The following is a 60,948-nucleotide window of genomic DNA, read 5'->3' on the forward strand; positions in this document are numbered from 1 at the left end:
TTGACTGGTACACCTTTCCCCACTGCTACTGAACTCTGTAATTCCTTTAAAGTGTTTGTGAGCCTCTGTAGAGCTTCTCTCACTGCTTTCCTCATTTGTACACTGAAATTTGAATGATGGCACTTTTTCTAGGCAGTGTCTACGTGGTGTGATGGAGCTTCCACGTCCTCATAATTCAACCAGCAGTGCTCACTGGGATACCCTGACACCAGGTTATCACCTTCTACCATTTTCCTAATTTAAGCATTTGTAGTACTTATTTCCAACTTCTGCAGAATGCTCTTTAGTCTTAATTTTCACACCTTTTCTTCAGACTCGCAGCCTGGTTAACGAAACTTTAACAGTGATATTTTTGATCCAAAAAGTTAGTAGTTCACACAGAGAGGCTAATTGTAAGGCAACTGTGTCATCATTATGGAAATTGTTTTTCATCTGCGTAAACTCAGAGTTTCCATGGCACAGGGACTGAATACATATGCAGACAACATATTTCCATTTCAAGTGGGGTGCAGTGGTACAGCGGGTTTGGCCTGTGCCTGCTCCCTGGTGGGTCTGGGGTTTGAGTCGTGTTTGGGGTGCCTTGCAATGGACTAGCGCCCTGTCCTGGGTGTGTCCCCTCCCCCTCCAGCCTTGCGCCCTGTGTTGCCCGGTTCACTGCAGCCCCACTCAGGACAAGCGGTTTCAGTCAATGTGTGTGTGTATATTTCAGTTTTTTTTTATTTTTCTTGAACATTTTTCAAGATAAAAATGTTTACCTTAAAATACCTTTATACCTATTGTGCTTCAGTTTAGTGAAATAGAATATCACATAGGAAATTTCAGTGTATATGTGCCAGTGCATGCAGCAACTGTCCCTGTCGAGAGACAGTCTGCTGCACCACTCTTTTTTCCTTCAAAAAGCCCCATAGTTTCAATCCCCCTGCAGAGCTGTCTGGGTTACTGACATTTACATGTACATTTATTCAATTAAGAGACACTTTTCTCCAAAGCAATGTAAAACACTGTAAACAAAAGTGCATTTCACAAGCTGAGGAAAAGTTATCGCAGACACAAAATTCTTAGTCAAATTGTGCGAAATCAGAGTTTTTCCCATGCACATAACACAAGTAACTGCATGCAGAATTGATGACGAGTGCCTTACCCCCTCCAAGTTACATTTGAATTGGGGTAAATGGAATTGCCATTTCTTAGAATTACCAAGAAATCCTTTACAATACTGGAATGCACAGTATTGTAACTAGAAGCTGTATCTATCTTCTCAGATCTGACTGAAAAATGTCCTCTGGTTCAGTCACGTGATTTTTTTTTTTTTTTTTTTTTTAAACAACAAAACACAAAGAAAAAAACAGCTGACAATGTATTTCTTCAGCAACGTGTCATTATTGAATTTCTGGAAAAGGATATTCAGTGTACATACGAAGATGTCTGAATATTATGCATTGAAAAATTACCTTTTTCACACAACATTCAGCTAAACCCAAAATAGGCTATTTGCAGTGTTTTCTGAAATAAAATGTGGAAAACAGCTTCATTAAAAAAAAAAAAAGGATATGGTCAAAACAACCTGTTCTGTTCACCATCTACCAGACTGGAAGACTACTCATCAAACTCTCTTATGAAATAGTGTGCTCCACAGGAAAGAAAAAAAACCTTAAATGTCAGCAGATATTTTAGCTATTTTAGTTTCATCAGCTAAAACCATTTTGCAGCCCAGAAAATAGCCTGCAACACTGAAAACTTGAAGTTTTTATGCTGGATCACATTACTGGAAAACCATGCCACTGAAAAAGGACTATTCATGTGTTGTACATATTAACTGAACTCTAATTCAAAGGTTAACTGAAACAAGACTCTGGGTGATGCAGTGAGTAGCACTGCTGCCTCATAACATCTGGGTGGTGCAAGAGAACGTGGGATCGATCCCTGCTCAGTCTGTGTGGAGCTTACATGTTTTTCCTCTGTCGCTGTGTGCTTCCTCTGTGTACAAGGCCAGATCAATGACTACACTCCTCTGTCCACTTGGTGATCCCATACATGAAAGGTTCAAAAGCATGAAGGTTTGGGGTTCTGGTTCCCATGTGGTGGAATGACATCACACAGAAACACTCAGAACTGCTGAATCTCTTTCTACATTTAAGAAGTATCTCAAAACTCGCCTCTTTCGGGCTCACTTCTCCACTGATCTCTTAAGAGCACGATAAACCAATAAATGCTTGTGTTTAAAAATTGTAGAATAATGGATAAACCTTTATGAACATACTATTGTGACATGTACTGGTTCATATCATGAAATAATTTAACATACTTCAGAATCACATGTCTACACCTAAGTCTGTCTTCCTGTTGATGAACTCATTGTATTTTGAGATGTACACCACTTTGGAGAAAAGTGTGTAGATGAATAAATGCATATGTATTCTAGTTTCCTCCCACAGTCCCAAGACATGCAATTCAGGTGGACTGGTGACACTAAATTGCCTCCAGTTGGTTGCTAACCTGCGATGGATTGGCAGCAGGTCCAGGGTAAATGCCCTCAGCCTTGCATCCAATGCTCCGAGAGAGACTTTAGCTCAGGGTGACCCTGCTCACTACAAGTAGATATTGAAATTGGATGGATGAAACTATGCTAAACAACAACCACATACTTCTCACAAACAAGTAGCAACAAAATGTAATGCAATGCAATTTTTCCACTTAAGCTTTATTCTTAAAATTACATAAAATCTTTGAGAAACAGAAGATGAACCATTGTTTCACATCATTTAAAGTTTTTAGAACATCAATAAATACATTTTTGTATAGGTTTCAACAAAGTTTTTTCAGCTTAGACACAAACATAGGTCCCCAGGTCCTTCCATAATCTGGGACAACCAGAAGGCCAAAGGGTGTGTTGGGGTCAAAGGTAAAGTGGTGAGCAAAGGAGAGTGCCAGCTCATTCAGTTCCTGCAGCTCTATGTTGGGACAGCTGGACAAGATGTCCTGTACCACTTCGCTGTTCTCTGCACGAGACAAGGTGCAGGTCGAGTATACAACCAGGCCGCCGGGAACCACTGCCTCCAGAGCTGAGCTGCGAAACAGGAAACAGCATGAGAAGGGCAGAAAACTAGAGCTATGCAAGTCTATTTGTTGACATGTATATAAAGCTACAGGCCAATTAACTTCAAACTCGATAGGCTAGTCATAGTCCCACTCATTATGGGGGACTTGCGTGTCATCACGAAAAAGTGTACGCAAACTCATATTTCAGGTCAGTATTTACCCATGAAAGAGCTGCAATTTCAGTCTGACAAATGTATTGGAAACCCATGTTACCCACCCAGGACAAGACAACACACCATCTGGGTCTTTTGCTCACATTCCTCCAGAGCACCAATGCTGCAGAGAGCCACGCATAAAGATCATTAATAACTTTAATGTCTTGTCTCAAGAGGTGTGCCTATGTGGAGACAGGTCTGTCATTGGTACATTACATCCATTAAAGAATGACGACAATCTGTTCTAATGACCTGCAAAAGATTAAGTTTAAACATTTACCATTTAATATTATCACCAACTATTAAAAGTGTTCAATTGAAATCAATGTGGGAAGAACCAAATTACCTGTGTGGAACTAATTAACTCAAGACCAGGGCTCACCTTTGCTTAGTGCCCTACAGGATGATGGTTGCGTTTCTAATCCTTGAGACCACAGTGTATAACCTGCTAATGTGCAGTTACCCAACGCTAATCAGAATCATGGACTCAACTGTAAGAGGACTAGCCAAAAGGAGAATTGTACAAGGCAGCTGGTGACTATGAGGTTAAGGACTGATTTAACAATAAGGCTGTCAATCTGTGCCTCGGGAAAGGTTCCTGTTGATGTACCTTTGAGAAAACTTGATAACGTTCAGCAGTGGAAAAAAAAACTGGAACTGTTTTGTGAAAAAGGGTTAGACTGAACATACAACAGTAATGGAGTATTTTAGCAACGTGCCGGAGTGTTACGAAAACAGCTGAATCAAGGGTCTTGTTCCAAGATGGTTAAACTTCAGCTAAATGTTCACTCCCCCTCCACCATTTACTTATATCAATAACTGCTTTGAGCTCCATTCCAACAACAAGGACTTCCATTTGCACACATTAATTTCAACAAAACTGTCTCATGACTGAGAAAGCAGCCAGTCATCTCTATAACAGTTTCATAGCATGATCCTAGTACAGGTCAGCTTACAAATATGGCTCCTTCCTTGAATTTCAGCAAATTTACCCTGCAGATAAGGAGAAACAGCATAAGGGCGCACCGTTAAACCACTACAGAGCATGTGACAGCTGTAATACAGGACAAGCTTATCAGCACCGACGTGGAGAAGCCATGAAGAATGCCTTCGTTTGTAACAGTGTGCAACTGTGTTGGTATGGCCACTGTGCAGAGCAAGTTCCAGACAACTGTCTGGGTTCAACCAGCAGAGTGCCTCCGGTGCTCAGATCTCAGCAGTCGCATGGAGACTCGGCATGCAGGGATATGCCAAATTTTCAGAAACACAGAAAACAAACTGCTTTATTTTAAGGATTTAACTTCAACCACCTGCTGGCGTAGTGACCTCGTGGGGACTGACTCCATTCGCCATTGATGCCTGCACAGACATCCTCCTTGCTGAGACACCACATCCAGAAAGATCTCCGACTGCAGCGCTGCAGGAAAGTCAGTCAACGTCGGCTTGGAAATAAACTGAATGTGGCTAAAGTGCTAAAGTTAGCAAGATGCTTGTTAGACTGTCACTGTGTGAAAACTTTGATATCAATATAACAACCGAGGGGCACCATTTAAATGCAGGTCAGTGAAGGTGAGCTAAAAATATCTGCAGTGTCCTACAACAATGGCACATGGATGTGAATGACTGGTAAAGCAACACACCTGGGATGCAAGATGAAATCCAGAGCCTGTCAGAGGAGACTATTCTTGCTCCTCCTCCGGCAAGGTCACGTTGGCATCAAGACCAGGGCGAGGGCAGCGAGTCTACGACACTGAGCTCTAGTGTGTGATCATAGGCCTCTTCAGCATGACTCAGACCTCAACAGAAAAGGCATCCAACACTGACTTTAAGAAGTATTTAATTTTTCATGAAAAGAGCTACCATAGCAATTCAAAATATCCACAAAAGCTTCACCTGCTGCACTGACAGATAGCAATCACAAAGAGAAAGCACTCCCTTAAGTTCTTCAAAGGAGTGGAGACAGCATGCACGTGCACTGTCATTTCATAGATTTAAGCATTCAAATAAATCCCAAAGACTATTCCAGCACAGCACTACTGCTCATCTCCCTGGAGGAAGACTGCCTGTAAAGATGTTCGTTGCTTCTCTAGGGTTGGCGTATGGCAGCTGACCAAGCTCCTCTCTCCCAGAAGGTCCCTGTGATGGCTCAGCCCTGAGAGAGCCACGCGTGACATATATTTCAAACCTCGCAGGTGCTGAAAAAAAGGCCCTTTTTACACTTAAGTGCCTTTTCGGTGCAAAACAAATATGAAAGACTCTGCAAAGCTGCTCGTACTAAATAGACTGGATCCCAGCCTTTGGACTTGGCCGTTTATGGACAACATGAAAGAAGGCACCTCTGGAGTGGAAAACCAAGGGCATCATCTAAAGGAAATGTTCAAAAAGACACTAAAATGCTCTCCAAATGCGGAAAACCAGAACGCTCAACTTTCAAGGAAGCGACTACACTAGTAGTAATTTTCAGTTTCTTTCATTTTTTTATGCCAACTTTAAATGCTTTATTGTACTTTTTCCCCTTCAACTTCACACAACAAAACAAGCGTTTTTTTTTTTTTTTTTCTTGATTCTGAAAAGCTACTGGATATTGCCATACATTGAAAGACAGTAACTTTAAACAATTTACTGCAGTCTTACAGACTGCAAGTAGACATGACAACACTAATGAAATGCGGGGAGGGAAGAAAAAAAAAAAAAAAGTGTGTGATGGATTGGCTTATTCTGCACAAACACCAAGAAAAGAAAGAAATGTAACGAGGATTGCTGCACTACCACAATTACACTAATCTTGTAAGGAAATGGAGCAGGGAAAACTAACAAGACTTATAGGAAAAGGAGTCTTTCATACTGCTACTGGTTGTTGCCTATTGGCCCCTCATTTTACGAACACAACTGGGACTGGAAGTTTGTTCATAAATCCAAAGTCACATTTACCACCAAGCCATAAATAAAAAGTTAATACACAGTAAGACTCATCTATATTGTCTTTGAAGAGCATCAAATATTAAGCTAACAAATAGCAACAAATAAAAACTTTGTCATTTCCACAACCTCCTAATGAATCCCGATGGTTGACCGATTAATCCCAACAGAATGTGCAACATTTGTCAGCCTCTGGTCACTTTCAGTTTTATTTGCTTTAGTTAATATAGTCCAACTCATTTTCACAGTGCTTACAGCTTATTGTATTGAGGTTGTCCCACTCTCCTGTTCTGTCTAAATGCATTTTACTGCTAACTAACAACTAGGTCCCAAAACACAGGTAACGGTCATTCCGCAGAAGACAAATTTTAGAAAACAGGTAAATGAATAGAACAAAATAATATGGAAATGCTTAATTTTTAAAAATCTGTATTTTGAACGTTTGTAACAAAGGACCCTGTGTAGTGAACTTTAGAGAGGGGGGTAAAATAAGCCTCCTGCTAAATAAATGCACAGTTTTGTTTTAATGTAAATGTGTATTATAGATGTTAAAAGTGCACTAAGGAACTGTTGGCTGGGCCCTCGCAACTGTAGCACAAATTCAAGTGCTTCCTCCCTGCTTTTCATAGGTTTGTGCAATTAGCCCGATTTATTTAACCCTTTCTAAATCTGAGTCACAATGCAGATTTAATAAGGCCACAGTATTGTGTTTTTTTTTTTTTTTTTTTCCCCCTCCCCAAAAATCATCATATTAAGTGGCATACCGAAGCAGGTCCTTCTGCAGTTCAGGGAGCTTGGCTCTCTCCCTCAGCCACAGGGCTCCATGCTGCGGACGGCCTGAGAAAAGCCAGCTGCGGTCATTGGAGCACGGGGCATCCAGCAACACCTGAAAGGATCAGACAAAGACATGTGCACCAAGTCTCCATTCCAGCACTGCTATATTTTAAGTTTCAGTGACAATGATACGCTCACCACCTTATTTAAAACTAAAAGAGAACTATTTTTAATACATCACACAGCTAATGTAATTATCCAAACATACTTAAGACTGACATAACTGTGAATAGCCCCAAAATCCTGTATAGATGCAATATTTAGGTACAAAGTCAAAAGACCTAAGCACATTCAGACACAGAAGCACTCTTTTCCATTAGCTTCACTTGGAAAATAAATTAGTAGTCTTCACATAAATATGATTCATGCGATATAAAATTGTGACAAGAAAAACCTAAATGGTAAAAATGCTGACACTCAAGTACCTACACAATGCTGTAGGAATACCAAGGCTGCCTGCATGCACAATATGTTTCAATGTATAGGTCTTTCATCTGCTAGCACACATACAGAATTTACATAGTTAAGGTCAAAATTTTTTGCAACCAAAGCAATTTTACAAGGGTTTTAAAAAAACGTTCCAACTTATTACTTTCACTGACAACTTAAAACTAAAGAACGTGTGGGGGGGGGAAAAAAAAAAAAAAAAAAAAAAAAGAATAATTGTAAAGCTTAGCATTTTTGTGTTGAAGGAAAAAAAAAAAAAAAAATCTTGTAACTTGGGACAAAATTGACAACCAAGAATTTTTACTTACAGAGCCTTTAGGGATTATAACTGCCTCGACATGCTTCCAGTAAGTATCAGCTATTTTGCCACATCTTCCCACTGAAATTTTGCCCCACTGCCCCAGCTGAATTTTTTTTCCAGTTTCTTCAGTGCTGCTGTAGAAGGATAGCAGTTTGCTCTTCTTCTTTGAAGGCCTCATTTTGTCATCTGTAAACAGAGCTCATCTGCATTTCCAAACAATTCTAATTTTGTTTCGTCTGTCCACAGAACACTTTCCCAGAAAAACTGAGGCTTGTTCAAGTAAGATTTTGCAAAGTTCACTCTGACTCTCGTGTGCCTTTCTTCCAGAAAATGAGCCCTGTATTTACAGATGACAAGAACAACATCCCTAGCCTAACATAACGGAGGTTCCATAATGCTGTGGGGTTGCTTTGCTGCCTCTGCAACTGGAGGCCTCGAACATGCACATGGCATGAGGGAATGTGAAGATAACCAAGGAATTTTGAAGCGCAACACCCAACTTGGAGTTTTGAAGCTGAGATCATTCCAAGGCGCTAAGTCCTCCAGCAGGACAGTGACCCAAATCACAAATCCAAAAGCACCCAGGAATGATGCCGTAAACTAAGTGACACAAGAAGAATTCAGACGTGGATATATTCTCTAAAGGCTGTGCAACTATATATTGACTCTTGAATATCAACTTTATCCAAGTCTTTTTTTAATAAACACAAAAAAGCTAAGATTTGAAATTTTTTTTTTTTTTTTAATGGTTATCGTTTTTAGTTTTGAGTTGTCTGGGAAAGTACTGCAATGAGTGCATTCCTTTTTTCAGTTTAAATGATATGGCTAAAATTGCCCGAGTGTCAAATCTGATCACAAATGTACGCTGCATTAAAAGGGACCGTCTCCTTGTCCTAAAAGTAGAAAAATTCATTCTTGCAACGCCTGACCCGTACTAAACCCTGATGTTCACACACTACCCCTTGCTCTCTGTAGCGCTGAGCTCTCCATCCAGGGAATGGGCCGCAGTCCCCAAGCTTCCTTCACAGAAAGCAGCCTCTGCACCCCCTGCAGCCCAGTTCATCCACACAGCTTGTTTGAACAGGCTACTAAGCGCTAATTTGGCTGTGATAATTGTGTTTGTTCCATAGCTGCAGACAGATTGGCTTGGTTGCAGGACAGAGATGACAGAAGTCAGAAATCATGTGCTGCTTAGGAAGTAATGGAACAGAAAAATTCAAATGGCAAATGTACGTTGACTAAAGAGCGTGACACGCAAGGGCAAATGGAACAGCAATCATGACAGCAGATGACTAATATGGAAAACTGAGAACTAAACATTCTGGAGAAAGGATCTGAAAAAGTGCACTTGCACAAGATGCACACACTTTCACCACTGCATACACATTGACAGAATGAATTACTGGAGAACTTGTACTATTATTAATCTTAGATGATATGCCCAAGAGCGCCACCTGGTGGTCAAGGAAGGATACACACCTGGGACAATGAAGGCCCTATAATAAAATCCATGCTGCTGAGTTTAACTGCTTTCCTTATGAACACAGGACAAACAGTTTATATATACACACATTTACAAAGACACACACACACACACACACACACACACACACATATAGTATATATGAATATACTGATAATATTTAAATATACTGATTGACTAAAACATTTGATTCCTGTCACAGACACAGAAAACAGAACCGAGTTCTGTTAAATCCTTTCTCTACGCTCTTTATTCTTGCCAAAGTGTAAAAGTTCCCATGTTACAAGTCACAGCCACTGTGCAAGTGGCAGAATGTAATTAGCCCTCACCTTATCATATGCTCCTGCTTCTATCTTGCCAAAGAGTCGTCCATCCAAGTTTGATACCTTGAGGACGTCACTCAGGGTTTGTGGAACAAACGACTCCAGAGTCTTCACGAGCCACTCATGTCTGTGAGCATCCAGTTCATTGCAATGAAGAACACCTGGAAGAAACAGGTGATTTCGCACCTCACTACGAGTTATTTTCTGTAAATACGTATGCACGCATACGCACAATATATAAATATATACATACACGCTCGTATACGAGAGGATGGAAGCTCCATAGTCGAGTCTGACTTGTAGCGACTGCATGAATGGTTTCCAAGGCAAAGGAGATCCTGGCAAACCACCTGTGTGCCTTCATCTGTGCATGTCTCAGAATTTATACAAGAGCTCACAGGCTACAGATCTGCCTGCTTCAGTTTCCTGTGTTTGCTTTCAGCTCAGTGAAGAAGCCCAGCTTTACAAAAGCAAGCGTTTGAACAAGCTTTACAAGCTTAAACTTGCTTTACATCTCAATAATATCGCCATAAAAATTAACAATGAAATGAGGACCAATCTACTTTATTATCGTTATTAAATATTCATTTAGCTGATGCCTGCTTCCAAAGCACATAGTATTTTGACCAATTTATACAGCTGGGAGCAATTCAGGATTCAAGTACCTTGCTCTAGGGCACTACAGCAATTGCAGCAGTGGGATTTTGTCCAACAACCTTCAGACTGATAATCAATGTTTCTAACCACCGTAGAACCCGCTATTCCCACGTTAGCTAGTTGGAACAGCGATATTACCGAGCGAACTCAGTTTTCCGCCAAGATGCCCCTACCTGGGGTTGCGCTCTGAAGGATGGCCAGGGCTTTACCCCCGGGAGCCGAACAGAGGTCCAGCACCCTGTCGCCCTCCCTCACATCCAGGGCCAGCACTGGGAGCAGAGAGGCAGCATTCAGCAGGTAGTACTGCTTCAGCTGTCCAGCCTGATGCCTTTGAGAGGGAACGTGCACGGGCGACCGGTGGACGAAGCACTGCAAGGAGGAGCCGCTGCTGCGGGGCAGGAGGTTCGAGAATCCCTGTAACAGAAGCTGCTCTCGGACATCTTGCGGGGCAGCGAAGCGGTTCAACATGACCCCATGCTGCCAGGAGCGTGGGTGCAGGAGGACTTCCCTGAAAGAGATCAGTACAGAGAGCCTGGGTGTGTATAAGTAACAGAACAGAGAGATCAGACTCCCTGTACCCGAACAGGCTGCGTTTCCACTTACAGTCGGCAGAGGGCGTCTGAGAGCGCGGCGCCCTAATCGCCGGTGTGTCAACTTTACGCCCGCGACTCCCAGGAAAAAAGGCAGAACGAGGAAAAATCTGATTTTCGCACAAGGAGCGCACCACGCACCAACTGAGTTAATGTTCCTAAAATAAGCCTCCCTGGGAAAACTCGAGACACTGGATCTCAGCACAACCCTGTTGCAGTGATCTATCAGATTGTTCACTGCCGTTTTTTTGTTTATTTCTTATGAAAACTCGCACCGCGCATATTCCATAAACGTGCTGATTAAACATGAAGGTGCCACTCCAGTTGGCGCTGGTGGTGCCCCACACGTGTGGGATCTGACTTGGGTTCAAGTCAGAGTCAGTCGCCACGCCACCACCGTAGATTTTTTTACTGCACGAACTCGCCTTGGTTAAAGAGAACGGAGAAAGGGGTCACGTGACGGGGAGACGCCGAAGCGCACCTGGCTGCGGTCCAGCGCTGCCCGAGCTGCTCGCCGTAGTGTGTGTCGAAGTGCTCCAGGACCGGGACACACACCTGCTTCCGAGCCCCCGGCGCCCGCACCTGTCAAACGATAAACTCGGAACTAAGTGGAAAAGACGGGATTTCACCTCCTGGTCGGCATCCGGGGGCACACAAAACAATCAATGACGCGCGGAATCGTGTAGTTTATCGCTGGCTTTCCTCACCTTCCGGTCGGGACTGCTGCTTTCTGGAGCCTCAGCTTCGCGAAGCGCGTCACACTCACAGCACGAGCGGCCTCGGGCACCTTGCTCGCGGTAAACGTTCAACGTGTTCAACTTCACATTGCGCGTGGCTCTCCAGCAGAGCGCCCTCAGCATTTTACGGATAATGTGAGTCCGCTTCCAAAGTTCATCTTTCAAACGTGCACGACATGGCAATACAAAAAAGACACTTCCTGTTCCGCCTAATATTGTTGCCCTACCCCCCAAAACGCCAGCGAATTTATGTTCCGCTATGCACGGCCAAGGGTCCCCCCCCCCCCCCACTGTAATATTTTCTCGGTTACGGTTCAAGTTGTTTTTATTGTCATTCCTCTGTATAGCTTTTATACAGTGGAACGAAATGTCGTTTCTCCGGAGACCATGGTGCAACACATAGTACTAGACAGTAAATAAATGCACCAGGACAGGACATGGACTCGGACATGGGCTGTGTGAACTGTAGTGTAGGCAGTTCGTGTATGGAGTCATATGTTGGCACATATGTTGGGCATAGGCTGACACATATTCGGAAGTTATTACCATCCATTGACTCTATTGATCTTCCTCAGTGATGGTTCCGTATACCTTGACCCGCACATTCAGCTGCGCTCGGGGATTGAATGGACTGAAGAAGGATGCACAGACAGCATTCATTATTAACATTGAGCATCACCGGTACATAGCGCAAGGTATCGGTACAAATATAAGGAAATAATTATCTTGGGCCACTGATCACTTTTTCTGAAGTACTTTCAAGCCCATCTTCTTGGTACCCCTCAGGTCTTCCTTTCCCCCTTCATTAGCCAACACACTCACCCCCTTATATTCCCCATGAGTCCCCACCACGGTTGAGCACAATTCCATTTTACCCACAATTCTCAACTATCCATTGTCGACAACCACTTGTCCCGAGTGGGGTCACAGGAAGCCAGAGCCTTACCTGGCAACACAGGGCGCAAGGCCGTAGAGGGAGGGGACACACCCAGGACAGGACGCCGGTCCGTCACACAGCACTCCAGCAGGGCTCAAATCCCAGACCCACCACACAGCGGGCACTGGCCAAACCTGCTGCACTACCGTGCCCCCAATTCTCAGCTATTTACAACAAACCCATTTTCCCACTCAAACATAACACTCCCCAGTAACACAGGTCGTTGTAATATATATATACCGCTATATCGTGTATTTTTTTAGTGTTAACAGTGCCATTTGAGGATGCTATTGGGGAGGCATATGAGCAGAAAATATTAGAAGTATGCAGACTTGGTGGAAGAGGCAAGAGACCATGGGTGACAGGCTCAAATGAGACCGGTAAAGGTAGGTGTTAGAGGGTTTGTGGCTAAACCAGTTAAGTCGTTGTTGGGGGGAATTTGATGTCAGAGGCCACTTGTGACAGGTGGCAGTGAAGCATCTGTCTGTGGTTCCTGAGACCCTGAGCAGGGTAGTTGGCATTACAGGCTGGGGGAAGGTGTGTGGTGGTTGTTAAGAGTAAAATTTATGGCAGGTGGTATGTAAGGAGGCATGACCTTGATAATTGGTATGTATGAAGGTGTGGTATTGTTTAACTGGGGTAGCTGAGTTGGTGGATTTGCTGCATTTGTTGATGGTGAAGGGCATCTAATGTGTGTAGAGGGTTGTGGGTCTGGGATGCCAGACTGCACTGTTGAGCCTTCCTGAAGTGTCGTGGGCATAATTCAACAAAACACCGATGAAGGGAGGCGCCCGCTTGACAACCTCAATGAAATAGCCATGTTGGCACCCTGTGGTTGATGTGGTGGTTGGGGGAGGAAATTAACCCACTTAGTCTTGAGCCATGGAGATTTATGATGGCAATGCCCAATGTTTTTTTTTTTTTTTTTCTCTGTGGCTTCACAGCGAAGTTGGTTGGACTGGGTCCTTATGTACAGCCATTGTAATATGCGCATGGGGTGTAACGTTGTATGTATATGTGTATATTATAATTTAATTCCAGCTGGTCAGTAAAGAAGAGGAAATAATTTGCCACCCGAAAAAATTTTACCAAATAAAAGGAGCCAGAACATTTTCTTTACTGTTTATTGTAATCTAAATACTTTTTACTTCTGCTGAAATCTTTGCTGTATAAAATTTTTCTGCACTGAGCCATGAAATTAAACTACATATCAAATCTTAATGTTAAAATCACATAAGAGTACATTAATGTTTCCAAAATGAGCTGTATATGAAAATCTTTATGCAGCAGACCATAATATGTTGCTGGTAACCGAAAGAAATAACTCAATTATTTTGTTGAAATCTTATACAAGTTTCACATATGTATTTGTCTATCTATGCAGAATGTGTCAGAGGCAGTTAATTAAAATAGGTGATTGTCCATGAAGAACAACAGTGATCACAAACTTTAACTCTTACAAATGGTGTATAAATAATGACATCAGCAGTAAAAAATAACAAGTAGTTAAAACTGTGCTGTCCATTTTGAACAGAGAAGTCCATTAAGAATCAGCTGCAGATTTTCTTTTTTTTTTTTGATGCTCAGTTTGTCTGTCTCTAAGAGCTGTGGCGCCACCGGACACCACATCCGCTATCTCCACCCAGCAGCAGGTTCATCCAGCTCCATCCACAAACTTGTTCTCCATTAGAAACTGGCTGTGGTGGTAATGGGTCCACATCAGCATAACCTTGCTCAGGTAGCAGATTGTTGATCCCAGGAATATACTCATATACATCTCTTTACCTTGTGCAGAAGACAAATTACAAAACCTTGCGGCGCTTATCGAATGGCATTCTCAGAGCCACTGTTGGGTCTTTGCCTGTCTGCAACAATAGGAGGGAGGGGTTTGCCAAAGAAATCTGCAAAGCAAGAAGGAAGACACATGATAATAAGAACTGTTTTACACACTTTCTTGTGAACCCTGAACAAAGTACACTCTGCTAATCCGAAACACAAGATTATTCTGTTGTAAACAATCCCTGCTACTGAAAAAGAAAGCTTAACTTAAATGAAAGCAGGTATTATTATAGTTTCCCTGACTTAAGCATAAACCATCACAAAAATATGGTTCTGAAAAGAATGTGAATCCTATTATTAAAATCACAGATGACAAAACACTGCTCAAGATACCTACAATTTTACACAACGGATACATAATTTAAATCCTTTTATCATATCATTTCAGACACAGCTCAAATACATCTGCAAGCCGACAGGCAGGTTTATGTATTCACAGATAACAACACGGGGAACAAGTACTATAAAGCCTGCATGTTAGAGATACAATCCAATCATCGGTTTATGCTTTCATTCTAAAGGGGAAGTGACCCTTTTCCACATATGAGATCTTCACAACACACCTGGGAGTTTCAATAGCTCATATTATGTGATCAGCTTTTTTTCTTTTTTGTATTCTTTATTTAAAAAGTCCATTGCTGAAATGACCTAAAAAATGCACTACATCCGTTGTAGGTTTATTGGACTTACTTCTTGCTGAATTTTTAACAATTTTTCTATAAAAGGAGGTAGGACAAAGTAGCATCATCTGCAATTGGTCTTTAACATATATGATGTTTTCCAAGCAATGTTGGCCACATAGTATCTCCAGAATGTTCTGTCCACCACTTGTGTTCATTTTGGCTTGAAAGCGACGCCTCCGTTATTGTTTTGACTCCATCCCTCTGGTTTCTGGGTGTTCTTCTTTTTTCTCCAGCTTTCCCTAGCATTATTGTGGGACAATCTCAACCAGTCTTATCATTCATGCTTCCATTGAGAGGTCTAATTTAATCCAATATCCATCTGTTTTCCTGGCTGTCTATGATAGTGTTCTTAAGTCTTCTCAGTACCATAGTTCTAAGAAGTCTATATTTGCTATCCTGCTTTTTACATGTCCAGCTGCAACATCTGTGTAGTTACTTGAAAATATTGACGTGGGAACTCTTTTAACCGCTTTTTCTTGCGGATACATCAGAAAATTTGAGGATTTCTTTGTCCAGATCTTTGCAGCTAGCCCAAGAAAGAGCCTTCAGTGCATCTCTTGACTGCTAGATCCCTTGCTCTTCATTGTTGATCAGAAGGGGCAAAGGTAGTCAACTACTTTTAAGTTTTTCTTATTAAAAATAAAGTTCACTGCTGTGCTTATTGTAATAATTTTAATCTCCTAAAGGCATAGTTGTAGTCTCATTCTTTTCAGTTTCCACTCTTATCTGTATTCACTTTTTAAAAAAAATTTTTTCATCTTTTGTTGTTAGTGTGACACTTTGCGGCAAAGTGATGTACAACTCACAATATACAAAATTTCATTTCACAGTGAGTCAGGTTCTGGGGTATCAAGAAGTAGATTTGTTGATGGTCTTGTACATTGAACCAGAGTTCTGAATTTAATACATGCATCTGTTGGATGGATGGATGTGCAGGCGGCAGACAAGCTTCTTTCCTCTAGGATAGCTGTGAGTCAGTTCAGACATGGGTTTGGTACTCTCTGAGTACATTCTACATTTCCACATGGTTGATGAGAGCAAAGGCTTCACTGTAGTCTGTAATGCAACACTTGCACTCCTGGTGTTCTGCAATTTTTTTCAATCTGTTGCACAATAGCAATGTCTCTTCTTCCCAGTATTTTTCTGTATGACACTCTTCTGCTGATGCTTGAGGACAAACCCTGTCAGACTGGAATGACAACTTCATATCTGATTGTGAACATCTGCCTACTCTGAGATGACTTCTCTCAAAAGCACATGGGCTTTTAGGCAGTTACATTACACTGTCAGTGTGGAAACATCTTGATTTCTGCACAAAAAGGCAACATTGGCATGCATTAGGAATGGTAAACATAAACATTAATGGCCATCAAAGAAAAACAAAAAAGACCACAGATTGTAGGAGCACAGCTTCAAGAGACAGTTTTCAGTCCACATTCAGGCAATTAAGAGTGTTAGTGGGTAACAAGAGGGTTGATGGATTTCTGAACATTACATAGATATCACCAAAAGATCTGTATTCCTCTCCAGGTTAAGCTTTGGATTTTTAGCGGCTTTGGGTGTAGCCTATCCAATTGAATAAAACACACACACACACACACACACACACACACACACACACTTTGAAATATCAGAAATCAATTATTTCCTGCCAGCCTTGAACATTTCAATTTAAAACGCTCTTTACCGTTTTCAATATTTAACAAACAAACAAACAAACAAATATTTTCAGAACTGCTTGTCCCATACGGGGTCACGGGGAACCGGAGCCTACCCGATAACACAGGGCGAAGGCCAGAGGGGGAGGGGACACACCCAGGACAGGACGCCAGTCCGTCACACAGCACCCCAAGCAGGATTCGAACCCCAGACCCACCGGAAAGCAGGACCCGGTCCAACCCACTGCGCCACCGCGCCCCCGCGCCCCCACGCCCCCTTTCAATATTTAACATTTAGCTCAATTTCCCAGAAATTATGAGGGTTTTCTAAAACACAAATTTTTGTCAGCAATTGTTTTCCCCCCTTTGGCCTAATGATGGCTGTGGTGCACAGATTTTATCAGCAACAAATTCTATTAATTTTATTAATGACCAGAAGGTAATATTTAAAGTGCACTGTCTTATTTTTTTCCTATATGTCACATGGCCATTACCTTTATTGTTCACTGTATGTGTCTATTTTCATGAGTTGTATTAGGACTAAGGTTTGAATGACTTTCTAGGGTGTGAAGTGTATTTGTGTGTGTGTGTGTGTGTGTGTGTGTGTGTGTGTGTGTGTAGATGTGTGAGAGCCTGACCTGAGTCATTGCTCTCGGGGGTCAGTCTCTCGCTCTCCTCCCCCTCATCCTCCTCTGCATCATCCTGCTCCTGAGGCTGTGGACTGGGGGCAGTGCTGGCACTGTGCGGGGCACCACTGGGGCTCCCATTCCCTCTAGGCATGCTCTCTGAAGGCTGCCTCTTCTTCTCTCTCCCCATCTTCTGCTTATCTTCATTCTGTACCCCACACCCATACACAGCCTCAGATCAGATACCACACATACTGACTTCTCTGAGACATCTGAAAGTCTTAAATTGACGGAAAAATCTTATTTAATTGGCCCAAATCTGGGAAGAGAATACCTTAAACCCTCTATGAATCTCTGAACAAGACAATGGAAGCTGCTTGCCATCTTACACTACACACTTTACTCCGAATGGGTGTTTCAAACTCTGGATCACTATAGTTATTGTTGCTTCAGCTGATGGTTAAAAACAATTGTTGCCCATTAAATTTAGATGTGGGTGTTAATCTGAGTGTCAGACACTGCTCCACCAGAGGAAAAACTGATCATCAGCTTCAATTGACTGTTTTCCTCATAGGAATTTCAACATACATTCTTACCTCTGTGATGACTCTTCCAATCGACTGGAATGGGTTAGCCATGATTTCATCATCTTCCTCAGCATCCTGCTCTGCTTGTATGGTCCTCCCCTCTCTTTCTGCCTCCTCTCTCTCCTGCTTATCCCTGTGGAGAAGAATATGGGATAAGATTCAAGATTCCCAAACATTTCAACACAGACCAATACAGTGATCTCAGGGGTGTTTGATAGCGTACAGTTTCATGTGCCTGTTTTTATCTGTATGGAGCTTCTCAAGAAAAGTCTGAAAAACCAGAAATTTCAGCTCAGCTAAGAATTCAGTTCAGATATAATGAGCAGAAACAAAAAGTTTTGTTCAGATCCTTCAAAACCACACGGTATTGTTTCCGCAGTTAATGCCTGGTAAAAAGTGAAAATATAAGAGATGACCCAAGATTTTTATTTGTAAGATGCTGCTATCATCACTCAACACCATCAAGAGGATTTACACACAGAGCACAGAGGCTAGAATGAGTCATTGTAAATTAGATGTTTGTTGGAAATTTAGACTTAAACTGCTGTTCTGCACACGCTTCATGGGAAGCTATGAATATCCAGCCCAGAACACCACCTACCTGTCCTTGCGGACCTGTCTCATGCGCTCTGCCCGCTCCTTCTTCTCCTGCTCCTCCACGGCCCTCTGCTCAGCCGTGTCCCTCTGCACGCGCTCACTGATGGCCTCGTAGTCCTTTGCGATGTTGTTCAGAAGCCAGTTCAGTCCATTCTTGATGGACTTGTCCAGCTTCTTGCCATAGCCAATAACAGCTGAGCATGGCTCCTGTGTGCAAAATCCAGTCCATTCCATTGACCAAGCTTCACATGCTTGACTGCCCAAGTAATGCAAACACAGATCCTCAGTGCAGCCTTGTTTCGCTATAACAGTTGCAAACCGTACGATACTCACAATTTGACAGAGACACTTGTTCTCGCTGACAAGCTTCTCCAGGGAGAGGTGCTCTATGATGTCAGCCTCAGCCAAGGCACCTTCACTGTCTTGTTTGTTGGCCAACCTAGAAGGCAGAAATAAAAAATAGACATTAAAGGATTGTGAAAAGGGGTAAGGACACCTACTGCCATAACATACCATTCACTGTGTTTGTATGTATGACAGAAATGCCTATTGCACTTTCTTTTTACCCATTTTTTTTACCATTAGCCATTATTACCATAATCGTTTTATCATTTTAACTATGAAATTTCTGAAAAAAACTTTCTTGACATCAGAGTGCTTTGACTTGTGACCTTTGGAGAATATATACACACACACAGCCTGAAACCACTTCTCCCAAGTGGGGGTTGTGGTGAACTGGAGTCTAACCCAGCAACACAGGGCGCAAGGCTGGAGGGGAAGGGGACACACCCAGGACAGCACACCAGTCCATTGCAAGGCACCCCAAGCAGGACTCGAACCCCAGACCCACCACATGGCATGCCCCAGCCAAACCTGCTAGGCCACCGCACCCCCTCCCTTTGAAGGATATGTATTATTAAATCTGATTTTACATAAAAACAGAGAACCAGATTTTTTTAAATTGTATTCAACAAAATGAAAAAGAATAAGCATATAGCATTTAGACAAAAGTAAGGTTTCTGAGCTGTTTTCCATGGTAGTGTACTCTTACAGCTTAACATGGGAGGTATTTTGTACCCGGTCTGCAAGTTTTTTTTCACTATAATTTTTCAAAACTGTGTAACTTATCCGTCTCTATTTTTTTTAAATGTATTTGTTTTATTGCCATAGGGGGCGTGGTGGCGCAGTGGGTTGGACCACAGTCCTGCTCTCCGGTGGCTCTGGGGTTCGAGTCCCGCTTGGGGTGCCTTGCGGCAGACTGGCATCCCGTCCTGGGTGTGTCCCCTCCCCCTCTGGCCTTACGCCCTGTGTTACTGGGTAGGCTCCGGTTCCCCGCGACCCTGTATGGGACGAGCGGTTCTGAAAATGTGTGTGTGTGTGTTTTATTGCCTTTTTGATATATGGTGAGGCGACTAATATAATTACGTCCTGTTGGCCATATTTGTATTGCTACTGTCTGTAAGATGACAAAAAGTTCTCCGCTGCAGAAGCTGCAAAACTCATTGCAGACGGAATCAAAAATGATGACAGTGATGTTTCAGATGTTGCATTTTATGGTATTACCCATGTAACTTACATGTGGAGCTGCAAAACTTTGTGGGGTGAAAAATTCACTCCATTTTAACTCATACACCATTCTTGGAATAAACAAGGACATCCAGGGTTCAGAAGAAGCAACTTTGCCACCCTGTGTTTCATATGGGAAGAACATGGAGAACAACACTACAGTATTCATTGCTGTTGAAATGTACATATGTTTACACAGTGTTTTTGAAGCTCCTTCCCAAAAAAAGAGAGGATGAATGCGCTGCTCACACAAGGACGGGCTTCCCGGCAATGCGAGGGTGTCCCAGGACCTCGGCCATGGTGTCCTTGATCTCCTGGATGCGTTGCACGTCACTGGAGTCCACCACGAAAACCACTCCGTATGACTCCGAGTAGTAGTTCTTCCAGATGCCGCGGATAGTCTTGCACCCACCCAGGTCAAAGATGGTCACTTCGAACTTGCCCTGCTTGAGATCTACCTTGGAGAATCCCACGGTGGGAGCCACATCCTCAGGGTTTTCTGAAAGCAGGAAAATATCTCCTGTTACTTAGTTTCACCTCATAACCCCCCAGTGTATTATGTTTCCCTGTGATACCTTTCCCACTTCTTCTTTGGCAGTTTAGAGTAAGACCCTTACTGAAAGATACAGCTGCAGAGCACATCCTGACACCTGAACAGCCAGTCTTCATGTTAAACATTTATGGCCCCAAAGTATTCGGTGTAAAAAGAACATTTTACTATAAGCAGAGACAGAGGAACATTCTGGCAAAACGATGTAAAGTAATGTAATACAAGCAGCGGCCACAAATGCGAACACTAGAAGGTTATCTCCTTGTGTTAGATAGTTGTTACAATTTCTGAACATATGAATGTTTATCTCATTTTTGAATTTGTTTTCTATATTCAAACATTTCAATTTGTAGCAGAGAAAATGTGTTAATTTAATAAGCGGTAGTTGCTAAAGAGCACTTAAATAGAATAATTCAGTTTAATTCAATTCACTTCCACATTGTTTGCAGCTCACATCTGGTGTTTGAGTGCGGATGACTTAAATATCACCAGTATGAAGAAGCATACTATTACCATGGAGATAGGGGGTAAAGAAAGTGCAAAGTGGTGAAAACTAGGTGAACATTACACATGTTTATGTGATGAATCAGTCAAAAATCGGTACTAAAAAGAGTTTGTGCCGATGGGATTTTGTCAGGAATTTTAATTTTCATTTTGACATACAACAATAAATAATGAAAAGGATTTACATTAAATTTTTTTTTTGTTATCATAGCTATATCCAGATTTTTTTTTGTTAGTTGATTGTGAATTTGAGGTAAAAGTGACTTTGAAGTTACAAACAAAATGAGTTATGAACAGCCTTCTGCTTCCAGTTCCATTTGTAAGTTGAGAGCCATTGTACAGGTGGTCCTCGATTTATGACGGGGTTCTGTTCCGACGAACTCATGGTAAGTTGAATTCGCTGTAAGTCACTAATTCGCTTATATTGTATTATATAAGATATAAGTATAAAAACAATGAACATGCACGATTGCTATTATACATTGTACAATAGAGCTTTGTTTGACTTGTCACTAATTTCATACGTCAAAATACTAATATAAAATAATATTGACACAGTACAATATTATAATTGCTATATTATCATACTGCACTATTATTCTCACTTTCAGTTCTAAATCTGTTCTCTTTTCTTTTTTTGTTTCTGCACCACCAGAATAATCATGTTTTTACTTGCTAACCATTGTAAAAAATAACTTGAATGGAATCAGAAAGGAAACACTGTGAATATAAAATAAAGTCTACAAAAAAATGTGGTGCCTTGCAGCAGCACAGCCAGCCGATGTTATCGTACAGTAGATTGAGTGGTAGTTGTGACATCTTACAACCAAACACTGGGACTCAAAAATAATACGATCAAGCTGATGGGGCAGATGTCGTAAATTTGGGTCATCGCAAGTCGCAAATGTCATAAGTCGAGGACTACCTGTATATACAATGGGGAGTCTCCCAAGGGGTGCTGCTGGACAACTGTGTACATGGCACACAAGAGGGGAAAATCTTACTCCCTTGTACTGCTCTGACAGTTGTAGTTTTCCCTGCATTGTCTAGTCCCACCATCACCAAAGTCACTTTTCTGAAAAATAAAGAATAATAAAGTAATTACTCAAATGTGAAAATATTCTTTAGAAGAAATGGAGTCATTAAGGTTTCTGGATACAAGTACAGAACACACACACACAGTCTGAACCGCTTGTCCCAGTCCGGGTCACGGGGATCCGGAGCCTAACCCAGCAACACGGGGCGTAAGGCTGGAGGGGGAGGGGACACACCCAGGACGGGAAACCAGTTTGTCGCAAGGCACCCCAAGCGGGACTCGAATCCCAGACCCACCGGAGAGCAGGACCCGGTCCAACCCACGGCACCACCGCACAAACAGAAACAATCCATAATAATTTGGTTTATAACTGGTTTTGTCACATATCACTTGCATATTACTGTGCTGTACATGTAACCAGAGATAGATAGAACAGGTATAGACCACTATGTGTTCATAAGGCTTAGTCACAGCTCACAACATTCTGGGACATAAATACATTTAAGCAGCAATGACTATTCAATAATCACACAGAGCTAAATCTGTCATAAATACTGCATAACACAGATCCCCATCTGATCTAAGGAGCTATGGGTCCCTGTTATTGATGTGCGTATCCACAAGGTATACAAGTTCTTCTCATTCCACATTTGGTAGCAATGGCACGCTCCTCGAGATATGGCCTCAGACATGTTGGGAACACTGCAGACACAAAGGACAGCCAAACAACACACAAGGACAGCTGCATGGTACCAACAATTACATGTAAAAAGACATGACCGTGTGTAACATGATCAAACTCTTAACAATTAAAATGAAGAAACTTCAGCTTCAGTTGGAGACAATCTTCCAAAGGCAGTGACCTCTAGATAATTCAATATTGCAATAAACTAAACCATTCATATTGAGGATGCATTTCATAATGAGTACACGTCACCCAGGACCTTGAGGAAGGGGATCCCGGAGGAGGGTAAGTGTGAAAAACAACCAAAGCACTAACCTGGCAGGTTCTTGCCAGTGTTTCAACCTTCTGAAGAAGTTCGACATTGCTGCTATCTTTGGCACCCATGTACTAATTTCTGTCTAAAAGCAAAAAAAGAACAAAAAAAAAAAAAAAAAAAAAACAAAGAAATACACTTGTTGGTTAATCTATTCAGGTCGACGTAAAAGTCCTAAGCAATGCCTCTTGGTCTTCGGTTTGTTTAGACAACAGCTGTTGGTTGCTATGGCAATACTGATGACGACACTCTGAAATGCACACAACTGTCACTAGTTCTCACTAGTCCACCGGATGCTTTTGTCCCCTCAACTTCAGCCTGCACCCCTTAAGGAAACTATTTGTTACAATTGTTATTATTATTAGCAATACTGTATATATGTACATAAAATATATCTAAAATAAAAATATGAAATAGATTATGCCCTGTTTTATTTAAACAAGTCTTTACTGGTAATAGACTGCAATAATGAGCAGACAAACAAGAAGACAAGTGTTGATCTCATTCATAACCTTGATGACCAAAGTGTCCAGCAAATGCTGGTGAATTTAAGTTCTGTCATGCACTGATAAAACATTTTATGGAATATACAGGTTTTGATGCATGTATGTAACTTCCTATCATTCAGCATTGACTTCACTAACTATGAAAATAAACATGTACGCAACAGGTCAGATTCTGTTAAAACCTCGGACAAAATTATCTACAAATAAAAATTTTTATCCTTGTGCTTGTGGTGGTCTACATGCACATTGTCTGTATAGTAGTCAGCGCTTGCTACTGTCTGGTGGCTTAAATTAACTGTTCCCCAGCTATACAACCATAAAATTGAGTAAAGCAAGTTAGAAGAATGTGACTGACCAGTGTTTTTTGCTAGCGCTTTAGTGGCCTTGTTTTATTTATGTCTTTGATTAGTACTGACTTTTTTTTTTTTATTTTATAGGTACAGAAAATTTATTTGAAATTAATATATGTTGAACTTAGCATTTCTGGTTTTTCCACAATATTAAAAGGCATAATGTGATCAAAGCGATGTGATACTTGTGCAGATTTTGACACAAAGATTATTTTTATTGATTTTGCTTTATTTTTGATGACTCACTTCTGATTTTTATACAGTGTATTTGCTTAACGGGGAAAGTGCTGAAAATGCTTTTTTTTACATATCATACTGTACAGAGCTGCTTTTTTCTGTGTATAGTGATAAAGCCCCAGACATGCAGGATTGCAAAGAATTTAATTGAAGCAACAGGCCATACAATTAAGTCAGTGACTGCTTAGAACAATTTCTGACAATGAAGACCCTAACAAAAAACTGAAAAAGCAAAAGCAAGAGAATGTATGCCGTGTACAGATTGAGCCCAAAAACACATAAAATAAACTTAGTTTTATGAATAGCAGTAAATATATGCAGTATATGTTTCTTGTAACATTTTCACATACATAATTGGAACATTTTGAAGAAAATATATTTGCTTCAAAATTAAGACATCTGGTTAACAAAAAACAAATTTTATCAGTTTTACAGGACAGAACCTGCAACCTAATGTTTATAAATATGAGTGAAAACAATTTAACTAGTGTTTGTCTATGCTACACAATTTATGCTTAACCTGCAGGCCTTTGATCTGCAAGTCAAAAATTACACTACACTGATTGAACTGAGTTGACAGATCAAACCTAAAGGTTAACTCACAACTGTATGTTACTGATTTTCCAAAACAAACCATAAATCGTGGTGCAGAACGAAATAAAATGTTGCGTGTAACAAGGAAGTTATCAAAAGTTACATTGGTCACATTCTGAAATGATGTCCTGTATCACCTGCAAAGAGTACTAGAAATGTGTTTTGTTCTGGTTGGAACTTATCATCGGCACGTACTTTGCGTGCCTTGACCGAGAATTAAACCCATGATGCCGGTACACACAATTAGAGGGTTACCTACTGTGCCCAGAACCAGCAATCTCACACGTGGTAGATTCGGTAGATGAACATTACGATGCTCACGATCCTTATTTTGAGTAGCTGATGCCTATCAAGACTTGTGATTCTTCAGCAGTCTAGTTGGCAATGACCACATCTCAGATTCCAAATAGGAAATTATCACTCTGAAGTAGTGAACACTTTAGATAAATCACTGAAAACAGGTTCATGAAAGTGTATAAACATACTATAAGCCCCCCATCCCATGTTCCCTTTTCATTTTATCAGCATTTTATCTTTTATGTGAAGTTTTCATTTACTTTAGTACCTCTACATGAAAATTTCTGATAAAAAGTGCATGTATGTATGCATGGAAAACGAGCCAAGGCATTATTAATCAAAACAAGTAGTTTGTTCATGAAGAACAAAAGTTAAGCGTTAAAAATGGTGTATAAATACTGACATTAACAGTAAAAAAATAACAAAATAAAACTATAGTTCAAACTGGTCTGTCCAGCTTGAACAGAGAAGTCCATTAAGAATGAGCTGCAGAATGTTTTTTCTTTTTGATGCTCAGTTTGTCTGTCTCTAAGAGCTGTGGCGCCACCGGACACCACATCCGCTATCCCCACCCAGCAGCAGGTTCATCCAGCTCCATCCACAAACTTGTTCTCCATTAGAAACTGGCTGTGGTGGTAATGGGTCCATGTCAGCATAGCCTTGCTCATGTAGCGGTTTCCTGATCCCAGGAATGTGCCTGTGCACCTCCTACTTTATATGCCACGCAGTCTTGTGCAGAAGACAAATTACAAAACCTTGCGGCGATTATCGAATGGCATTCTCAGAGCCACTGTTGGGTCTTTGCCTGTCTGCAACAACAGGAGGGAGGGGTTTGCCAAAGAAATCTGCAAAGCAAGAAGGAAGAAGACACATGATAATAAGAACTGTTTTACACACTTTCTAGTGAACCTTAAAGTATACTCTACTAATCAGAGAGACAAGATTATACTGTAAGCGATTCCTGTTACTGGAATTGAAATACTTCATATTAGTTAATGTTGAAAGTGTACTGCTGTCCCTCTGACGTAAAGCACACGCATGAGTATTGCTCTGAAGAACACATTTTAAATCCTTTAATCATTTCATTGCAGACCCTGTTTAAAAAAACCTCAGCAAGTTCACATTCAGCCATAAATACAGATGACAACATGGGGGGGGGGGGGGGGGAACACTGAAGCCCATAAAACATGCAAGTAGTACGTAGTAGTATGCAGTCACTTGTTTGCATTAGTTTTTGCAAAAGCTTACCCTTTTCACATCTGGGATCTTTGTACCTATGTACCTTTGTACCTGTACATACCTTAGTGTCAGTACCTCAGACTGTGTTGATTCTTGCATTTTAATTTTGTATTTGTCATCAAAAATGCCAATTTCTGAACGATCCACTGGCAAGGCCCATTTCTTACCAGCTTACAGTCTTCCTAATATTCTTGGTTGTTCTTGTTTCGTATTCGAGAGAGCAGACAAGCAGTATCACTGATATTTACAGGAAGCACCTTACGGTTAAGTTATTGCTAAAACGCAACCCTAACATATTCAACTGTTAAATGACAGAAAAACTCTGAAAACTTTTGCTAAATTTCATCAGTAGAACTACTCAGCTAAGGGAAGTAACGAGGATCAGTGCAGGAGGTACATGAGACGGATTTTATATTGAATGTATTTCTATGGAGAGCAACTGCTAGTGGTATTACAGATATGAAAAGGGTGAACGTTCCCTTTAGTGAGGTATAATATCAGTGTCAGTGAAATTTTATACTCAAAATGGAACGCCTCCAAGACTGATTATCAAACTATTTCAGTGTACTCTGAAAGCTGACACTCTTTGTTTCAGATACATCTGCCAACATTTTGAAATGTACGTTACAAATACTAAGATATAATACTGGCCATGGCAGTGGGGGGAAGAAAAAAACACCTTGATGTGCCAAAGGTTGGTGCTCCCTGTATAATGATGAGCACTTGACATAAACACACACACTTTGAAGTACCTAAACAGTCAAAGTCTGGACCTATCTGATGGCCTTTGACTGATGACTGAGGACAAAACCTGTCAGACTGGGATGAAGACTTCACACTTAATCGTGAACAGCTGCCTATTCTGAGATGACTTCTCTGAAAAGCACATGGCATTCTGACGGTTACATTACACTGTCAGTGAGGAAACATCTTGACTTCTGCACAAAAAAGAAACATTGGCATGCATTAGGGATGGAAATCATAAACATTAATGACCATTAAAGACAAAGACCACAGATTGTACGAGACAGTTACAATCTGCAACAGATTCGAAAGACTTTTCTTTCCACATTCAGCCAGTTAGAAGGTTAGTGGGTAACATGCAGAGGGTTGATGGATTTCTGAAGATTACACAAAAATTACCAGAGCGTCGTGTATCTCCAAGTGGCTCAAGTTTTGGAAGTCTAGTAACTTTGGGAGTAGCCCATCCAACTAAAAGAAAGGACAATATCTTTCATATTAATGCTTCTATAAAGTATAAAAGATCACATTTTTTGACATCCTTGAATATACTGGCTCCTCATACTATGAGCATTCAAGTTACAAATTTTAAAAGGTCAATTTTTCAAATAATTCATTTAAAATTTTATTTAATTCAATGTGTTTTCTGAAATCTGTCCGTTTTGAAGCAAAAGCAGCCAGTGTTTTTGCATCCAGCCATTAGTTAGCAATAAAACACAGTCTTAATTTTAATTTGCTCAGTTAAAAACGTAAAAATTAAAAGTTCAACAAAACATTTTTAAAATTATAGCTATATCAAAACTTTTTAGAACCTAGCAATGTATGCCTGCATTATTAAACTTTGACTGTGTAGGTAATAAGGATGCTGAAACTGGCCAGAAGCTGATAAAGACTGGACAAACGTATGAGATGAATTGTTAGCAACCACAATTAAATGGAGGTGATAGACATTACCTTTTAACTTAAAAAAATTCTAAATGACTTTAAATTTGTGTTGTTTTAATTTAAAAAAAATGCATGCTATGCGGGGGGTGCGGTGGCGCAGTGGGTTGGACTGCAGTCCTACTCTCCGGTGGGTCTGGGGTTCGAGTCCCGCTTGGGGTGCCTTGTGACGGACTGGCGTCCCGTCCTGGGTGTGTCCCCTTACGCCCTGTGTTGCCGGGTAGGCTCCGGTTCCCCGTGACCCCGTAAGGGACAAGCGGTTCTGAAAATGTGTGTGTGTGTGTGTGTGTGTGTGTGCATGCTATGCAGTACTATTATGGCTTTGTCTGAATTTTTTACAGATTCTAACTGTCAATTAACTGGGACATCTATACTACATAGCCTTTATTGATAGTGACTTAGACAATCAAAGGTTACTGTGGATTTACAAACAAATGGACATTAGTTGAGGAGCCAGTGTATCTGAATTGTAATACCCTCCTTAACATTGTCATTCATAATCAGTTACCACTTGTCAAATGGTCCTATCCCAGAAACACAGGGTGTGATGAACTGTACACCCAGTCCATCACAGGTAATCACACCCATCCACCCACCCTCACACAATATATGGGTAACTTACATTTAATGAACGACCTAAAACACAGGTCTTTTGGACTGTGGGAGGAAAGCGGAACATCTGGAGAAAGCTGACAAGAACACACGGAGGACATGCAAACTTTGCACCAATGGAGTTGTGTGCAAACTCCACAGTCCAGAAGCTGTGAGACACCAGTGCTACCCACTGCTCCACCATGCCACTCCCTGCTTAACATTTTCATGCTCAAGTTCATGTAAAAAAATAATACTTTTGTATGAGCTTGTTTTTTTTTTTTTTTTAAAAAAAAGGTATTCTGTTAATGTTACTAAAGACTATTACAGTACTTTCAAAAACCACAACCAAACACAGACTTTCTCAAGCCTATTCAGTTATCACATTACCAGAGAAATATCTAGCAGAACTAGGGACAAGGCCCTCGCTCTCACCTGGAGCTGGGGGTACAGTGGATTTCTCAGGGGCTTCTTCATCTGTTTTCAGAGGGTCCACTCTGTTTTTCCGCAGCCGCAGCTTCTTGGGCTTCTTTTTGGTTTGATGGTCTACTGGTCCCGCAGAGAAAAAAAAGAAAGAAAGAAAAAAAAAAGACAGAACAGTAGGCTCCGTGAGATTTGCGCCATGTTTCTATTCTCTGTTACAAATTCTGTGTTCCTTTCTCATACGTTCCATGGTCATTGCCATCACCCATTGTTCACTGTCTGCACTGCTTTTTGGAATTGTCATACTCTGCAGGTTGAGGATTTTCAGTGAGGCGTTCCTTCTTCTTTACACATCCTCCTCACCTTTCTAGAACAGCTAACAGCAAAGGATTATCACTGAAATGGCTGTATTCTAATCACTCAGGTACACCTTACCAGGTGGTTTCGCATGGTTCCTTCTGTGGCCCTGTTTCTTACAACAGCTGTTCCACTGGAATTGGTACTCATGGTACTTTTACTCATGTTTCACTCTATCTGTACCACTATCCTTGGTTCAGTCACCACCTTTCACAGCTTCTAACATGGCTAGGCAGATAACATACAGCTCCTTCTCTTTGCCCCCGAATGACAGATATATCCTCACCTCGTGCAGCATGTCTCTGAAATCTTCACTGGGACAACAGATGATCTATAACTTGGCCTCTGCAACGCTTAAATCCTGCATGTCCGAACTCTTGGTCCACTATAGTGGTATCTTACCTAGAGTGTGTGTACTCAAATGCCCTCTTCCCTGGTCTTGTAACCTTCATCATCAAGCATCTCCAACTGTCATAGAATGCTGTAGCACAAGTTATGTCTGATCTGCAAAAAAGCGTTCCCATGCCTCGTTTCCCTTGGCTTCCTGCAGCTGCTTGCATAAATACAACACTCTTGTTATGGGCTACAAGACAGTCAGCAGATTATCATGCCATACCTACAAAACCTAATCAGTTCCTGCACCCCAACAAGAAAACTTAACGTCTGCCAACTCTCAGCTTGGCCCAATAGAGGATCACTTCTTTAGGTACCTAATTAAATGGTGGCATCAGACACTCAAGCTGTGCTTTAATAATTGTGTGTTTTTACCTAAGGACTCTGCCTGTTGCTGGATGCACTTTTGTTTACTCAGAGTTGCACATCACTTTCAAAAATGCTTTTGCTGCACACAACTGTAAACGTTTCAACTACTTTTCCAGGGAGTTCAGTGTACATGTGTGTATGTGTCCATATGTGAGAGCCTGACCTGAGTCATTGCTCTCGGGGGTCAGTCTCTCGCTCTCCTCCCCCTCATCCTCCTCTGCATCATCCTGCTCCTGAGGCTGTGGACTGGGGGCAGTGCTGGCACTGTGCGGGGCACCACTGGGGCTCCCATTCCCTCTAGGCATGCTCTCTGAAGGCTGCCTCTTCTTCTCTCTCCCCATCTTCTGCTTATCTTCATTCTGTACCCCACACCCACACACAGCCTCAGATCAGATACCACACATACTGACTTCTCTGAGACATCTGAAAGTCTTAAATTGACGGAAAAATCTTATTTAATTGGCCCAAATCTGGGAAGAGAATACCTTAAACCCTCTATGAATCTCTGAACAAGACAATGGAAGCTGCTTGCCATCTTACACTACACACTTTACTCCGAATGGGTGTTTCAAACTCTGGATCACTATAGTTATTGTTGCTTCAGCTGATGGTTAAAAACAATTGTTGCCCATTAAATTTAGATGTGGGTGTTAATCTGAGTGTCAGACACTGCTCCACCAGAGGAAAAACTGATCATCAGCTTCAACTGACTGTTTTCCTCATAGGCATTTCAACATACACTCTTACCTCTGTGATGACACTTCCAATCGGTCTAAAGGGGTTAGCCATGTTTTCATCATCTTCCTCAGCATCCTGCTCTGCCTGTATGGTCCGCCCCTCTCTTTCTGCCTCCTCTCTCTCCTGCTTATCCCTGTGGAGAAGAACATGGGCTACTGCAGCAAAGAACAAGATTCCCACAGATTTCAATACAGTCATAGACAAAGTAATCCCAAGGGTGTCAGATGACATTCTAATTTTTGTGTCTCCTTTTATCTTTTCTGCTTATGTCTAGCATCACAAAAAAGCTGAAAAACCAACTATTTTGAAGAATTTAGCTGGAATCTACTGAGAAGAAACAAAGGGTTTTGTTCACTCCTGTCAAAACATCAAAGTATTGTTTTCACAGTTAACCTGTGTGTTACAGGAGCAAGTACAAAAGCAGGAACATCTGGTTTTTATTTGTAAGGTGTTGGCATCAGCATCCAACGACACCATGAGGCTATCCACATAGAGGTAAGGTGGCAAGTTTGTGTCATAATCAATCAAACTTCTTTGTTGCACAGCAGAACACACCGCGTACCTCTCTTCACGAGCCCGTCGCACACGCTCTGCCCGCTCCTTCTTCTCCTGCTCCTCCACGGCCCTCTGCTCAGCCGTGTCCCTCTGCACGCGCTCACTGATGGCCTCGTAGTCCTTTGCGATGTTGTTCAGAAGCCAGTTCAGTCCATTCTTGATGGACTTGTCCAGCTTCTTGCCATAGCCAAAAACAGCTGAGCATGGCTCCTGTGTGCAAAATCCAGTCCATTCCGTTGACCAAGCTTCACATGCATGAACACATAATTAGTGGACAGCCATGTTTCACTGGGAAGAAGTTCTCCTAAACAATACATTTCCAACTCACAATCTGACAGAGGCACTTATTCTCATTCACAAGCTTCTCCAGGGAGAGGTGCTCTATGATGTCAGCCTCAGCCAAGGCACCTTCTCTGTCTTGTTTGTTGGCCAACCTAGCAGAAAGCAGAAATAAAAAGTCTAATTCTGCCATTAAAGGATTATGAGAAGGGGCATAAACATCTGGAGCAGACTATGCCATTCTGCTTATGCTTCTATATATGACAAATAACCAATCACATCTATTTTAAGTCTTATCCATCTGAATTACACATCTGATTTACTGTCAGTTTCTAAAAAATAACACTGTAAAGATCTCGAACACATCTGACCAGTAAGGGATCTTACAGTCACATAAATAAGTGATACACACCTTCAACACAGAGCACAGCAGGTTTGACTGACCTCTCAATTTTTCCTTCATGCTATGATGAAACACACTAAACTGGTTTGGCAGTATCACATAGGATTTTAAAGTCACAATACACATTGGCCTGAAGGGTTCATAGTCTTGTCTTGCCCTTAACTGAACTGGAATTTCATACAGGTGTTAATGAGAAATTGTGCACTTTCCACTCAATATTGGGCACTTAAATCAAGGGAGCTGTTGAAAACCTTTTTCTTTTTTGTTGAACACTTGAAAGAAATTAAACACACACACGCACACACACAATACCTGGTAGGAGGAAAGTTCCACTACTGTACATACTGCAATCACAGACAGTCCCAAAAGCTCTACGCACAAAGACTACAAAGTAAATGTGAACTGACCTCAGAATAATTAACATGGTAAAATTTAGACTGAAATAGTAACCTGCGAAGGAAAACTACATATGTCACAGTTGTTTTACTTAACTCATGGACCAAACAAAATACTTTGGATAGTTTGATGAAGAGAATAAAACTAAAGTGGTTTTGTCAAAATTATAAACTGCAGCATTTTAAAAATGTTTTCACTAAAGTTTCCACCGATTCTGATTCAAAGAGTTGCCGCAGTGCATTTATAGATGATCATTTGTGCTTTGTTCCGTTTCATTTGGTTTCTTCTCTGTTTGTCTCTCCTTCAAACATTCAGTCCTCTCCCGTACAAAAGACAGGCAATGAGCGTGCGGCGGGACAGAAACAAACAGCGTGTTTTTTAACCAGTGGATTTTACCAAGTGAGTAACGATCAGGTGTCCTATTGTCTTTGCTCCTACTGGCTCAGAGCGCTCATTATGTGGCAGTGGGTGTGACCCTGAAGTGACAGAACCAGATTTTCCTGGAGACATAGCTTCTCCTATGAAGACACACCGAAGACAGGTCATTAAGTCAAGAAATCATCCCCACTAAACAGCCAAGTTACACATTATCAGAAGTATTTTGGAGAGGTCAAGGCTGAAGAAATCCTCTTGGAGGAGACGTGTCCATCCTCAGGTGACAGCTGAAACCAGGTTTCTGCTCTACAAAACACGACGGCCTATCAGAAATGCCTCATCCTCGTCTACCACAAGGTAACATAAGTGTCTCCAGCTCTGAGCAACCTACCTTTGTTAATAACTTAATATTGAACATATTTAAAACTCAAAAAGGTCACAAGATATGTGGTGTTAAGAACTCCTTGCTCTTATACAGACTGGTTATGCCACAGCAAAGGCAGATTTCCCTGAAAGAGAGTTCTCTTGGGTTGGCAAAGATACAATCTCTGCTATTGTTCAACAACGTCACTGACTTGGTCCACTGAATACATCGGGTAAGCATTCAAAAGTCTTCCGTTTGTATCAGCGTCCACGAAACTTGGAGTTTTGTTTTTAAAATGAAAGCTTTCGATGAATCCATTCACCATGGCATCTTTTACAAACATTAAAAGGCACAGCTGTACAGAAAATAAATACAAATATCAGAACGGTTGCAATAGGAAATGTTTAAGTACTTTCACAAGCACTTAATGTTTACTTACCCTTTGCCTTAATACTTGAAAGAAACTTACATTATGCTGAACACAAAATTCAGTAAGTTAAAATGCTCTGATACCAAAAAACAGAGGTTTTAATAGTACTCAAAGAACACAGCTAATGAGTTCCCACTGTTCTATAAGCAACTTAAAATTATTTATAAAGCTGTAAGACTCGTCTCACATCACCATGAAAGGCAGTAAGATAACTAGAAAGAAGAAGCAAGAAAAATGCATAAAGGCAAAGAAAGAACGAAATCCTAACTGTGTGCACATTTAAAAACTATAACAGCACAAAACAAACACTTGAGAAAAAGCATTTAACTTTATGGGTGTAAGCAGGTTCAAATCCCTGCTCCTGTTATAGTACTCTTGAACAAGATCCTTATGCTGAACTGATTCAGTAAAAATTTTCCAGCTGTATAAATGACCAAATAAATTTGTTGCTTGCTGTACAAACTAAGTCATGTTCGGGGGGCAAAAGTGAATAAATTAATAAATAATAATATGTAATTACACTGCCAGCAATACAGTGCAAAGTATAACATTGTATAAATGGCCTTGTTATGTTCAGCTATTGCAAAAATCTATTCATTTCATCAGTTCAGTTCATAACCATGGACCTGGCAATCATCAGACATCTGCAGGTCTGAGCAGCGCAGTGAGATCAGTTTGCCTTGAGGACAAGCGTGAAGTGGCCGGCGTCAGAAACGCCGCATGGAACTGCAGGACTCTGCTCTCTGAAGGCTGAAACGATGAAAGACCGTTTAGAGGAGCTGCGGCGTAAGGTACAAGATGCCCATGAGGAGCATAACGACAACCCCTTTACACAGATGGGGATGCAGAAGGAGGATGGGGAGGAGGAGGAGGAAGGGGATGATACGTTTGAGGTTCCGCAAGCAGTCATCTTTGAGGATGAACCAGCCCTGGAGAACTTCCTGAATGAGGCACAGCACCTCCGTGAGGCCATCAACAGCTTGGAGGCTGAGGTGAAGCGCTTCAGCCAGCAACAGAAGAGTTTGGTGGCAGCCATGAGGCGCTTTAGTGTCATTAAAAAAGAGAGCAGCATCACGCAGGACATCAAGAGGCAGGCGGAGAGCATCCACAAGAGGCTGGATGCCTTGTCCAAGCAGGTGAAGCAAACGGAGGAAGACAGGGGACCGGTTGGAGCCGCCGCTCGCATCCAGCACGCCCAGCACGCCACGCTCTTCCACCGTTTCCAGCAGGTCATGCGCCAGTACAACGACTCCCTGGTTACCAAGCAGGACAAGTGCAAAGACTTCATTGTACGACAGCTTGAGGTGTCGGGGCGAGAGGTGACGGATGAGGAGGTGAATGATATGCTGGAGCAGGGGAGGTGGGAGATCTTTAACGAGAATGTAATGCATGAGGCGAAGATCACGCGCACGCAGCTGTCTGAAATTGAGCAACGCCACAAGGAGCTCGTGCACCTGGAGAGCAACATGAGGGACCTGCGAGACCTCTTCCTGGAGCTCTACCTACAGGTGGAAGCTCAGGGAGTGCATATAGAGAACATCCAGACGCAGGTGGAGAAAACACAAGATTTTGTGGAGATAACGAGGGAGAGGTTCAAAAAGGCTGCCCGATACAAGAAGAAGAACCCATTTAAAAAAATGTTCTTATGCTGCTTTCAGCCATGCAGGAAGTGACCACGGCCGAGCAAATCACCGATTCAAGCACGGGCTGTGCGCAGGGACTCAGAGCAGAAGGCCAACAGCTGTTAAGACAACAGAATTAGTGAAGCAAGTGTTCTCCTCCCGCAAAAATCTCACTGGGACCTTGGCTTCCATCTGGCTGAGATAAGAAGCGGGAACATGGTGCAGAGTGAAAGCAAAATGCAGCAGCAAGAATGGTGGCCTCAGAGAAGTAGTGACATGACCCTGCAGCAAACATCCACACGAATTTGTTTCGAATGTAATGTGTAATGACTAATGCTACAGCACGAATTACAGCGAAGACAATAATAATAGGAAGCATACTGATTAGAGCCATCACCTTGCAGCTGGAAGATCCCATGTTCAAATCCCGCTTGACACTCCAGTACCCTTGATCAAGGCATTCACCCAGATCCGCTCCAGTAAAAATTAACCAGCTGTATAACACACACATTGTCTGAAACCGCTTGTCCCAAGCGGGGTCGTGGTGAGCTGGAGCCTAACCCGGCAACACAGGAGGGGTTGGGGGACACATCCAGGACAGGACACTAGTCAATAACAAGGCACCCCAAGCGGGACTCGAACCCCAGGCCCGCCAGAGAGCAAGACCCAGCGAAACCTACTGTTCCACCGCACCCCCTCCAAGCTGTATAAATGGGTAAATAAATGTAAATAGCTTACCGTTAAAACGGATAAAATAATAAAAAAAAAAAACACTTTGCAATAGAACACCATTTAATAGTACGCTGTCTTGAACAATATCTGTTTTCCTTACAATATACAAATTAATTTAAAAAAAGCAATCTGTATACATTTGTGAACATTTCCTTTCAAATTGTGTGTAATTGCAAAGAACACTTCATATTGTGTACTGACTGAAATTATTTGCATGGAATATTAAACTCGGTTTTAAAAACGTGAAAAGTTGCATTTTATATAAAAAGAAAAAGGTGTTGAAAACGGTGTCACTTTTTCTTTTTTTTTTTTTTTAATAATCATATCCAATGCAACTTCTTCCACTAGGCTTCGCATAGCATTCAGTTCTCACATTTCTGCTAAAGGTCTACACAGGCCTGGAGGTTTAAAAATATTCTCACCCCATTAACAGGGGTGAGTTTGTTAGGTGCTTAGCAGTGGACCGTGGAGAGTTGGAGTGGCACTGTGAGCACCAACAAAAGGAGTTGGGGAAGTGTGTAGCAGTACGATGCGTTTGTTACTGGCTTCACACAGGACACACAGGAGTGTTAAAGTGGAAAACGCAGTATAATCCAAGATCAGATGCTCTATTCTGAAATTTCACAAAAAAAATTGTATGATGATGTCATAATCTCTAGCATATTCAACTGAACCTTCAAAAAATCGGAATGATTTTAGAGTGCGACACAGACGACTACAGTACAAACAAAATAAGGGGCAATACTCTGTGTGATTCATCATTAAGAAATTGTACATTACTGGCAGTTGCACCGTGGAATAATTTAAAATGGCAATTTTAACCATGGAATTGAGGAAATATCCTGTTTAAATGCTTTTTTAACTCTATTGTTATGAAATCTTTCAATGAATTTCCTCACAGAAGGAAAAGAATGATGACTAAAAGAAAGAGTATTTAGTGCTGTGTCATATAACGTAGACAAACTTGAGGTTGCCGAACTGTTTTCCCTGCAAACGTAAGCATAGGCACGCAGGTTTCACAAGAAGCAACTCTGCCACCCTGTGTTTCATATAAGAAGAACATGGAGAACAAGACCATTCATTGGATTTTACATGTCAATTACCTTTACACCAATAAGACGTTTGAAGCTCTTTCCCAAAAAAAGAGAGGATGAATGCTCTACTCACACAAGGACGGGCTTCCCGGCAATGCGAGGGTGTCCCAGGACCTCGGCCATGGTGTCCTTGGTCTCCTGGATGCGTTGCACGTCACTGGAGTCCACCACGAAAACCACTCCGTATGACTCCGAGTAGTAGTTCTTCCAGATGCCGCGGATCCTCTTACCACCACCCAGGTCAAAGATGGTCACTTCGAACTTGCCCTGCTTGAGATCTACCTTGGAGAATCCCACGGTGGGAGCCACATCCTCAGGGTTTTCTGAAAGCAGGAAAATATCTCCTGTCACTGGGTTTCACCTTGTATCCACTAAGTTCGCTGTGCTTTTGGACGATTATTTAACCGTAGAGCCAATACTGAAAAATGGCAGAAATTTTGACCCTTTGAAACAGTTGGAGAGCATGGACCAGTTTAAGTTAAGAATCTTGGTCATCTTGCTCATCAACAGTGACCTAACGGAGACCTTCCTGTAACACAGGTTGTCTGTCTGGAACTGTGTTACAAAATGTTCACTATTCCAAAACTTAACGTATAAGAACATTTTTACCGAAACAAATCAGAAAAGACAGACGAATATAACAACAAAATATAAAGCACAAATGAAAACAAGAGAACACTGGCTCTAGAGGCATAATGAATTTTGATACAAAATTTCCCTCCCTCTTTTCTAATTGTATATTTTATTATCTGGCAAACATTTCTGTCTGCAGCAGAGTCAACGTGACCCACGTTTACCCACTGACACATCAGACATCAGCAAAAAGTACGCAAACATAATACAAGAGAAAAGCTGCTTAAATTCATCTTTCTTGTTTACAGCTAAGATCTAGTGTACCTGAGTATTACTGATTCTAGCAGTGCCGGTAAAAAAACACCGCATTGTTACTGTGAAGATGAAAGTAAAGACAATAAAGGAAGTAGAAAGTGTAAAAAGCAAATATGATGAAAGTTGCACATGCTTATGGGATGAACTAGCTGTCACTGAATAGGAGATTGTGGAGACAGCATGTTTATCTCAAGAAATTTAACCAGATTAAATTATGTAAATAATAAAAGCAATTAAAGGCTTCCCTTACATAACAAGTGCGGTTTGTTAAGATCTGCTCATAAAGTGAATTCTTCTGAAGAACAATGTTCATTCCCATTCATTTTAAATGGAAAGGAATAGATATCGTATTCCAGAGACAGAATAAGCAAAATTCTCGCCTTATTTTTTAAATCCGAATAAAAGGTATTATCTTTCATAATAGTTTTTTTTTTTTTCTTTATTAACTCCAATTAAAAACAGACTATACAAATCTTATCTTTCCTCTTACATCCTTTTTCATTTGTTGTGTATTGTACTGTTCTTGAACTGCATGGTATTGCAGCAGGGTCCTTGGAGCTCTGGTACTGTGATATCAAACATGGGTTTGAATCCAATTCACACTGGACACAACTTGCATGTTCTCTCCTTGTTCCTATGGAAAACCACAGCAACATGGGAAGAACATGCAAACCCCCCACAAAGCGAGCAGGATTCAGACTGATGCCGAAAAAGTCCAGGTGCAGTGAGATAGCAGGACTACCTGGTGCACCACTTTTAAAAGGCACATATTTATCGTAAATTGCTTTACAATGGTGACCCAAATATCTTTCTTTATATAAAGCTGCTTTTAAATGTGCTATAGAAAACAAATATTGTTACTACGACAACACTGCTTAATGATGCAATTTTGTAATTACTTGTAAGGCTTATAAAGCTTCACTAACAGCACAGTGGTTAAAGCTACTGCCTTTAGACCCTAAGGTTGCAGGTTCAAGCCTCACCTCTGGCTGTAGTACCCTTAAGCAAAGTACTTACCCTGAATTACTCCAGTAAAAATTACCCAGCTGTATAAATAATTATAAATACCTTAACACTGCAAGTCACTTTGGAGAAAAGTATCAGCTAAATAAATAAATGTGGACTATTATCATAACTTTACCTTTATCACTGTCAAGTTCTAGGTAAGGCTTCCTTTTCGACTTTTACCACTTTCTTCAAAATCCTCTACCTCCGGCTCATTATTTTTATAGATGTTAAAGAGACAAGATTTCTTAGGTGCTTGAGAGGTGTTGCCATGTTCCTCGGGTGGGGTGCTGCTCCATTGTGTGGTGCTAGACATAAATGAGGTGTGGATTTTGAATTGAAATGTCTGTTCTCCTCATCAGTATGCGTTCATAGCTCCTTATGCAAATTTTACTGCACATATTTGCTCAAAAAAAACTTTAAAGTTGGAATTTTCGTAAAAGAAGCCTTTGTTATATGAGTGGAGCCCGGACGTAGGAATTTTTAATATCAATATCCAAGGTTTTCACAGAACATAACGCACAAAGAAATCAAAGATGTCTGTATTATTCAGTTATAGTCCGGCATAAAGGTGACTGAAGTTGCAAACAAAACGAGTTATGATCAGCTTCCGGTTCTAGTTTTTTGCAAATGGAGCGAAAACAGGGAGTTTCCTGACATGTGCTGCACATCAACTACTGCGGACAGGACAACGGAAAGACACACACATTGTCTGAACTGCTTGTCCCACAAGGGGTCACAGGGAGCCAGAGCCTAACCTGGGAACACAGGGTGTAAGGCTGGAGAGGACACACCCAGGATGGGACACCGGGACGCCAGTCCGCCGCAAGGCACCCCAAGTGGGACTCGAACCCCAGACCCACTGGAGAGCAGGACCGGTTCAACCCACCGCGCCCCCAACAAGGGAAAGAGTGAGAGGGAAACCTTACCCCCTTGTATGCCTCTGACAGTTGCTGTTTTCCCAGCATTATCTAGCCCCACCATCACCAAAGTCACTTTCCTGTAGAAGAAAAAGCACAGTTTGATCAAAAGTGTGAAAGCAATGCTTAGAAGACTGTCTAACCAACGCAACGGATGGAAATTAAAAAACACGAAAACAACCTGTATAATATTTTCATACAGTCCAGCGGGGGGTCAGTGTGTGGTACATGTCAGTAAACACACACACTGTCGACACAGACCACTATGCGGTCACAAGGCTTAGTCACAGCTGACTACATGCAGGGATATAAAAAGATTTTCAGAGTCAGCACACAGTAATCACACAGAGGTACATCTCTGCACAAATACTGCGTCCAACACCGATCCCCATCTGATCTACAGAGCTGTGGATCCCTGACGTTCGTATCCATAACGTGTCTGGCATCTAAGGTACGAAGAAAGCAAAAGAAGTTACATTCCTACAGGTACAAGTGTGACAAGTGTGTACAGTACCTACCGCCGAGAAGCAGATTCAGCTCTCCAGAGAGCGCTCACAGTTATTTATCCTAACAGCATCTTCCACAGGTATACACTTAGACAGACTGGTCAGAAACACACCGTAAAAATTCATTCTTACACGTACAATAAGTCTTCCAATTAGTGGAAAAAGTACCATTTTAGAATATTCGAGAAACAAAAACACTCAACTTTAAAATTACAAGGCAGCATCATAGTTACATTTCTGAACATCGAAAGAACTCGGATGTCCTTCGGAATCCACCCTCCTTGAAAGTACGTGCAAAATGCATCTCTCCACTGAAAGCGGAGACCAAGACACATGACTTCACCATAGTAAAACACACATGTAAGCACAACAGAAACACACACACACAGACAGAGAAGTCGAGGCTAAGCCAACCTAGATCTACGGCTCCTTCGCCGGAGGGACATTAAGCGCACGATCCAAGTGACGGTCCTCTGCAGCCAGGAGGCATTCATGGGGAGCTGCTGGAAAGCCGAATCGCTAACTGAGCGAGCCAGCGGCGGCGGGTTCGAAAACATCCCTGCCCCCAACCCCGACCTCAGGCCCAGGCTCCGTCCGCGAGCGCAGATTAGCAAGGATTTGCCATCGGCTTCAGTAAATCAGGCTCCGGAGACACGTGGTTTACATGCTGTACAAGGCAAGAAACACTCTGCTCGGTATCGCAGTGTCAAATTGGGTTTTTTCTTTCAGAGAATCACCTGAATGTCCCTCCATTGATTCACAGGTTATGGTCTGTAAAACCTCACATAACGCTATAATTACAAAAAACTGAAACACTTCCATCCATCGTTGACAATGGCTTCTCTAATGCAGGGTCACGGTGGTCCAGAGTCAATCCTAGACGCTTAAGATGTAAGACAAGGTACACCCTAGTTGGGGCTCCTGTGTGTCTGTAAACAAACACACGTACATACACGTATGTTTTTTTTTTAGAAATTTCGATCTACGTTAAAAATTTCCCTCCACGACTTTCAATTCAAACCAAATTACTGTCTGGCTCATTCCATAAGCAAGTCCAATGACTGTTTGTTCCCGGACACTGTCTTATCTACACAATCAACCAAAGCTCAATAATCCAGGAGTTCCTCAACTTAGTTAAGGGGTAGGTTCACTGAAAATCTTCGATACAGCTAAAAGAAAAGCTTTTATTTTGCTTTTCTCTCATGTAGTCGAACATTAAAGCTTGTTTTAAATGACGATACGCACTCTACGCACTTCATATCCAACGCTGATTGTCAACGTATTCATTCCGTAAACATCATGTGTGGCACTGAGGGACACCGGAAGTGAGCTGTAAACACCGTGGAAACGAGTTGGATGGAGGCGGCCCCGCACTCCCATGCTGGTCGGGTGCGTTTTAACTGTCAACTAAGGGTTGGGAGCTTCAGTTCCTAATTCTATGGCATGGATGGAGGATATTCCCAAGACAGCCACCCTTACTTCATTCAGCATCACAGAAGAGAAGAAGCCATTCGCATTCAGTCAGTGCGCATGTCACTCATTTTTCTCCACACATCATCCATCACTTTCGGAGAAGAGGGGAGAGGAAGAGGAGAGGGGGGGGGGGGGGGGGGGTTGCGCTGGTGGGTTAAGTGCGAGACACTGACCTGGCAGGTTCCTGCCAGCGTTTCAACCAGCTGCAGCAGTTGGACATGAGGCTGAACATGACGCACAGAGACGGAGCGCAGCCGAGGCGAGGCGCGCTAGCCAACGAGCGCGGGAGCGAGCGCGCGGCACACGACAGGACGAGCCCTACAGCAGGCGGCCCCCATGCTTCAGAGTCCGCCTTTATTTCACGGGAGCGCCCGGCCGTTTAACGGCGCCAGACGGGTTCCAGTGCGGAATCCCAGCGGCGCGGATGAGAGCGTGAAGGCGGCGGCGGCGGGGGACACAGGCGCTGGACACGACCGTCGTGAAGTGCGGCCGCTAGTCTAGTCTGAGCGGCTCACTCGACTCGGGCGATCTCGGTCACCGGCGACGGAAAACCACCCCGCCACCAGCACCGTCGCGGCTCCCCGGCTGCTTTTAGTTCCCGCTGACAGAAATGTATCTTTCTAATAAAAGAGCAGTTATAAAAATACGTGCCGCAGCACTGCGCTCGACGCAGAGCTGGCAATCATGCCGGTAGCGCTGCTTAGCGCGTATAGCGGAGATTTAACTTTTAGCTTGATAGCTAACTGGCTAACGGATGATGCTCAATATGAGATGTACACTAATCTTAATCCAAAAAAAAAAAAAAAAAAAATCAGTTCAAAAAGTGGCACGTATTTTGGTACCACGTGATATAAAGGAGCCTCTCGTGCTCCGTAGGAGAGGTATTCGCCTGTTAATTTGAGCGTTGAGGTAAGCGCTGCACTCTGTTCAGTTCCGAGCATCCGATCCGCTCTGTTTACAGTGCCGCGGGTCGCTGCTATGGCTCCGCGAGCGCACAAAGACAAGCGCGCGCTCCCGTCCTTTCGCGCTTTTGTTCGGCCGTCCCCTGTGGCGAGGAGCAGAACTGCACACGGCCGCTGCCGCTATCGCACGCTCCCTTCGACCCCATGCACGTTCACGAGTGCATGATCTTAACATATAGTGTAACGTTTGAGCGGGAAAATGGGTTCATTGTAAATAGTTGAATTGTGGGTAAAATGGAATTGTGTACAACCGCTATGGGGACTCAGAGGGAATGTAATGGGATGTGTTGGCCAGTGGAAAAGAGTAGAAGGACCTGATAAGTACTGGAAAAGAAAGTGTGCATTCTCGAAGAAAAATGCTCTTTGGCCCACATGCTTGTCTTACATTTACTTGTTTAGCTGATGCATTTTTCCAAAGCAACTTACAATGTTAAGGTTATGATTAGTTACCCATTTATACAGCTGGGTAATTTTACTGAAGCAATTCAGGGTAAGTACCTTACTCAAGGGTACTACAGCCAGAGATGAGGCTCAAACCTATGGGTGCAAAGGCAGTTGCTCTAACCACTACACTACCAGCTGTCCCATGTCTTAATCTCTTATCTCTCTCACTGTTAGCAGGTATACTAACAAGTGTTTATGAACCCTGTTTGTGTGTCCTTCTTCATCCCTGCTGAAGCCAGAGTGCTACAATAATACACACACACACACACACACACTTTCAGAACCGCTTGTCCCATACAGGGTCACAGGGAACCGGAGCCTACCCGGTAACACAAGGCGTAAGGCCGGAGGGGGAAGGGACACACCCAGGAGGGGACGCCAGTCCGTCGCAAGGCACCCCAAGCGGGACTTGAACCCCAGACCCACCGGAGAGCATAACCATGGTCCAACCCATTGCACCACCACACCCCTCGGCTCTACAATAATATTTTTGCATTTATTAGTTTTGCAAATACTTTATCCCAAAATAATGTACAGCATTAAACTACTAACAAATATATACAGCTAGGTAATACTACTGAAATAAAACACTTTGCTAAGCAGTAGCGTACTACTGCAGGAGGGGAACTTGAACCTGCAACCTTTGAGCACCAAGGCAGCAGCACTAACCACTATAGTGCATTTACAGTCTTTAACACTTCTCTTTTGAGGTTCTGTGACTATAATGAATAGGCATCAACTAGAATGGTGTTGGCCTGCTTGTGTGGTACATTTGCATTTATTCACTTAGCTGATGCTTTTCTACAAACTTACAATGTTAAATTGTAACCTTAACATCGCAAGTTGCTTTGGAGAAAAGTGTCAACTGAATGATAAATCACTTACAATTACTCACCCATTTTGATAAGTGTACTACAGCAATTTAGGGTAATGCCTTGCTCAGGGGTATTATAGCTGGAGGTAGGACTGAAACTTACAAGCCTTGTTGTCCAAAGGAAGCAGTACTAATTGATATGCTACCAGCCACCTCAATAGTCTACCTGCAGCTAGAATGGTATTGGGTTAGTAGTGTGGTAGAGTTGCACTTATTTACACTTATTACTGGGCTGATACTTTTCTTCAGTCTTACATCACTCATAACCACTAACCTATTTGGGTAACTTTACTGGATCAATTTAGGGTAAATGCCTTTGCTGAAGGGTACTACAGGAGGAGGTAGGACTCAGACCAACAACCATTGTGTCTAAAGGCAGCAACCCTAATTGCTATGCTACCAGCTATCCATAGGGTATGTTCTAAATGCTGTAGTGGTTAAAGCTGGCACCTCTGGACTCAGGTTGCAGGTTCGCGTACTGCTGGTTGAGAAAGGTATCTGCCCTTGAATCGCTCTAGTAAACAGATATAATACTGTAAGTCGCTGTGCTTTTGTATGTCACTTAAGAGAAAAGTGACAGTTGAATGAGTGCAAAATTCCTATGAAATCTTAATCACTAAAATCTGAGTTGTTTAAATGCTTGCTGGTAAAAAGACTAAAAATGAAAAAAGAATGCATACTCTTGAACGTCACTAACTGTTATTAGATGCTGATCTGCATCTTTCTAAAACTAATGAATTCACTGGGAATACTGGTCCTTTGGTTGATTTCATTCACTTTTTGTGTTGATCTTGGACATATGTCACTTTAGGGAAAAGTGTCTGCTAACTAAATAAATGTAAATGCAAACAAGTAATTTGTCTTTTGATAATCTGCTGCCTTAAAATGCTCTTCAGAATATACAGCATATGGAGCTGCTGAATCAGAGTAAATCTGGCAGAATATTCTTCTTTCTTCCATGTAATGCTCTCTTCATGTACATGGTTATTTTACACTGGGAAGAGACATTATTTTGAATTTCCACAACAGTTAAACACTTTCTTTCCCATTGTGAGTGTGAATAACCATCAGGTTAGAGCATTGCCCGATATGACTGCCCTAAATTAGGATAACCCTTGTCCTATAACCACTGCTGCCATAAAACCAAGGAAACTGCTTTGGCAAGGCAATTACCGTACTGACTGAGACGATTCCTCTGAAACAGAAGAGCGGAGAATCACAAGTGAGCATTCAACAGTACCGCTCAAATAAGTGTTCCACAGTAATGTTGAACACTTGACAAATGACAGAATCTTCCTCCGCGATGTTCTTTAAGTCGACATTTGACATGAGCTGGATGCACAAGGGTGCTATTATGCCTGCCTGGCTTTCAGAGATCTATGGACGTTGGCTTCCGGAGGGACACCAGCACACAAGAATTCCAGCTCTGGGGAAAACCAGAATTGCAACATCCTGATCTCACAGCTTCCCCAGTTTCACTTCTTGGGTTTCTGATTTAAGTTAGTCCAAATTAGCTGTAATCAATTCTGTAGGGACAGCATTTCCAGAGGTGTATCGGTATTGTCTCTGCTGTTTTTACGGTTGTTTGCTTTGCAAATTAACAAATTATCAGACTGACATTCTAAATTGTCAAATTGACATGAGTTATCTGAGTTTCCTTATTTTAATGTATGGTAGCTATCTTTCTACTCTTAGGAATATGAGCTAAACACACAAATACAAATTAAAGAAAATGTGTGCCAATGAATTGTCTTGCGCTGTCATGACCAGATTCCTGCTTTTTTAGTCAGCAGCTTTTTTTTTTTTTTGCATCAAAGCAGGCTTGCTGGGTGAGAGCATCCTAAGAATGCAATAACTATGGATCTTGCCTTGTAACATCATTATTTTCCTTTTCCAGAGCAATTCAAAAAAAAAATCTGAAAAAAACAGGGTATACACATGTGATTTGGTAGTTTGGTATGGTACGGTATTATGGTAACACTCTCTGAGTGTTTTGGTAGCACAGCCATGGCTTTCGTCAAACCTAAGCACATTCTTTGACTTTGGTTTGATTTTAATTGAAGCAAGGCAGACGAGGATAACCATGGAAGGAAGATGAGTGAGAGGGACCACACGAGGGAGGGATTCTGGTAGCAAATCACACAACAATAAAAAAAAAGCCAAGGACTCCACGAACGTCCAAGGTCACAACCGACACTGGAAAAGCAACATAAACAAGCAAACAAACAGAACTAAGCTCCCCGGGGTCTACTCATATTTTCTGTTTCTTGTGAGAACCAGCATCTCCCCTCCCCTCTGGGTCTGGGCGGAAGGCCTGGTTCTTGTGGCTCAGCCTGGGTCGTCACGGGCAGCACACAGCTGAGGCCGATACGATCAGCACTCTCCCAAGTGCCAGCGTGGCCCAGTCCTCCCGTGGGTGTGTACATCCATCTGACATCTCCTGCTCCGACTGTTTGCCAAACACTTCCGTGCAAACAGTGATCAGTCAGGAAAATGTGTTCAAATATTTCACAGCGTTGTGTGTCAAACTCAAATCACTCCAACTCAACGTAATTGCTTATTTATGAGGCCATAAATTATTCTCCCTGCTATGAGATACAGTCACGTAATGCTGAAGTGAAGATTTGTTCAGCGCACAATCCATGGCTCATATGGAGTATTACACGGTGGTGCTACTTCATGAGACTAATTCAGGCATGCTGTAGCTCTCCTTGAATTTCAAGTAGGACTGAGCATTAGGTGACCATCTCTACTGGACCCCTTTCACAGTTCTTTTCATGTTCTTTTTTTTCCAGGATTTTTTCAGCAGAGCTTGAATTACTTTAATATAATCAGCTTGGTTCTTCACAAAACCTGCGCGCATACTGTACAGTACATTTTAAATCAGCTGAGATCTAATGAGTATTCACCCATGAGGAATGTCTTGTAGATATAGTTAATTAGGTACTTGGAAAATTCACTGGAAAAGTCTTGTTTTTAGCATCACAGAAAATTGCATTTAAAGAACAAAATATCTCTATATGCACTTGTGCAGGAGTAATAAGATTGCCATACAAACATACCATTTAGCAGAAAGTTGGATAAATTAATTTTTACTGGAAGGTTTTTTTTCTTTTTTTTTTTAAGATACCTTTCTATTTTAGCCAAAGTCTGTTCTATTTCTAATTATAGAGAAGGAAATTAATTCCTTAGCTAAGCGTCTAAGCTTTAGCCTTCTGTTGAGAAACGGAAAACTTTGGAAAACTGACACTGCCGGCTTTTTGTTTCACTCACAATTTACTTCTTTTACCAAGTCATATATTGTCAGGCCTCTACTGAACCAAGTAAAATCAAACAGTATGGACCATCAGTTAGTCTGGTATAAAATATCATTAGCTGTACAGAGCTGTACTCATACTATCTTTGGGCATACCTTGTTATTATATTCTCTGTTAGCCTACACTCGTTTGGTTTATTCAGAATTTGTAGGAGTGTGCTGGTCTGTTTCTATGTAAGAAGCGAAATAATACCGTAAGGAAAGAAAGATAATTAGTATCGGAACCTATTTGTATATGGTTTGTCTATCTATCTATCTATCTATCTATCTATCTATCTATCTATCTATCTATCTATCTATTTATCTTATTACTGTGTTAAGAATGTTTTGGAATGGTTCATCATGCCAAAAACAAATAAAATTAGAACAGCCCAACAAAAAAAAAAAACTAATTTCAAGACCTCTTTAACTCTTATAAAATTCAACTCTCATAACATGAAAAAGAAATTCTTAACTTATCAAACTTATCAAACATATCTTATGGCAGGTTAGCACTTAAGATGGGATAAAACTAGGCTGTCAATCAAGTACAGACAAAGCTCAAAGTTCTGAATGATAAGCATTAAATTCTGATCAGTCTCATTGTACAGTGAAATGTGAATCCTTCATAATACTAATACATTGCTTGCATGTTATGATGGATACACACGATATTTGGTAGTGTAATGATGTGCAATTGCTAAACGTTCACAGCGAAAATGGCTGTGATTGACAGTGGGCATTGGCAAATGAAATCCACCAGTTTTTTGCAGTAAAACTGACCTGATTTGTTTTACAAAAAGTTCAATCATTAAACGTGACACATTAAAAAAGTAAGGAAACAGCGTGAAAGAACTGTAATGAGGTAGAAGTGCATGTTTTTACTTTTTTCTTTTCTACTTGAATAAAAATAAACAACCTCAATATCAATTTCCGTAACATTAATGCCAAAAACTACCTGCCTATGGAGCCGAATGCCTTTAAATGCCTTTTTTTTTTTCCAGGAAATATTGCTGAAGTACAAGTAAAGGAGTAATTGTAATGCAATGCTACCCACCTCTACAATTCAATTAATTCCCCATTGTGGTCAAGGAATTTGTAGTAATTTGCAAGAACCACACTTCATTTTAATGTATGCTTGGAACTAATGATCTTTTCAGTAGATAAAATTGGGCAAAGAATGTAGAAATGAATCTCCTCAAACCTCAATCTCATATATTACACTAATTTTTTTTTAAAAAAGTGTAAACTTTTAAATAGCTGTTGTGGTACAGTAACCTGTAAAAAAGCACTTCGCTTCCTGGCTGTCTATTATACACACACACACACACACACACACACACACACACACACACACAATTTCAGAACCGCTTGTCCTATACGGGGTCACGGGGAACCGGAGCCTACCCGGTAACACAGGGCGTAAGGCCGGAGGGGGAGGGGACACACCCAGGACGGGACGCCAGTCCGTTGCAAGGCACCCCAAGCAGGACTCGAACCCCAGACCCACTGGAGAGCAGGACCGTGGTCCAACCCACTGCGCCACCGCACCCCTGTCTATTATATGAAACCACAAATTACCACAAATTTCAGTTTGTAATGCTCTCGGTTTTATTATTGAACATTGAATGAACACACTGAATAAATGCAGTCAGAGTGTTTTATCAGAAGGAGAGACTGTCTTCTGAAATACACGCCAGAGTTATTTTTTTTTTCTTTTTTTTGATTAATCGGACACAGTGTCACCTTGCGTACGAAAACGGTGATAAGACAGAACAGATTTATAAAGCATGAAGCAGAATACATTTCAATGACACATTTTACAGGAAAGAAACACCAAGAGTGATTTTACAGCTCACTAAGAAAGTCTGCCTAACAAGTTTAAATGCATTTGTCACTAGTGTTTTATCATTTTGTTTGCGAGCTTTGAAATTGGCAGCAGAATTTACTTCCATCTGATAGAAGTGACAGGCATAAAAAGCTAAAATGCCCTATTGCTTTCAACCAGTTTCCCGGCAACAAATATCCGCGATATATGACAGATTGTAAGAATTTATGGCTCTGGCTGTAAACATAAATGGGAGAGATAAACTTCACTTGGAGCCCTGACTTCCAAAAGATTAATAAAAACACAAAGGCAATACATAAGTGTGATTGATGCTCACTAAAATGATTGAATAAAAAGATCTCCTTTGGACCAGGATCCAGAGACTTCTCACCAATGGCAATTTTCAATGCAACACGAGTCATTTTCTGCTCTTTTGAGTAGATGTGCTCTGATGAACTGAACACTTAAGCTCTCCGATTTCATGCCCGAGTCACAACCGCATCACTTTGGCTCAGGTAAAGAGCTGACGCTGGTGAGCAGCGATGGGGAGCTTGTGTTTTTTGCAGCAATATTCAAAGCAATACCTTCTGATGACTAACTAATGTTGCTTCCTCTCCCCAACATCAGTTGTGCCCCAGTTAATGTTCTCATCTTGTAAAGGAACATTTTAAATTAGAAAAACAACTATCCTTATGTTTTTGTCATCGCACTCAAAGATCGCCACGTGGACCATAAAAGTTAGTTCCAATGGTTTGCTTTAGGTTTACACTCAGTTCATTGCTTAGCACATTGCTTTGCATTCCTTGTACTGCAAAGTGCACAGGAATCATAATGTCTTTAAACAGCAAATAATCTCAGCTGGGAGAAAGAGCACTGAATTAGTTCAATCTGGGCAATAATTGCTTTAATCGAGTACTTAAGCATAGAGATTCAAGGAAATCCTGAACATGCAATCCTCAGGGACACAAGTGAATATTTAGAAGGAAAAAAAAAAAAAACATTTGTTACAGATTTTGAGACATGTGAATTGAGTTTACAGTAACAAGGGTCTTATTGGTCAATGAAGGTTCTACGAAAATCCCATTTTCCACTTTCTGTGGAGACCAGCAATGAAATAAGTGTTTTTGCTTGCTGGAATGGGATAGAAGGCTTTCTGTTTGCTAGCAATGGATTCCCGTCCGCATCACTGCTCTTGAAATGAGAGATGGAATTACTGCTTTAGGCAATGTGACCATCGCACTAAAGACCCTCTTCCCATTATAAACCGCTGCGGCTTCAAGCAGCGACTTAAATCTTCCTTTACAAAAAGGCCCGACTTCTGTTAGCAAAGGGAAAACGAAGCGTACTCGGATTCCACAACATAAATTATGAGCATTTTCCCAAAGTGAAATTTCCAGTCTATCATATGTTATATGAAATTAATGTTTGCCATTCATATTGTACATGAATACAGTGACAGGGTTAAATAGATTTAAGGCTCAAAAGACAATTAAGGTACTTTTTACATATTCTTATGTGGTGTTGATGGAAATCAGCAAACAATGCACAATTTTGAATTTATTAAATAATTTATTTATTTCTTTTACCTAAAACGTATGGATTCAGGAGGGAAATGTTTCTGATTTGCTGAATTACACATCATATTACCCAAGCCATGTTATCGTACCTCCGTTTTGCCCTTGCAATGAACTGCAGTGGCGGCTGAAAAACAAAGATTAGTTTGGATGATTAGTAAAACTGTCCAAATGCAAGTGGATTGGGTAAGAAATAAGGCGAAGAGGAATTAATTCCAGGCTTCCAGAGTATTCGTCTAAAGAGGGCACTTCAGAGTCTGAAGCGTGTCCCACAAGGCCTGTGGAGGCCCACATCACCTCCAAAACAGAGCCGAGCTCTTTCAGGAAATGTTTCATCTGAGCAAAGAGTAAGAGCAACTTCATTTCTTCCGCATCGCTGCATCCTAAAACGGAGGGAAATGAATGCTCTCCAGGTGACAAACCTGAAAGGAGATGAGATTAATTGGTGGGAGGTGGAGGGTACTGCTCCTTGTCTTGGAGCCCATTTCCAGCACCTGTGCCAGACACCTGCTCCCCTGGACAGCGGGATGGTAACTGCGGCCAACAGAGCCAACCACATGCGTGCTTGAGTTGGACTGATACCACAGACAGGTTGGGCCTCGCTATGGTAACCGTCGGGAGGAAACACAAATCATGTGTTTTTTTTTTTTGCTTTCCTTATTCCAATTATGGGCAAACTTGTTGGGTGCCTTTATCTCGGGGAGTCTGAGTGAATTTACACCTCATTTTACAGAATGAGGCTCAAAGAGCACACCATAGAAGAAAAAAGGACTGGGCGGATGCTGGGTTTTCACTACGGACGGGTCTCATTTTCAGAACGACAGAAGAACGGCAGTCTTGAGGGGATTAACTCTCCAACAACCTGTTGAATGAGATTCGCCTTTTGCTGTCTTTTCTCCTGTGGGCAGTTAGGAGATCTGATGTTTATAGATCCAGTGATATGATTCAGTCTCTTATTGAGTATGAAGTAATTCTTTTTACTAAGAAATTAAGTAATGAAACAGGGTTTACAATATATTTACATTTATTTATCTAGCAGACACTTCTCTCCAAAGTCACTTCCAACAAACTCTATGTAGTGTTATGAGCCCACACACCTTATTCACCGCAGTGACTTACACTGCTAGATACACTACTTACACTGGGTCACCCATCCATACATCAGTGGAACACACACTCTATCTGTGACTCACACACTATGGGGAACCTGAACAGCATGTCTTTGGATTGTGGGAGGAAACCAGAGCACACAAAGAAAACCCACATAGACACAGGGAGAACATGCAAACTTTACACAGACTGAGCAGGGATCGAACCCATGTCCTCTCACACCACCCAGGCGCTGTGAGATAGCACTGCTACTCGCTGGGCCACTGTGCCTTAAAAAAAGCATTTTTTTAAATCTTGAATGCCCAGGAGGAGTGGGCAGCCACTGGCCATTAGACCGTCTTGTCCTTCAGGTGGGAGTTTTGTTTCTTTCCTCCATGGCCAACTGGTTTACTTACAATGTTAATACTTACATAGTTGTTGTAGTAGTTTAAATCAACCTTTTATTTTCAATACAAGGAATTTAGCTGGGTTTTCAGCACAGATGCATCTCTGACGGTCTTCCTCAGCCCCTCACCCATAACAGCCCCCTCACTAAACAGTGTATGGCTAGGAAATCAGGTGACTGCACTACACTGATTGTATATATGAATGAAGGGGCTTTGCTGACATCACTATCATGTCTATTGCATTTTTATCCAGCAGCATTTTTTGACTGTGCTTATTACTAACCAAGTAACCCTGGATGCAGCACAGCAATGGTGTCCTGAACCCCAGCTCATCAGCATCTCACACATGCACACATATGCACACATGTAGCGAAATATACATGCAAATATAAAAAGAAAGCACAAATGTTCAGACCGAAACAACCACCATCCCTCCAGGGATCCTGCACTAGGACCCTGCTTTGTGTCACCGCTGGCTGCGCATGGTAGCATCCTGGGTGAACAGGTCAGTCTCCACTTGGGGACAGGGGGAGTGTGGGGGTGACAGTGATGAGAGACACAGGGTAAAAGCCAGTCAATGAACTGCTTTTGCAATATCTGGCTATGGTCCTGCATGCTGAACACTCGAGAGCCTAGATCAAAGAAAATATGAAACATAATGAATCACTGAAACTGAACATGTATCAAGAACTTGTGTCCAAGCTCCCACAGAGAATGATCTTTTAGGAACATGGTTCTTTTAAGGGTGGTAGTTTTTCAGGTTAATTAACTTTTTGTTTGGTTGGTTATTGACCAACACCTGTACTGACGTCCAGGTAAAAGTTTATTATTTTATTTTTTAAAGGTGACAAATGTTGTGAAGTCAATATTTGAAGTAAGGGAAAAATATACATACATACATACATACACACCACTTGTCCCAAGCAGGGTTGCAGCGAGTAGGAGCCTAACTCAGCAGCGCAGGGCACAAGGCTGGAGGGGGAGGGGACACACCCAGGACAGGACACCAGTCTGTTGCAGGGCACCCCAAGCAGGACTCGAACCCCAAGCCCACCAGAGAGCAGGATCTGGTCAAACCCACTGCGTCACCGGACTCCCCCCACATCAGGAAAAATAGTGCTATATAATTGATAAAAACACAAGAAAATGACATAACATATGGAAGCTGTGCTTGAATCTGATGAAATAGGAGCCTCTGCAATTTTAAATGATAAAATTTATATTTTAGGGTTCACTTTCAAAAAAAATATTTCAAAGTTTCTTTTGTTTCTGTCAATTGTCCAAGCGCAATAACTCCTGTTCTGTCCTGGGCATTTCTCCCTCAATTTCTGTGGATTTTTACAAAAATACATACATTTTTTTTCTGTATGCGTGACACAGACCCTGATCAGGACAAGCCATTATTCGAACTGGATGGATGGATGGATGGATGGATGGATGGATGGATGGATGGATGGATGGATGTCCGACATGTTTCCATTTGGAACAATAGAGGGCGCTCTAGTCGCATAGATTTCACCCCAGCTGTAGGTTAGGGTTAGAACAGATTCCTCACAATACAACATTTAGACTCTATCTACTCTAGCTGAAGACACTGAAAAAATAGCAACCCGTGTCTTTTAAAATCTGATTTCAGTCCATTCCCTCCTCATGAGAAGGTCTCGTTTCATTTAAACGCTTTAAGTGAAATAAAACAATTTCCTTCCTGAACCAATTTCCCTACGCATCAAATTTAATGTTCAGCCATTAGACTGCGAATGTGTGGCTCCTCTCCTTTCTCTCCTCTGACACTCCACACTGGCACATATCGCATCGCGAGGGGCTGACGGCCACATTAATGGTTTTCCGGGGGACTGAAAATGACATGCAGACCCTATTTGCACCAAAATGGCCTTGAGCTCAACCAGATCAATTCATTTTTCTTTCCAAAAGGAGTTCCTTTTCCTCTGGTTGAGGAAGGTAAATAGTCGGCCGTGAGGCTCTATTGAAATGTCGCAGAAATGAATAAATTTCTTTTCGCCGCTGCCATTTAACTCTTTTTGCAGACAGTTCACTTTTAGCCCGTGCTGTGTTGTGTACTGCGAACCGATGGTATCTGTGTTTAATTCATATTTTTGCGGGAGAAACAGGAAACTGGAACAGAGAACTTGGTGAATCACACTGATTTATGAATATTGGAATAAGATTTTTTATTTATATATATATATGGATAGCAAATCACATTGAGCTCTTCTGGGATGACTTTGGAAATATTTTGAAAGAGAGTGGGAAAGCGTAGAAAAGCCAGCCTCCGCTCAGAAAGTTCACTGCAAACTGTTATAGCCGAATCTGTTGGGTTTACTGCACATATATATTCCAGGCACAAAACCTCGGATCGTGATACACGGCGGCGAGATATAAATGCATCAGAGGAGGCTGGTTAATGAGTAGCCCTGTTTCCGGAGGCAGCGTGTGATGAGTGCGAGAAACCCATTTCGGTGTGAGAGCGAACCCATTGCCACACGAAGGTGGGCTGACACTGGTGTAGCTACTGGGCAGCGAGCCCTGTGAGTACTGCACACATTGAAGACTGCACACTGTACACACACTACATACACTGTCAATGGGGTAACACTCATAGGTTCCTATCAACAACCTTTTGGCTATTCAAAGGTTGGATGGATGGATGGATGGATGGATGGATGGATAAAAGTGTTTTTTTTTAAAAAAAGAAAAAACAACCCTCGCAGTTTGTTTTATAATTTGGTGGATATATTGTACTATAGAGGGGTGTGGTGGCGGAGTGGGTTGGACCACGGTCCTGCTCTCTGGTGGGTCTGGGGTTCGAGTCCCGCTTGGGGTGCCTTGCAACCGACTGGCATCCCGTCCTGGGTGTGTCCCCTTCCCCTCCGGCCTTACACCCTTTGTTACCGGGTAGGCTCCAGTTCCCCGCGACCCCGTATGGGACGAGCGGTTCTGAAAATGTGCGTGTGTGTGTGTGTGTGTGTGTGTGTGTGTGTGTGTGTGTGTGTGTGTGTGTGTGTGTATTGTACTATTCAGGGGTTTCAGTGCACATGCTGGAGACCGTGTTTCCCATAACTGACAACATTTTGTATCATAAGTGTATGGAGGGTCACTATTTCTTTCTAATGTAATAGAATACCATTTTCTTTTAAAATTTACATTTTTCTTTAATTATATAATTTAAAGTATAGAAAAAAAAACTGGTACAATCAAATTTTTGCCTGGTAGTATGTGAATATTTTTGCAAAATTAAATATGGCCCTAAGAAATGTTTTTTTTTTTTTTTTGAGTAAAATCAGCAGAGGTTCATCATATAGACACAAAACATTCTTCTTCAATTAATGTCAATTTCAGCTTTTGCTCTTGAGGTCTCTCTCAGATACTGTACTGTAGCTTCAGTCAAAAGTTATGAAGAATACTGCTCTCTGAACTAAAGGGAATAGGCAGAGCTTGGCTGTGAACTCATGCTGACCTTCAGCTACTTGAAGGCGATGACCTTTTGCTCTCGTTGAGGCAACAGGAGAGGTGAGCTGGGAAGACCTCCGCTGACCTCAGCTGACCTCAGCGAAACTACACACAGGTCGTTCAGTCAAACGTAGCTAACAGTGTTAATGTTCAACAGTGAAGGAGAGAAATTAGGACAATTACAATTTATTACTCACTGCTGCTTTTTTTTTATTATTTTTGCAATTTTATTGAACGGTTTGCTAGTACCTGCAACACAGGGCAGTTAAATTTTTATTATCATTCAATGTTTTAGGGAAAATGGACTGGAATGCAGCTTTTACATTATTTCACTGTTCAGGAATATTAGAATTAGGAAGGTCCCTTATATTTTGGGAGTTCAAAACCCTCTATGATATTATTCAGTTTCCACACTATTTTTGTTAATCGTTCATTTTACTCATGGTAACATTTTGCAAGACAGAAAGATTATCACAGTTTCATAGTGTGATTTTGTTTTGATTTTTAATATTTTTTTTAATTCACATCTGTTTCAGTACGGTGACACTTTTTGTCTAGTATTATAGCTTTTCAACAGCACACTGGCATTTACTCTGCCTTTGTGTTATCTGTGTACAAAAGCTCATTCTGACTCATAACCACTTGACAAATCCTTAACGAAATCAAGGACACATGGACAACTCACAGTCTACAGTGTGAACTAAAAATCAGCCATAGATAAAACTTTTTGTATCTATTATAAATAGAGTACATGTACAGTAGGTAATGTTTCAAACTGTAAACCGAGTGGATTATTTTGGACACAGAGAAGGCACAGAAATATGGAATGAAATGTGGAAATATTTCACCAGTCTTCTTATTGTCTGCAAGGAACCACGCATTTCAAACCATAGACATGGTACTGGGTGAAGGCTTCCTGGTTAACTGTATCCTGTCTACAAGCAGAGGTCATGCTGGAAAGGCCCAACCTAACAGCAAAAACCTCCAAAATAAAGCACCAATGAGTCCGATTTAGCCACCAGCTCATCGACTGGGCACTAATGCTTAGATGTGATGAATAAGGCAGAGGCTCTATGAAAGCTTGATTTGGGACTCATTTGGAACTGTTGTTATGTATGCGATCGCTTCACCCTCCAAACGTTGCCCGTTTGCTTTTCGTAAGCCACATCAGAAGGAATTGTTTGTGACGATTTAATTAGGAAGGTTCTATCATTAGTCGAGCCATTTTCAATCATTACACACCATCTGAGCATGAACACATCTCATATTAAAGTCTGCCAGTGTGAAGCTCGCTCTATTATGCAATAAGGCAATATGAACTTTCTCCTTTGCATATAAAGTGGAAGTTAAATTCCCTTTTGTTACAATATGCAAAAGAAATTGCCATTATAATTTTTCAATAATATTCCTTTTTGGAAGAATGGAAAATGATTTCCCCTTGCCTGTGGCTATTGATGTTCTTTGAGTAGCGTAATTAACAATAGGCTTTGGATGTTTCAAATGATGAATGAAAATCATTATGACAGATTTTTATCTCTTTCCAAAGATGTGAAGCCATGTGTGACTAGAAATAGTATTTCTTTTATGGATCTCTTTTGTACTGTATACTAGGAGCTGTTACAGTGGACCGCTGAAGAAAGAGCCTTATTTTGTCCAACCCTGCATCTTTGGAGGTCTGTATAATGCAAATAATTTAAAATATACGGTCAATTAAAACAAAATGTTATGCTATATAGCTATGTATGGATGAAAGTTGCAATAAATGCTATATTAATTGAAGATCAATGGTTGTTATGTTTCATAACGTCGCTCCGATAACGCGTTCACTGTATATTCCACTGTATCATTGTTTATAACATCCCCCTTCCAGAACCTCAAATATCATCAATACGGCATTTATGTGAGTCTCTGAGCCGATCCGAGCTCAATGCATATTTCTAGAGCCTCCGTTTCCTCCTTAGGAGAAACTAAAGAAAGAAAAAAAAGAGATTCTTTCCTTCAAATCACACAATTTATCATCCTTCACTGTGGAAGCAAGTTGTGAACACTTTACATGCTGCGTTTACTGGCCTTAGTCCATTAACTTGCTGAAGCTGCTGTAATGTATTAGCTTGTAAAGTTGACCAGAGGTAATTGAATTACTCTTGATATACAGTTGCAAACAAAGAGACTGACCTGCGAATTCTGTGCTTTTTATCAGCACACGGTGTCTCTGGCTGAAAGTCCAAACTATGAACTCTACAAGTGCACCTACTTCATCATGTGGCCCCTACAACGCTAGGCTGTGTGTTTAAGAAGACTCCTTAGCCGCCCACCACCTCCATACTTCCATTCATCCACTTGTTTGTTTTAATTCCGGATTCCCGGGAAAACGTTGAGTGCAATTCTTGACTGTGTTTTGACTAGAACGCACTTGCCACTCGGAAGTCTGAGTGTCAAGAGATGGATGGACACCCCCCACCCGAGACGGGTGCGTCGGAGAAGATTTGTTCCAGTCAAATCAGTCACCCTGTAGTCCTCCCTGACACCTCCTGCGCCGAGACCTTATGTGGTTAGAAATGTGTAATATGCAGCTGGCAATTTGTCTTCTCGAGCCGAGGGATCGCAGGACAGCACCAGACACACAGCCGTACGTCATCGCAGCTGGCCGAGGTGTCCATTTCCAAGGTTTCTGCCTAACGCAGTCCCATTAGTCCAATTCACAGCACCGAAACACCAGATTTGTCCGCAAACTACTCACCAATGCCTCATTCTATCTTTTGCTCATCATTCTGTCATTTATTTTGTGCCGATCCAGAGCACTGCTGGGGTCTACATCAGACAACCCCCCATATGCTGTCACTCAACATAAGGACCCATCTCTTAGCTCCTGTTGTACACAGTGGGCACACAGGCTCTGGTGACCCAAGTGCAACAGGAAGACGACACGTCTTTTCACATTACTTACCATGGTCCCTTTGTCCTCCGAGTCACATAGTGAATCTCAAGTTCAAGGACACCTCATTTTCACAGGTGCTGGAAGGTTCATCACTGCTACCGACGTTAATCTGTTTATACGCCTGGGAACCTCAGCATCACAACAGCTGCCAGCTCTAAGAGGTTGAAAGTTTTGTATCTGATTTCTTAAATGGTGCTCAGTTCCAGACTAATCAAAGACAAAGAATTTTTTAACCTTTTTTGATTTATTAAGCTGGGGTGTAATAGACCTGGAAATGAGAAAAGTTAGAGCTGTTTCGCCGCAGTAAAATATTCTTCTTATTGTTGCAGCCAGCAGCAAAGCGCTATCATCTGCCCTTTTCCCAGTTGATAAAAAGTGTTCAAGGGCATCATTTCCCCTGGAACCCGAGGCTTTGAGGTCAGGACTCCTGCATAGAAAAGCATGTCTGTTCTTCTCTTTAGGGCATCTCGACTGGAGGCTCTTAAATACATGACTGTTCTTTCTTCTGCCCTTTCACAGCAAGAGAGCTTCAGAGTTGGGTCTGGTTTTCTCTTTAGAACATCTCAGCTACACGGCTTTGAAGGATTTAGGTCTCTGTCCACCTCCCAGCACTGTCACATGAAAGCCTTGTGTTTTCATTTCTGAAATGTCTTTTTTATTTGTTTTATTCATGGAAAAGTAAAAAAATAGGGATATTTCTTGATGTACGTATGTATCAATTGTTCAGATTAATTCACAGTCCCAATAACCCAGGGTGAAAAACCAACATGAAGTAGTAGGTGGTTCAGGTCTATGCAGACTCTCAAGTGTCAAACTTTGATATTTACTCAATATCTCACCCTATGACTATCTTTACCAGGTCTTATCTAACAACACCTGCTTTCACCTATTTCATTAAAGATACATTTTTTTTGTTCTAGATTTTCCTTTCTGCAGGGGTTTTAAGACTTGAATAAATGTAACACTAACAGGACACCATTTGTTTCAGTCAATGTAAATGAATTACAGCTATACACAAACACATAGATATATTACTGTGATCAAACACACTTAATGGGCTGCACATCAGCTTTTCAGAGGTGTTTGTAAAATGTGAATAGTTCCTCCCTTTCGTGTCCCTACCCTCTGTCTACACTCGCCTCTCACCCATCTCCTTCACACCTTGTCAGGGTCCATCTGCACTTCAGCAGCATCCTTTCACTATAGATGAGACCGAACTCTGTCATGTCCAAGCTGGACTGCAGATACCACTGTTCACTGTGTGTCAGAGGACCACTGAGCTACAAATGACATAATCAATGATATGATCATAATCCATCTGTCCAGCCTTAAAGAGGTCATTTATTAACTTTAAGCCTCTTAGACATACCAGTCAGCCTGAGGAAGAAATCTGAGTGATACAAATGGGAAAATGCTGCCTATGAATCTCTCGCAATGGCTTTCTAAAGCTGCATTTAAAAACTATGCATGGTTATGGAAATATTCCATCTGAAACCCATTTCAAAATTCACACACACATGCATACACATACACGCACACACACACTCACACACACGCACACACACACGCCCACACACGCACACTTTCCATCATCTGCCAAGGTGTTAATAGATTAAGGATGTCGAGTCTCAGGCTGACAGAGAGAAAATAGCTTCTGTGTCTTGGGGATTTTGCTAAATCTTTAATTTCAAGTTTCCTGCCTCTGTAGACATTCAATTCTCTGATGCTTGATTGTAGTGAACAATCACAGACACAAGTGTGCCCAAAGATTAAGTAAAAGCACTCTAGTCACATGAATGTAAACCTTCAGTTGTTAAACTGTCTCATGATGTAAAATGTTGGTTAGAAAATGTCTAAACCTCATGCACAAGATTTTTGTTGCCAGGTGAGTCACTATTATAACTAAAAGAATATTTTAATGAAAAAAAATCATTCTGTTTACACAAAATATACACAGAAATGTAGAGGGGTGGAGGATTAAAACTTGCTTGAACCCTTTCCCTTGTTACTCATCTGATAGGGAAATATGTGTGTGTGTGTGTGTGATTTCATGTGAACAAGAATCTGTGTAAATATGTATTTGATATGTATGTATATATGTATATCAAACATACATGTATGTAT

General features: G+C 41.6%; 4 protein-coding genes across 10 annotated transcripts; 1 reads left to right on the plus strand and 3 right to left on the minus strand.

The window, feature by feature from the left end:
* Positions 1-2,695: 2,695 nt before the first annotated feature.
* Positions 2,696-11,521, minus strand: nsun3 (NOP2/Sun RNA methyltransferase 3). The gene is made up of 5 exons (XM_018729131.2): positions 11,290-11,521; positions 10,392-10,726; positions 9,568-9,722; positions 6,938-7,059; positions 2,696-3,067 (listed from the first exon to the last, which is right to left on the minus strand). Exons 2-5 carry the CDS (start codon positions 10,684-10,686, stop codon positions 2,806-2,808), a joined length of 834 nt encoding a protein of 277 aa, XP_018584647.1. The 5' UTR covers positions 10,687-10,726; positions 11,290-11,521; the 3' UTR covers positions 2,696-2,805.
* A 2,366-nt stretch (positions 11,522-13,887) lies between these two features.
* On the minus strand, positions 13,888-23,217 carry LOC108920570 (ADP-ribosylation factor-like protein 13B). 2 transcript variants are annotated; one of them, XM_018729422.2, is made up of 8 exons: positions 23,129-23,217; positions 22,097-22,167; positions 20,288-20,537; positions 18,806-18,911; positions 18,477-18,679; positions 17,885-18,008; positions 17,301-17,496; positions 13,888-14,383 (listed from the first exon to the last, which is right to left on the minus strand). In XM_018729422.2, exons 1-8 carry the CDS (start codon positions 23,173-23,175, stop codon positions 14,304-14,306), a joined length of 1,077 nt encoding a protein of 358 aa, XP_018584938.2. In that variant the 5' UTR covers positions 23,176-23,217; the 3' UTR covers positions 13,888-14,303. The 2 variants fall into 2 exon arrangements, with proteins under 2 accessions (XP_018584938.2, XP_018584939.2); XM_018729423.2 differs by having other exon boundaries at positions 22,018-22,167; positions 23,129-23,198.
* A 1,048-nt stretch (positions 23,218-24,265) lies between these two features.
* LOC108920569 (ADP-ribosylation factor-like protein 13B) lies at positions 24,266-42,980 on the minus strand. 4 transcript variants are annotated; one of them, XM_018729418.2, is made up of 10 exons: positions 42,119-42,980; positions 39,976-40,046; positions 37,227-37,476; positions 31,787-31,892; positions 31,466-31,668; positions 30,913-31,036; positions 30,329-30,524; positions 29,059-29,169; positions 27,493-27,561; positions 24,266-25,955 (listed from the first exon to the last, which is right to left on the minus strand). In XM_018729418.2, exons 1-10 carry the CDS (start codon positions 42,175-42,177, stop codon positions 25,876-25,878), a joined length of 1,269 nt encoding a protein of 422 aa, XP_018584934.2. In that variant the 5' UTR covers positions 42,178-42,980; the 3' UTR covers positions 24,266-25,875. The 4 variants fall into 4 exon arrangements, with proteins under 4 accessions (XP_018584934.2, XP_018584935.2, XP_018584936.2 ...); XM_018729419.2 differs by lacking the exon at positions 27,493-27,561; XM_018729420.2 differs by lacking the exons at positions 27,493-27,561; positions 29,059-29,169.
* LOC108920572 (syntaxin-19-like) lies at positions 32,667-35,765 on the plus strand. Of its 3 annotated transcripts, none has more exons than XM_018729424.2 (3): positions 32,667-33,268; positions 33,390-33,507; positions 34,312-35,765. In XM_018729424.2, the coding sequence occupies exon 3, from the start codon at positions 34,464-34,466 to the stop codon at positions 35,376-35,378; it is 915 nt and encodes a 304-aa protein (XP_018584940.1). In that variant the 5' UTR covers positions 32,667-33,268; positions 33,390-33,507; positions 34,312-34,463; the 3' UTR covers positions 35,379-35,765. The 3 variants fall into 3 exon arrangements, with proteins under 3 accessions (XP_018584940.1, XP_018584941.1, XP_018584942.1); XM_018729425.2 differs by having other exon boundaries at positions 34,346-35,765; XM_018729426.2 differs by lacking the exon at positions 33,390-33,507 and having other exon boundaries at positions 34,346-35,765.
* Positions 42,981-60,948: the final 17,968 nt, after the last annotated feature.

This window comes from Scleropages formosus, chromosome 14 (assembly GCF_900964775.1).
Source record: "Scleropages formosus chromosome 14, fSclFor1.1, whole genome shotgun sequence".
Taxonomy (NCBI): Eukaryota; Metazoa; Chordata; class Actinopteri; order Osteoglossiformes; family Osteoglossidae; genus Scleropages; species Scleropages formosus.

Bases quoted from the DNA above. Each gene is read 5' to 3' on its own strand.
- nsun3 (XM_018729131.2), bottom strand. From the start codon at position 10,686: ATGTTGAACCGCTTCGCTGCCCCGCAAGATGTCCGAGAGCAGCTTCTG. The intron at 9,723-10,391 runs GTAGGGGCATCT...TGTTTCTTCCAG, and splicing joins CCTTCAGAGCGCAACCCCAG to GTGTTCTTCATTGCAATGAA. The intron at 3,068-6,937 runs GTATGCCACTTA...CCTGTTTCGCAG, and splicing joins CTGCAGAAGGACCTGCTTCG to CTCAGCTCTGGAGGCAGTGG.
- LOC108920570 (XM_018729422.2), bottom strand. From the start codon at position 23,175: ATGTCGAACTTCTTCAGAAGGTTGAAACACTGGCAAGAACCTGCCAG. The intron at 17,497-17,884 runs GTAAGAATGTAT...TGTGGGGTACAG, and splicing joins TTGGAAGAGTCATCACAGAG to AATGAAGATAAGCAGAAGAT. The intron at 14,384-17,300 runs GTCAGGCTCTCA...CTTGCTTTGCAG, and splicing joins CCCCGAGAGCAATGACTCAG to ATTTCTTTGGCAAACCCCTC.
- LOC108920572 (XM_018729424.2), top strand. From the start codon at position 34,464: ATGAAAGACCGTTTAGAGGAGCTGCGGCGTAAGGTACAAGATGCCCAT.
- LOC108920569 (XM_018729418.2), bottom strand. From the start codon at position 42,177: ATGTTCAGCCTCATGTCCAACTGCTGCAGCTGGTTGAAACGCTGGCAG. The intron at 31,893-37,226 runs GTGAGTAGAGCA...GCTTTCTGCTAG, and splicing joins GCCGGGAAGCCCGTCCTTGT to GTTGGCCAACAAACAAGACA. The intron at 31,037-31,465 runs GTACGCGGTGTG...TCTTCTCCACAG, and splicing joins CGACGGGCTCGTGAAGAGAG to GGATAAGCAGGAGAGAGAGG.